General features: G+C 43.5%; 1 protein-coding gene across 2 annotated transcripts; it reads right to left on the reverse strand.

The window, feature by feature from the left end:
- Positions 1 to 6,486: 6,486 nt before the first annotated feature.
- Positions 6,487 to 36,888, reverse strand: NR4A3 (nuclear receptor subfamily 4 group A member 3). 2 transcript variants are annotated; one of them, XM_080609807.1, is made up of 7 exons: positions 33,161 to 36,888; positions 29,790 to 30,676; positions 27,461 to 27,590; positions 26,332 to 26,504; positions 20,818 to 21,017; positions 19,438 to 19,616; positions 6,487 to 9,864 (listed from the first exon to the last, which is right to left on the reverse strand). In XM_080609807.1, exons 2-7 carry the CDS (start codon positions 30,672 to 30,674, stop codon positions 9,602 to 9,604), a joined length of 1,830 nt encoding a protein of 609 aa, XP_080465933.1. In that variant the 5' UTR covers positions 30,675 to 30,676; positions 33,161 to 36,888; the 3' UTR covers positions 6,487 to 9,601. The 2 variants fall into 2 exon arrangements, with proteins under 2 accessions (XP_080465933.1, XP_080465932.1); XM_080609806.1 differs by having other exon boundaries at positions 32,918 to 36,888.
- Between the last annotated feature and the right edge of the window lie 35,201 nt (positions 36,889 to 72,089).

Here is a 72,089-nt window from a genome sequence, read left to right on the forward strand (position 1 = left end):
CAGTTCACAAAGCTTCCAAAGAGCCCTGCCATGAGTTTGATTATGCCTTTTGAAATTAAGGATAGGGGGAAAAAAGTTAAGTAATGAAAATAAAGTCCCGAAGGCTGCAGGGCTCTGGGTTCAGATTTCTCAAAAGCATTAGGACTAGGTTTCAAAACTGATCCTCGCAGTGAGCTGCAGCGGGAAGTATCATCAGAAACTGGGCAAGCTGGCACGGTTCAGCCTGTCCTCGAAAAAAAGGAAGGCAAAACGTACACTTCTGAGGCAACAGGGTTTTTTCAGTAAAGGCTTTCTTTAGATGTTTACTTTAGCTTTGTCTCGGCATCAGTTGGAATACAGCGCTTCTTCCAGTCGTTCACTTTTGCCTGGAATGTCTAGTCTAAATCATTTGTTTGCTTTTTTAGCACATTATACTGTTTATTTCAATAAGCTTTCTTTATCAAGTATAGTAATTCTGCCCTGGTTTTAATTATAATCTCCTAAAAAGATTCAGTAATTTACTGCCAAGTAAACTCTCAATTCCCTAATAATTCATGAGATATTTTCCCATCATTTAAGAGGATCTTTATGTCCCGATCATGTAGGGAAGGAAAATGGTGATCAGGCTCAGAGTTTATTATTAAAATACTAGTTTTCTGTTAATAATTAACGAAATCCTTTCTAAATTAGAAACATATGATATGATTTCACCTGTAACCTACTGAAGATGGTCCAGGTGGTTCTATTATTTTTCTCTTCTTTTCTAGATATTTACAGTGGCCTAGAGTATAAATGTATTCTAACCAGTCTCATTTGTTGTCTTCTTTTCCAAATAAGGGCATATTTTCTCTGCTTGTTTTTATTTGAATATCGTTACTGGGTGGGTGGTTTGACAGCCAGCTGGGACTTGTTCTCAAGTGAGCCCCAGAATGGGAATCTTTTACTTTGCTCAGTAGACACATCTCTTTCTTACCCTGAGCATGACCGATGAAGTAAAATCTCCCCTCTTGCTGATGATGCCATCATAAATGTGATTTCTTTCTTTGTTAACAAATTAATACATTTTGCTTTTAGAGAGGGTCAAAAAGTCACTGCCAACATGGGGTTTGATAAGGCTTCTGGGTAAATTAGGGCACATACTCAATTAGATAACTGTAATACATGTTTAGCATAGAATTGTGGCATCATAGAATGGATTGGGTTGGAGGGGACTTTGAAGATCATCTTGTTCAACCCCCTGCCATAGGCAGGGACACCTTCCACTAGCCCAGGTTGCTCAAAGCCCTGTCCAATCTGGCCTTGAACACTGTCAGCGATGGGGCATCCACAGCTTCTCTGGGCAACCTGTGCCAGTGCCTCACCACCCTCATAGTAAAGAACTTCATTTAATGTTTAATCAATCTCTTTCAGGGTAAAACCATTACCCCATGTCCTATTACTACACTCCCTGATGAAGACTCCCTCTCGTGTTTTCTTTAGGCCCCTTAAAATACTGGAAGGCCACAAAAAGGTTTGCCCCAGAGCCTTCTCTTCTCTAAGTTCAACAACCCCAACTCTCTCAGCCTCTCTTCATAGGGGAGGTGCTCCAGCCCTCTGATCATCTTTGTGGCCCTCCCCTGGACTTGCTCCGAAAGGCCCAAGTCCTTCTTATGACGGGGGCCCCAAATCTGAATGCAGTACTCCGGGTGGGTTCTGATAGCGGAATAGAGGGGCAGAATAGACTCACCACTCAGCATTGACTCAGGTGCAAGTCCTTGCACTTGTCTTTGTTGAACTTCATGAGGTTCACATGGGCCCCGCTCTCCATATTATTACATAGTGAATTAAATGTCTATAAATGCTTTTGACATGCTTCAATTAAGATATTTTACACGATCTTTAGACGTTAATCTTCCACGAACAGAAGGCTTGTACTCTGCCTTAAGCAAGATTTAGCATCTACCTTTAAAAAGTAGCTTGCCTGGGAAGATGCCGCGAAGCCTCTGTACATTTCCTTACTACTTTTGCACATGCTGGCGTAGAAACCAGCTGGTTGTACTGAAACTTGGATTAATTTGAAGTGTGAGAAATGGAGCTTAACACAAATGCAGGTAGGGACTGCAGTTACTTCTTAACCGGGTGTGTGCGGAGGTGTAGAAAGGTGGTTGTAAACCAGCGAAGGCATTAAGTGAATCCTGAGGACATGGGGAAGAACCTGTATCCATACTGAAGTCAATCATTAAAGTAAGGTATAATGAGAAATGGATAAAAGAGGGAAAATTATATGGGGCCGTACTGAAAATATTCCAAGTTGCCAACCCTAATTAGTGTTTGTGAAATCCCTGACTGTTGCCATGGCAATAAATGTGATACTACAGATGCAGCATTCTGACTTCTTCAGAGGATCAAGTGAAGTTGGAAAGCAGCAAATGCCTGTGTAAACATCAATATCGTCAATTAATTAGGAAACACAGCAAGATAAATAATAAGACCCCATGAAAGGTAAATTAATTTCTGTTTTCTATCTACTACATTTGAAATTTCGCCCAATATCAAGCCATCTCTGTAATTCGCTTTCATTCTACAGTAGTGCTTAATCACAGATCACAGTGGAAGTTATTGTGGAGAGAGTTTTTAGTGCGTTAGTTATCAGGTTAAAGACTTGGGGTTATTTGAGATATTTCAGCTGCTTAAAATGTCACTTTTCTTGATTGTTTATTTATTTGAGACAAAATTTCACCTAAACAAGCCCAGACTTCTCTGCTTTTTCAAGAAAAATTGATAAACAATCTAAAATTGAGCAGATCATCTTGAGTGCCAACACACAGCATGTACAGGACAACGAGATGGTCAGGCCCAGTGAGCATGGGTTTATGAAACGCAGATCCTGTTTGACCTGTACTTATATGACAAGGTGACCCACTTAGTAGCTAATGGAAAAGCTGTAGATGTTGTTTACCTGGACCTTAGTAAAGCCTTTGACACAGTTTCTCACAATGTTTCCCTGGAGAAACTGGCTGCTCATGGCTTGGACAGGGGCACTGTTCACTGGGTAAAACACTGGCTGGGTGGTCGGGCCCAAAGAGTGGTGGTGAATGGAGCTAAATCCAGTTGGTGGCCAATCACAAGTGGTGTTCCACAGGGCTTGGTACTGGAACCAGTTTTGTTCGTTATATTATATATTCTGTTCATCATATCTTCATTGGTGATCTGGACGGGGGAACTGAGAGCACCCTCAGCAGATTTGCAGATGACACCAAGTTGGCTGGGAGTGTTGATGTGCTTGAGGGGAGGAAGGCTTCACAGACGGATCTGGCCAGGCTGGATCCATGGACTGTGGCCAGTTGTATGAGGTTCAACATGGCTCAGTCCTGGGTTCTGCACTTGGACCACAACAGCCCCATGCAATGCTACAGGCTTGGGGGAGAGTGGCTGGAAAGCTGCTTTGTGGAAAAAGACCTGGGAGTGCTGATTGATGGCTGCTGAACATAAGCCAGCTTGTGCCCAGGCAGCCAAGAAGGCCAACAGCATCCTGGCCCGTATCAGCAGTAGTGTGGCAGCAGGGTCAGGGCAGTGATCATCCTCCTGTACTGAGCACTGGTGAGGCTGCACCTCAAATCCTGTGTTCAGTTCTGGGCCTCTCAGTACAAGAGAAACACTGAGATGCTGGAGCAAGTTGAACAAAGAGCAACAAAGTTGGTGAAGGGCCAGGAGCACAAGTCTGATGAGGAACGGCTGAGAGAACCGGGGGTGCTTAGTCTTTAGAAAAAGAGGCTCGGGGGGACGTTATTGCTCTCTACAACTGCCTGAAAGGACGTTATGGTGAGGTGTGGGTTGGTCTCTTTTCCCAAGTAACAAGTGATAGGATGAGAGGAAATGGCCTCAAGCTGCATCAGGGGAGGTTTAGATTGGATATTAGGAAAAATTTCTTCACTGAAAGGGTAGTCAAAGCATACGAACAGGCTCCCCAGGGAAGTGGTGGAGTCACCATCCCTAAAGATATTTAAAAGACATATAGATGTGGCATTTAGGGACATAGTTTAGTGGTGGAGCTGGCAGTGCTAGGTTAGCAGGTAGACTTGATGATCTTACAGGTCTCTTCCAGACTAAATGATTCGTGATTCTATGAGAATATTAAACAATAGGGGAAAATTGCATTTATTTTCCTGTGGTCTTCTCTCTTGTATGACTTCAGAATACTGTACTTGACAGGAAGTAGTTCCATTATACACACATAAGTATCTTGTCACATACATAATACCTTTATACGTAATACCTATTTACAGTTGTAATCCCCTTCTCTTTAAAGAAAGTCCTTGCTTTCATGAGTTTAGGTCAGAATCATAGAATCATAGAATAGTTAGGGTTGGAAAGGACCTTAAGATCATCTAGTTCCAACCCCCCTGCCATGGGCAGGGACACCTCACACTAAACCATGTCACCCAAGGCTCTGTCCAACCCAGCCTTGAACACCGCCAGAGATGGAGCATTTACCATCTTGATGTCACGCAACTTTCACAGCCATGTCACAACTTCATGTATTCAAACTTCTTCTGTAACCAAATGCAGCCAGAACTTTCCATATTATGGATATACAAGTAAAGGCATTTAATGTTAACAAAGAAAGCAGAGGAAAAGAAAAAGAAAGTGTTTCCATATGGTAAACAAGCTTCTTTTTCTTTTATTTGACAAATCATTGTATTGGTAATTCTCACAAACATAGGTCTGGAATACAGTTCTCAAATATGTCACCTGCTGCTAAGAATTTGACTAATTGACTCCACATTTGCTCAATTACTGCATCAATAGTTTGTCACTGTTAAAAGTTAATCTTTTTTACTTATTAGTAATTATTGTTTGATCTGTATGTCACAATATTCCTAATGGTCGCTTTCATTCATTTCATAAAGAACAGCTAAATATCTCTTTTGTAAATCCTGCATCACAGCTTAGTTCCAAACATATGACTGACCAGGATTTTGAATAGTCTCATGGATGATTTATATATAAAGAACAAACAAGATCAGTTTGAATACATGGGTTAGTTTGAAATTTTCAATGCTTTTATTGTTATTCCATTACATTTGATACAGTGGCAGCATAAACTACCCAGGGAAAGCAAAGGAAAACAAAATAAGAGCATTCACTGGACACTAGCTCAGTAAACAAAAACTTGTACCCCTAACTCTGAGACTGAAATGCTGCATGCCCTTGGGCATGGCACTCTACTCCCTTCATTCCTGTATTGCTCCTCTTTATTTTTCTTTTGTCTATTTGGACTGGAGCTTCTCCCGGGTGGGTGGGTCCTGGGGGTGCTAGTTAGGGTAGCTAGCAAAATGGGGTCCTGATCTCTGTTGTGGCCTCTAGGTGTTGCTATAATACAAATAATTAATCAAAAGACATGTTTCATAGTGTCCATAGAGGGAGTTGCCAATTTTTGTCAGAGCCATGCTTAATTTTACACAATTAAACCTCTCTCTCCATTCTCTCTGCAACTGAACTGAAATGTTAGCTTTGCGTATTGGACAAATGAACCTGAATGTGAGAGCAGGGAAGATGTAGGAAAAGATTTGACTCACCTCTAGTTAAATTTGCTCAGTTTAGGGTGTCTTGGTGCCAGCCTCTCATCCAAGGATGGTGCTACTAGAAGAACACACTATTGTACTCCTAACTCAGCCCAACCTCCCACTGTCAGAATCCATCATCAGACATCACATCCCTTTGCAAGGATTCTGCCACTGATGTGGTTTAAGAGTATAAGTACAAAAGGCACACGTAAGGACACAAGAGCAGATGATCTAGAACAGGACGAAGTCCTCTTCTCATGCCTAAGAACACAATTTTTGGCCCCTGAAGTAACTGCAAGTTAAGATACTTGTGACTTTAGTGAGGATAAGCTTTGTCTTGTAGGGTGAATAGTCAGAACCTGGTGCAGGTTAGTTACAAGATCTGCATATTTTGCCGAACAGGGGACTATTATGCAAAACTCATCGCCATGATCTTTAACAATATTAAGATTCATAGTTTAATTTTAAAAATAAGGCATAGAAAAAAAAGACCAAAAAATAATTTGGAAGGGTTTGAGCAACCTTTTGTTTTGTCGCATTTCCAAAGAAGGAGCTTGCCGATCCTGCAGCCCACCCACAGCACATCATTTGATGTAATCTCCAGCTGAGCAGCTCCTGCAGAACAGCTCTTGCGGAGGTATGTCATAGCTGTCAGTGCTTGTGGCCATACTCAGAACAGTGGCAGATGCCTCTCAAAACTGCATTTGTTGAAAAAGCATTTGTAGCCAAACAGTTTTGTGTGGCAGGGGATAGGCGATCCCTACTGCAAAGCAAAGACACAGTAAGGAAAGCAATTGGATGCACATTTAAAGAGAACGATGCAGGTGCCTGCTGAAGTGTTGCCTTACCAGGATTTATTGACACAAAGGGGGAAAAGATGGGATTAGAGCTTTGTCCTCTTTCTAGCCAGACATGCTATGGCACCACAGGCCCTATAGCCATCCCCTCCCTCCCTTGTGGCCATCATCATCTGTGAGTTAATTACAATCCCTTCCTGGCAGGCAGGAGAAGCACAGTGAGGGGCAGGTAGCCTCTCTGCTCTGGTCCGTGTGTAGCTCAACCTCTGGGACAACCATGGCCCAGCTCTCAGTATCTAATAGAGACTGCATAACCAGATACTGCAGAGTCTTATTGTATTTGTATAAAAGCTGCTTTAATCAAAAGACTAGCCATTAAATTGCCAGTGTTCTTAAGCATGCTTCACCAATTTTTCCACTTTCAAGACTCAAGTAGACAATTTTTTTTAATGTTTTATAAATGATAAAAAATTCACATCAGATGTTAACAGAATTAAGCATACTTATTCAACACACATGGGGCCTCTGAAAAAACGTTATTCAATTTAATAATTTTAATTTACATTGTATATGTACAAGAGCATTTCTTTCAACCCACAGGTTAACACCACAAAAAAAAAAAAAAAAAAAAAAAAAAAAAACACAAAAAAGAAGAAGAAAAAAAAGAAAAAAGGGAAAGAAAAAAGTACTGCGGTCAGCGGAGTGAAGAAACTCTTGAAACACTGTTGTTTGAAATAAAAGCAAGGCACTCTCCCTTAACACCTGATATATTCCTGAATTCTGCCTAGACAAAGGCATGTTCACACTGAGAGAGCTCTAAGAAAAGAAGTAGATTTAGTCTGCATTAACTCTTTCTTTTAGCACTGTGACCTGTCGCTGGTTGTACTCTAGGATGAGTCTGTGTATTGAAGTGGACATGAAGGACAATTCCACGGATGACATGACTTGGGAGAGTATCACAGTTAAGACTATCTATGGAAGACTGGAGGACACCGGCTACGTGAAGTCTCACACGGGGCTCTGGACCTGCTACTTCCCACTCACATCCCACTTAATAAATAAACCTTGCTCAACAAAAAAGCAGTTTTACTGTACTATGCTGATTTGCCTGAAAATTCTTCGTAAAAGGGCCCACTCGCAAGTAGCGCCTGCGAGCCCTCCTATGGCTGGTGCTCAGCACCCGGCAGGGTTTGTCCCTAGATAAAAGTCGTTTCTCAAGGGACCTTGTGTCTTACACAAGGAGACAAAAGTAAACATACTTTTGGATTTTGCGTGGGTATGTTTTTGTATGCGCACATGTGTGTGAGTGTGTTCATATATATTTGTATATATATATTTAGTATATACAAAAGCAAATTCAGTCAAAATATATTTGTCTTGCTGGTCAGGCTTGTTACAGCAACCTACAAGAAACATTAGCTTCTCTGATATTTAATTATGCTATTATGTTTGCACATAAGCTTAAAAGTCAATACAAAAAGCAATACTTTTCCAAATATTATCTGCAGGTAAACCGGAAATATTAACTATAGTGATTAGAAGTCTGTTTCCCTATTGACACTACTATAAATCTTGATATAAGAATAATTTTTTCATAAAAGCACATCCAAACATAGTAAGTGATAAAATACCAGATTACTATTTGAAAACCATACAGTGACTCGATATCTGGGTTATCCTTTGCAGCAATTAGGCAATTCATTTGGCATCTGTTTGATTGTATAATTTAATTTTCCATATAAACAGCATAGTTTAAAAAAAGACAAAAGCTAGAATGTTTAAAGCTAACAAAAGATACAGTGACATCAGGTTGACATTCAAAAATTTCCTTAGCAAAATGACCAACAAAATTTCGACTTAATACAGTGCATATAAAGTTTTTTAGAACTAAACTTTTTAAATAGTATTTGAATTTAGCAAAACATGAGCAAGATTTTAATATCAAAGTGCTAAACAGTACTGCCTTAGAAGTCACTGCAAATAAACTGTAAAATAACTCTGCTTGTGATTGGACAGATATTTTATATACAAATGGTTAATAAAAAGACGCGCACACACACACGCACACAAATATAGGTATATACATATATATATATACACATTATATATATGTATATAGTTTTCCAACTGGTGTATCTGAGTCAGTGTGAACACCCCATTTAGTTATCATGTGTAACAGGGCTCCCATGAGCTGGCAGTCATTGCAATAAATACAGGCAAAGCCATTACAATATACCATGCATACAAACATTTATACAAATAAAGACACTATGCAACAAATTATTTCATATTAATATGGCATCAACAGTATAAACATACAAAAAGGAGTACGAACACGGAATGTTTAAACGCAGCCCACTATATCCTTCCTAGCACTTACATTCATACTATTTTACAAGACTTGCTTGTTCTTGAAAACCATCTTCTGTCTGTTTACTAACTAGTCACTTGTGTTAGAAGTCTAAAACTGAACTATCCCTGATGCTGACCCTGTATGCTCCAATCACTACTTACTCGGATTTCCTTAGCTGAGGAACAACTGAGCCACAATTGCTCCCGTGTCTTCCACATACATTTGTCAATAAGTCACGCTACATGGAATCAAGTTTGGAAAACTCTGTCAGGTAAGTTAGTGCATGTAAATTTTCTCACTTGATTTCTTCCGTTTGTTTTGATAGTAAAATAAATTAGTTAATAAACGAGACTTAGTAAGACAGCACTTTAAAAAATTGCACTTGAACATGGGAGCTAACAGCCATTGTCATTTTGCTATATTTGATTTGTATGAAATGTTCAATTGAATGTACTTTGCTAAAAAAAGTGAATTTTTGTTTCGATTGTGCTGATGTATGTGCCCTTGATGCAGGAAGTATGCTAAAGGTATTCTCACAAAACACATACTACCCTGGCAAACAACTAGTCGCTGTTCTTGTTTTCAAATACAGCTTCTACAATTACTCCTCATACACCATGAGGTGTTAAACAACAGATTTAAAACAGTCATGTTAACCTTTTACTGCTGCTGGGATAGCATTGTCCAAAAGTGCCATATTAGCCATTTAAAAAACCCAAATCACACAAAAGAAAACAAAGAACACAACCCCAAAACAGTAAGCCAGTAAGTTTCAGGCCTCAGGTTGTAAGGACAAAGCGCCAGAAAAGACCTCATTTTAGACTCGGAGCTGCTTTTCTGTTAAGTGAGGGCAGAAATGTTAGCTGTAAGTCACGATCTGTTTGCCTGCTCTGGTGGGCATTTGCCTTTCCAGAGGGTGGTTAGACTCAGAAGGGTAAGGTGTCCAGAAACAGCCTGTCGATAATGGAAGGAGCTGGCACCAAATCTTCCAGTTTCAGGTAAAAGATGCGCTGCAGTCCCAGTGTGCAGAGAGAACGCAAGTCAGCCAGAACACCCAGTACCTTCGGCTCTGCGGACTCAAGCGGTTGTCCTTTGTTTTGGCAACTGAAAGTTAAGTGATCTTTCAAACTGCTTGTGATCTTGTTGCATAGCTCTTCCACTTTCTTTGGTTCTTTTAATCCATGCCGTTCTACAAAGACAGAGGAGAAAACACATCAGCATCCCTACCAAAAATCGAGAGAACTCATTTTCTTTGGTGTAACCCAAATCTATACTATAGTACTCAAAGCAAAAAGTGCTTTGAAAGTATAATATTTCTCAGAACAGTTGGGGTTATGTGATGTTCGTTAATCTTTCTGTCACATGAAATAAGACATTGCAAGTGCCATTTTCTCTTTAGCTGCTAAAATAGATGGCAGAGATGCTCAAATACAATTTAAATTCTAGTACAAGCAGTCCAAGCATCCTGTGTATCTTGCATTATTTTCATGATATGAGACAGAATTAATCGGGTGATTTTCCAGCAAAACTATCACAGGAGGTGTTTTGGAGATTTCCGTGCTTCCCCACCAGTTGTGAATGCTCAATAACTATGGCAACCATTATTTATTCAGTGAATTCAAGTGGCGATCGATATCCTCAGCCAGCTCCATCAGTGCCCAGCCTAGAATTCCACCAGGAATTTGCAGACACTCTTATAAGAAACTAAAGGCACCTTACCACCCTTTGTTATTTTGATCAGGCATTGCTTTTTAGTTTATTCATCTTTAAAAGGTCTAAGATAAAAGAAGCCTGGAAGTTAACTATTTTGTTTTGAGTGAGCAATTCCTAAAGAGAAAAGGCTGCTGTATTATCTGTCACAAAACACAAAAATCAGCATTCCTGAAAGGAAAGGTAGCTGGGTACCTTTTTAAAGCACCAATTTAAAATACTACAACGGTTCTTTAAGCATATGTAGAATGAATCAGATTTGTGCTTCATTGAAAGCGGGCCCTTTACTGGTACAGAGGGACAGAATTCTGTGGTGTTTGCTATCCAGATTTAGTAGATAAATCAATATAACATTTCAGGCCAATAATCTCAATTAATTTGTGATGCTTTGATTTGACTTAGACTTTGAAATTCACAGTTAAGTAGGAACTGGCTTCATAACAAAGTCATAATAATTTACATATGAAATAAAATTATACCAGATAGGGCTGTCAAAGAAAATGCAGGTTAAATCAATTTTAATCAACTTAATGTATAAAAACAGTGACAGCAGCAGATGAGGAGTAATTGTGGCAGTTCTCGTGTTTGATGTATTTGAAGTTATCTGCTGGCCCTGGCTGTCTCCCCAGTCCCTGGCAGCCACGGGCCCTCTAGTGCCGAGTGCCCCCAAATCTTGTTCCTCTACTCCAGGAGAAGCAAGCAATAGATATTTCCTCTATCCATTCTCTAATGAACAGTGAAAAGAGTCCAGTTTCCTTTACTTCCAGAAGCTGTTTCCTTTAATTCCAGAAGCAGGCACACAGTGGTGCCTTGCCCAGATGTGTATATAAACTCCTCACTGGCTCCCCTTACTACCTGCTTTAGCGAGATGTCTGTGACAAACCAATAAAACAGATGGGGTTCAATGAAGGCAGTCAGAAATGTGAAGGTCTGCTTTTCCACTGATATTCACCCATTTTACACTTATTTCAACTTTATTTACTTAGGCAAAGCTCGCTCCTGAAGAATACTGGTTTGGGATCAGAATCAGAGACGTGCAGACATGTACATCTCCGGCCAGAAGCTCTATCATTTAAGTACCATCAATCTGCCCTGTTCCTTCAGAGCAGTACTCATCCAAGCAGTAACATCTGCTTCAGACATCTTTTTCACCTTGCAGGAGCTAAAACCACTAGGTATTCTAAGTGCCTTGTTTACATTAAAACATGAGGAGTCAATGAATATTTAAAGCCTTTCCAGTAAATGGTGTGTAGTGTAATCATGTAAGCCTTAACTATACAGGTCACTGAGAGTAAATACTTAGGCAGATTCCGCCATTAAAAATCTTGGCAAATAAATGTTTTATACAGGTTTGAAAAGCTGTAGGGTTTGGGTTTTTTCTCTCAACCACTAGCCTACTGAGAGAATCTGCAGGACATTAAATTAATCTTGCAGTCTTTGAACAGTTCCCATCTTTTAATCTGTTTTGAGGTTGTTTCCTGGCTGTGTAAATGAAGATATCTTTATAGGTCTAGGGAGCTGAAATACTAGAATGGATCCAAAAATCTGACTATGAATTAGCAGAGCACATTTTCAAACCAATGCCTCAGTAGTTATATACTTTGCTGCAGAGTATGGAAAATTATCCCTGCCTCCAGAGCGTACAGAAACACTGTTAACATTTCCAGCCGGAGCTACACAGTCTTTGTCTCACACTGACAAGTTCAGAAGGTTTCATGAACAAGCCGTGTCTTTGGTGGCTAGCCATGAAACATGCCAATGCAAAACACAGCATGTGCAAAGATCATATTATTATGATCTTTATGATCTTGATTAAAGTAGCCGTACTTTACATAACAAAATTCAGAATTAGGAGATACTCCATCCTTAAGCCTCTCTCTGGTTCTACAATATTAAAGAAGTCTCTGAAAACCCAAACTGTTCCCTCCTGCATGAGTCGCCGTGCAATGGCCTTTGCTACTTGCAAATCTCTACAAAGGATATTCCTTATGACTGGAATGGTCTCGGGGGTTTCCAGTCTCCCACCCCTAGGGCATCCCTCACGGACCTGTAGAAAGTCAAAGCCATCTATGCGGAAGCCCTTCAACTACTAAAGGGCACTGCATGCTTTGGCACTGTTAACGCAGTCTCTGGTGTTAGTATCCAACAAGTTTCTGGGGAATGTACTTGTGTAAGAAAGTTCCTCTCTTCGGTAGACCTGGGGAGTCCTGGGTCTAATTTACTCAAAGATTTAAATTTAATGGGGCTCAAATAGCAGGAAGCACATTTTCTCACCTCTTCCACACAGCCAGTTCCGTTTGCACAAAGAAAACCCCACAGTCTACTTAACCTTACTCAACTCAAGGGAGCAGTATGAGGCACCTGTGGTAAGTGTGCAATGATGCTGAAGCTGATGGCCTCTAATCATTCTCCTTCTTCCACAGGATGTTCATATCCACACAGGAGTGATAAGGCCAAGATTTATCCCAAGGACAGCTAGTCAAAATGGATAGATTTTTCTCTAACTGATGGAGGTAGTGGGTAAATATTATTGTATTTAGACTTTCTTACAATGATAATTAAAAAGGCACGGGTAAAGTGAATATAGGATTTCTCAGCCTTGTGTTTTAGGATAACATTGATTTTTTCAAGAAAAATGGTGATTTATGGCAAAGATGCTCTCCATAAGCCTGTCAAAATGATTCATCAGGAGCCTTGCCTCTAAAGCTCTGCAAGCTTAGCAGCTCATCCTGGCAAACTGAATACAGCAAGTTTTTTACACCTTTTTCTCTTTCCCAGGAACCGAAATGCAGTTCTGTGCTATAATTACGCTGATCAGCAAAAACTTGATAGGAAGAAAGCAAAAGAGCAGGAAAACCCCTCTCCAGCTGTGCTACTCCTTTTTTTCCCTAATCTCTGACACAGGGCAGATTATGCAAGGCTGGGCAGACAGAGTGCTACCTTTATAAGAAACACCTCTCAAAGAGCAGAAGTATTTCAAAGACCTTGAGTACCTCAAAGAGCCTCTGTGCTCTTTGTCAGAGTGGGTCAGTTTTAACCTTAAGTCATTCTGGGATGTCAGCCAGATCAGAAACGCAACAGATTTACGCTGCAGACTTAAAATAGGCATCTTGATTGTCTCAGTTTCAATACAGGTATCTGATTTTCTCTTCCCTCTTCACAATCCTCTTCCTCTTCTATAACTCACACACAAGGCTCAGTTGCCTTTCTGGTTGTCTCATGCACACTCTGTTACACAGCAAGATTGCAACTCATCAGATCCAGCAGTCTCCTTTCCTGCTGCAATCTGGCCCATGTTCATCCTGCATCACTCTCAGGCACTTCACAAGGGTGCCGTAGCTGGGAGCGCAGACTTCTTGAGCTCCTCCTAACATCAGTGGAAGGCTGGGCACTTTTAGAAGATGATTACAATTTTAAGTGGATGAATAATCTTCTGGAAGTGCCCTGTGTCAGCTGTGCAAGGTACTTAAAAGTCAGATGAGCTGAATGACCACACAGGACACCATTAGATTGCTCCCTCCTTGAAGAAAACCACAGCGTAACACAGAGGATGCTGGTTGCTGTAGAAGGAAAGAGTTCTTGCCTCGGCAAAAGGGTGGGAGTGGAGAAGGAGGAGTGAGTGCTTCACTTTGGTGCTGACAGTATTTCCCTCAGCAAAGTGGCAGGGGAAAGCAGACAATGCAATCTGGAGGGTGGTTTGGGGTTTTTTTTATATCTGGCTCTCCTACACTCCTCCAGTCTGCCACCTGCTTGTATGTAGACCCAGCACAAGAAGCACCCACTCTGGAGGATCCTGGAAACAGGACTGAAGGATAACTGCTGCTGAAGAGTACGTGAGCCTCCCTTCCGCAGGGAAGTTGAACGAATTCATGTTCAGAAGGGAGCTGCAGCAGCCAGACCCGTTTTAGCCAGACAGGACTCATTACTTTTTCTTGGTATGACTGATGGTGCTAAAAATTGTGTTCGTAAACTGGAACAGAAAGCCCAACAGCAGGAAGACAAACACAAACTCATAATTAATTGAAACCTCACAATATTCTTCAATGTTCTGGTGCCAGTCTAACAAAGCATTAAGAGTGTGAATAAGCCCAATATATACAGTGGTTCTGGGCTGGTCTGTGACACATTTAAAATGAAACATATGCTGAAAAACTTTGGCTGAACGAGGGTTTGGATGCTCTGCACTCAGCAGCATCCCACTGAGAGTGTCAAGTGGGCAAAACAATAATATTTTGATGTGGATAGAGAAAGGAAGAGGCCGAGAGGAAAAGCAAATCAACAAGCGAGAGAAAGAAAACACTAGCAGTTTTAGAGCAGGCAGAAATTTGAGGCTAAATTAGAGTGTGCCCTTGAGATGATCTGCATTGGACTCCCAGTCTTTGTACTTACACCCTGTTAGGAAAACTGTAAACCAGATCATTAGGAATGGTCATTTGGGAAGTTAAGGAAGCATTTTCAAGAATAGGCTGAGATAATATCTGGCCTACTCTGCAAAGCGTCATCACCAACACTACGGAGTGGTTGTGCGGGAACACTTGTGATCCATCCAGCACACTAAACTGACAGAAATCATCCATGTGGAACTAAGGATAGACCTTGTCCTAAGATGACCAGCATTTTCTTTCCATGTTTTGGCACTCTTCTGTAGCTTATTAGATTCTACATCCCAACAGAGTAAGTAACCCAAAAGACAAATGACAGGACAGAACCCATTTCTTGCTTTCATGGGGATGTGGGGAAAGAGTCACGTGTTTTTCCCTAACTACTTTCATCTGGCTGATGCTTAGAGTGCCTCTGATGTGCTCTGGAGGAAGTTGTGTCCAGCCTTTCTTAACCAGCCTAAGGAAGTAAAAAAAGAGAAGAGAGACAGAGAGAGGAAGATCCTAAAGGAGTAATTAAAAGAAAAAAAGATGTATTGGGGCATTGCAGAGTTTAACTGTTTGCAAGCCACCCACAATAAACCAGATTTCACTTCTTTCATTCTGGGTGCTCTTTCAAGCTGATGTCCTCTCTGAAAGGACTTGAAAATTCAGCAGCAATCCAACATGATTCTTTTCCTTCTAGGCAACATGTTGCAAATTCCCAGGAAACATAAAATAAACAGAAAATGCACAAATATATGGACTTGCTAGTGGATTATACAATGCAAAATATTAAAAGATCTTTTCCTGTTTATTTTATGTTGTGCGTACTTTAGTTTTAAGCAAAGCAAGCAGTGAATTAGCAAGTATTATGATACTAGGTCTCCTGTCATTCTCTTCAAAATTACTCAACAGAGAGAATGGTCATATATGTCTGCAACCACGCATGCTCTGCTGTGATCTGTAGCTGTGATTGAGACAGGACACGGAGCTTAGCTGCTCCAAACAAGTCAGCAGAGTTAGTTAAAGGGCTTTGGAACTACTGGGGCTGTTACTGGGGAGCTGGTTTTACATCCCTAAATGAGAGAACAGCCTTCATCACCTTGGGACACTGGGAACAGTGGAATGTCTTTTAGTTTCCAACACTAATTTTTACATTCATTCCCTCTTTCTTCACTGGGAGAGAGATGTTAGTTCTCACTGACACCTTTGCAGGACTGAGAGAGAACATGCAAAAGAGAGTAGCACCTTCTCTTAGTTTTCTCTTTCAGCAATGCTGTTAATGACCGGTATACAAGATGGGTTGTTTTCTAAGAGCACAACATTGTTTGGGCTGTGGACAGCACTCATGAAATCAGGAACAAAGAAGGTCATTCCTAGCAGCATTTTTCTTTCCCTGCAGGGACAATTCTTGAATTTGGTGCTACCTAAGATGCTGTGCAGTATTAAAACAAGCAATGACTATTGTAGAACATGGGATTGTTGTCTTTTTTCTTTTTTTGGTTGAGCCATTAAGTCATAAAAAGTTGACTAATACAAAATAGAACTGGAGCGATTTGTGCAATAATAAGGAAAATCTTGCTCAAGCCACCATTTTCGTTTTGCAGTGCTGCTAATAAAATCAAATAGCTAGATTCATAAAACAGAATTTTCCTGCTCCTTCTTATCTTGCAGCCCAATGACATAAGTATCCATCTGGGACATGGTAGGATTCCTTTCTTGTTGGAATCAGACCAGTGACTGGGCCTTGGGTGTCCCTCTGAGCACCAGCTTGTCTCCACATCATCATATACAAAGGCTATTCTGCAGCCCATAAAATATGTCAAATGGCCTCAACACAAAAGACTCAGTAGTCAGATGCTCTATGTTCCTGGAAAAGGTCATTCTCTTGTGCTCTGACTCACAAAAAGGGCTTGAACCAGGGTTTGCTAACTACTCATTGCCTTTCACAGTCCATTACAGGAGAGAAGAGTACCGTCATCAGAGATAAAGAATGGCAGCTAACCCACCTAAATCTAAGCCAAGCCTCAAAACAATGCTTAAAATGTTCAACAGATTTAGGTTTCCAAAATTCATCATTATTATTTTTTTCTCTTTTAGTGGGACTTGCTGAAAACCAGCAGATGGCTTGTTATACTCAAACCGTAGGGAGAAGACAAGAAGCCATTTCTCATGGGATGCCACAACAGAGGCAAATCTCAAGGCTTTTCTGAATATACTTCAATATACTATCTCTGAGAATATATCCAAAGAACTATGCCCACCAGCATTTTGTGCCGTAATTACCTGATTTCCTCCTTCAGGTTGTGGGGGGTCTTTTTTATACCGCTATAAAATAGCGTCCATTTTCAGATGAGCAACTTTCTGGCTAAGTCCCTAAGCTAGCTAGCTAGCTGCTCTTGGAGGTCTGAAACCTGTGAATATAAATCACTAGACACAGGAGCTTCAGTCTAATTTAGATGGCCTGTAAGTATACTCTGCCCTTAAAAGCGCAAATCAGCAGAGATATACTGGCCTCACGAAATGAAAGAATGAGCAGAAAATTACATTCATTTTAAGCACCATGTCATACAGGTGAAAAAAATACCAAACAAGAAAAGCATGACAAATTTAGAAAACCTTAAAGCTTTTATGGACAGAAATGGACTCCTTTTAAAGGCAACAGTTACTTCCATTTGATTAGGAACTTGGGAAGACCAGCACAATATAGCCAGCTCCTGAAAGGGTTATCATGAAGGAAAGGAAGAAACGTGGGGTGTTACCCGTTAAAAGCTGTTTCTGTTAAATATCTTAGGGTAACCTGAGCCAGCCACTGGACAACTTTGACACTTCATGTAAGGGCAAGCAACCAGTGTCTAACTGAACAAAGAGTTATCATGTTAAAACAGGGCAGGGGTTTGTAAGGAGAATAACTTTTCTTCCTGTACAATAGCTTGTTCTACATTCACTTAGACAGCTTGCTGTGGATTCTGTTCATTGACCCGCATCCTCTCAGTCTCCAGGAATATAATCAAGAATAAGCTATCTGTGTCTACCTAAAAAAGGCATATCTACAATATAATAAATAATCTAGCTCAATGATATGTGCTACATATATGTGAGTATATATGCCAGTTTATAAATATATATGGAGAGACACAGCACCTGTTCTTGATTTGTAGATATCTAAGTGCATACACATACCTATTATATATGTATATAGGTTCGTATAGACATACACATATATAACTGCATTTATAATACATATATGTAAGTATTCATGAACACATGTCAGTGGATGTTTCTATACAGGAGTAAAAACTAAGTTGGCAATGCTCTTTCTCACTTTAACGTATCACTCATTTTGAAAATTATTCATGCCCAACAAAGCAACTGCAAGGAGTTATTCTAGACTTAAGCATTTTATCAAAGAAACAAGAATCTGGACCTTAAGGTACCATTTTCAACTGCAGAAGAAATTAACAGAAATTACTGAAGAAAATACTTTTCTTAAAAACCACGTTACACGTTTACCCTAACCCTTCACCAAAATGTAGAAATGAAGCGTATCACCAAACTCTGAACCCAAAACCTTGGCCCCACCAGATATCAGCAGGAATTGGCCAATTTTAGTTTTTATATTTGCCATTAAGCATTTTATCCCATCACATCATCCTAGGTAAAATGAAGGCTGCAGCTGATACTGTTGAGGCCAATGCCTGTAAACTGGTGGATGCCTGAACTGCAAAAGGAAATCAATATCCACCCCAGTGGAGCTATAGCATCTGAGGTACACTGGAGCCCTGTCTCACACTGATGACACAGTTGCACCTTTATACTACCAGCTCTTCTGAAATGAGTGTGAGGCTCTGCAGAGATGACAGCTTCTCTGACTTCTACTGTATGGTTGTCAGACACCCCTACTCCTGACCTCCCCTGTTTCCATCATCCACGCTTCTTCAATTGCAAGAAGCCCAAGGTATGCAGTGTGCACTTCAAGGGGGTTTGTTGTTTCAGGAATGAGAAAATTAGACTTTGTAAGGTTATGCTCCCCCTTTTTTGTACTTTCTGGACAGATCTGGCAGATTTTGTCATTAGTTTCTTGCTGCTGTTCATCCCAGCAGGCGGAAGGGGTGATGCGATCACATGCACACCCAAAAGCTTTTGTATAACTGTGAAAGAGGATTTTTTTTCCTTACTAGTCTCCAATTTTCTCTCTTAAGAAAGCAGTACATGGACTGCCTACAGTAGCTGGGCTAATGAAAGCAGCCTGTCTGCCCTTGTGAAGCTGCCAACTTTCTGGTCTGGCTATCTTGCTGAGACATGAACTATACTATCTCTCAAGCTACCTTAATATTAGTATTCCTACACGGAAGACCTAGCTCTGGTCATTTTATTAGGCTTTTCTTGGTGCTCAGCATGTATTTTGAGCATTTTTATAGGAGCTACACACAATTTTCTCGGAAGCACTTTACTTTCTAGAAGCTATTCTAAGAAAACAACAAAACCATGAGTAAATAGAGTTAGATTACATTTTAATACAGGCATCTGATAGCCTAATGTTAGTCTACAATTTCAATACGGATATTCCAATGCTTAAAAAATCATGCTCACTTTACCCTGAATACAGCTAAATTAACCGAAATTGCTTGAATCTACATTAAAGCATAGTACTACAGTCTGAAGCTTTCTGTTGACAAAGGAGCACTTACCTGTAATCATAGTTAGAGCTGATAAACTTGCTAAGGCTGGGATATCAAGGTTAAGGCTCTTTAAGTTTAAGGAAAAGTCTTTAATAGAGTCGAGCCACTCCCCAAATCCACGAAGGCACTGAAGTCTATGAAGCACGAGTCCATTGCAGAATACAAACTTATCCTCAGCAGTATCAGACCTCAAATAAAAATAATTGAAAAAATTATAAATGCACCTTCTACTTTACAGCAAAATGCATAACCAGTATTGAAGTGTCTGTCATTTAAAATCCAAGGCATATTATCCTGAGACATATGTGGGCATTCACATTTACAATATGCTTCTCCCTTGGGGCCAAAGTACAACAAACAAGCTTCTGTGATTGCTTACTTGGTAGGGTTATAAGCCTGAGGTTAGCTGTAGCATGTGGTATAGACTGTCTAATTAGTTAAGATTTTGGTCCTGCCCAAAGGCATAAACAGAGAAGACATTTTACATTAAATACTGTAGGTTTGAACCAAAGGAATACTAAGCAAGTGCATTTTGAAATGTAAAACTAATAAAAAATAGAGAAAGAAGAGATTCTGCACCTCTCAGCATTTACTTTGTCTCATCTGCATTTTTCAGACGGCAAAATTGATAAGGAAAAAAACAATGGAAAATACATGAAATAATGGACCACAATACACATCACATCATGAACTCTTTTATATGAAAACGTGTGTGCAAGATAGATATTACAGCCAAGCTCTCCTCTCCTTCCCCTCCCCATTCCCAATACCCCTGTTAAAAAATGCATGCAAAGGTCATTTTCAACCTAAGGAAACAGGGCATAATTCAAATCACCAGCCTGGAATTTTCTCAGTCCCTGAAAGTGTTTTAGGTAAAGTGTCTTAACTAGTGCTACACTGACAAATAGCATCTCACTGTATTAAATGACTTGGTATTAAGTAGAAAAGCAATCTGAACAAGATTTTAAATCTTCTTTATCCCTTTCAAAAACGGATGACAAAGATGTGCATGCACAGAAGAAGGGGAAAAAGAAAAAGCTTTCATACTGAAGGTGCTTTTCTGTAGTTTATGCTGATGAGTATGAAGCAAGTAGTACCTGAGGATCAATTCTGATTACTATGGAAGTAGAGGATGGGGTATATCAAACAAAAAGAAGCACATTAGCAAGACCTATGTTCTCTTTTTAAATCACCTTTTTTGGGTTTTTTCCTGCAATGTAAACCAAATTAAACACCATATCCTTTGGATGCAGACATTGCTGATGTTCTGTGGGGGTTTTTTTCAGTACCACTGACAATGTTCAAAGATAGCACCATATTTATTCCTTAAAAATATTTGGATGGATGATTTTTCACATCATCTTAAAAGGAAATGAAATAAATAGTTACCTGATGGAGAGTCTTAGTACAAACAGCTCCAAAAAAGCTGATTCTATGAGTAATGTCTGATCTTCTTTTGGGAGGTCAGTAAATCCTGGGATTTTTTCTGCCCAGCCTCTAGTTATGTCAATGGAGGCAGTCAGAAGGTTATAGAACTGTTGTACATGTTCTGCATCTGTGCCTGCAGCAGCCTGATCAGTGGAACAGTACTAAAATGAAAGCCACAGAAAGCAACGTTATGTGCATTTAAGGGCATTCTGTGAAACATACTTCATTACTTGCCCAACAACATCTTCTTCTGTGGCAAAGCTGGTATTATTATCAAAGGCATAATAAGTAGGTCTGTATCTATCTACCTATTTGGCTACCTACAGGCATTTTGCTATTCAGATGTACATTGCAAAAACATTTCCACATGTACAGAAAATGTTTAACATTTATAAATAAAATATAATAATTATCGTCACATTTCACAAGTACCTGTATGCTATTAGTAAACAGAAACAGAAACCTGGTGGGTAGGATAATTTCCATCACACTAGAAGAGGAATATTATTTAACTGGCTACAATTAAACACTTTTCCCATTGATGAATTTCTCTCAGCATGTCCGAAACACAGATTTCTTCCAAAACCTCTGCAATTGCATTTTATCTGACAGCGATAGAGACACGTAAGATAAATCATGTTTTATCTGACACATGCAGCATTGCTTCATTTGAATACAGAATCGGTTCAAAGTAAAAAAGCTGCCCCATATCACCTCCTATCCTTCAAATAGAAGCATTTAAGGTTCAGGAGAACCTATTATCCTGCTTATGTGGCCATAACTCTTCTAGACAACCATTTGACAGACCCAGTTTGCTCAGCTTCCCTGTGACCCCCTGACAACTCCCTCCCTGCTATCTCCTACTTCCCCACCAGTGGATCCCTGTCACTCCCCTGCTGCTGCTCTCTCTCTTGGCAGAAAATAGCACATGAGCTTTCATGGCTTACTCCAACTCTGTGCTGCTGGTTTTCTGAACAGGAACTGGGTAATCTGGTGTTTATTGTAACAGCTTCCTCGCCATCATACATCTGGTGGGTTATTTCTGGAAGAGATTTCATACCCACTCTCTCGCTGGGATTCAGTCAAGGAAAGGCTGAGTGGTCTCTATGGCTGAAAGAACTGTGCACACCCTCTGGCAACAACTTGCCACATGCAGCTAGGGCTTGAGTCCATCAGCCTAAAGGTTTCCCTAGCAATTCCCCAAGCCAGAGTGGAAGCAGGAAGACACAGCTCTCTTTCCCATCACTGTCAGTGGGCTGGCAGCCTGGGTGGGACCTTATTACAGGCATGCCACTGGAGCTGAAGATATCACCCAAATTGCTATCTGCAACCCAAAAGTCACCTCTGTGCAGGAAAAAGAGAGGGGTACAGCAAGCAGAACTTCCTGCTTTCTGCCCATCCTATTTGGAGCTGGTTGCTATTGGTAGATAAGTGATGAAATACACAGCGTCAGAGTTGCTGATTGATTGGAGAACCAGAGCAATCCTAGAGACCTCTGGCTGTATCTGGAGTACTGGTGCTAGCCCTGAATGACTCTGCTCTGCTTGCCCAACGCTAACTGCATGAGTTTCTCATGGTAAGTTCCAGCTCACGTCTCTAGTCTGCTAGTGAAACGTGTAATCCCTCTTACAAAGTTCACACAGTTACAAACTCTTCCCCAGCTACTCTGAAGAATCATGTCACAATGAAGCAGGCAGAGCCCAAAATACAGAGTGGAGCAATGGCAGAATAATCTTTATGCTGCATCATTCACATTTTCACTGCCCCATCTGAATGGAGCAGTTGAGCAGCATGAACTAACTACTGCTGACACTGGACCTCAGCAACATGTGCTGGGGTGATTAGGGGGTAGAAAAAGAATATATGTTTTTTCAGACACCTTGCATGTTCTGGACCTTCTTAAAATGAAGCTGTGGAGCAAGCCAAGCCAGTGTGCATCCTGGCTCTGGGAGATGTGCTTTGCTATGCAGGAGCTGAATAATGTCCTTTCAGCACAGGGAAACCAAACAGGCTGATGGAAACTCCTGCTTTGCCATAGGTGTTGTTAAGGCAAGAAACATGCTTGATCCTTTGAGCAGTGAAAAGGAAGGAAAAGCAAAGGAAAACAAATACTAACCTAAGTTCATTCTAAATATAACTTATCACAAGTCAGTGTAATTATGCCAGTTATTAGTTTGTCCCAAATATTTATAAAACACACCTTTGGCAAAAGTAAGGCAAAGTTTTCATGTTTTCTAATGAAACTGGATGCAGCATTATGTCACATAACTGTGAACGCCACAGTATGGTATATTCCACATGGGGCACTTAATTAAATTGAATACATCTAAAAGAATTATAACCTGTGTTTGTTGTTACAGTTTATCCCATGAGAACAATTTTAGAAGAAAGGTAAAAAGTTATATGGAACTGTATAATTTTTAGCTGCTTTAATACATCACTGCTCACTACAAAGAGTTTGCACTTACAAAGAACAGCTAAAATGAAATATTATTTACTTGTTACAGACTTAGCAGTATAAAAGTAACCATAAACAATATGTGTGGTTCTGGTTTATGCACCAAAACCTGTGGGGGTTTCCATGATTATTTCATTGAGAAGAGGTGAAATTTGACCTAACTTTTGACCAAGACAGATGGTAAGCCTGCCCTTGGTCAGGAGGCCACGGTAGGGAAGGGATCAAATCTGCATTTCTTAACCTGCCCTATGCAAACTGGAGGCACGCTGTGAGAAAGCCAGAAGACAAAGCTCTGCCTTACTCCCTTGCTTAGAGCTCCTTTGGGAATTAAACAAAACCTGACTGTTGCTCAAGGAAAGGGTTGCATGTGTAGCAAGCAGCATTAAATTGTATGGTATATCTGAAAAAAAAAAAAAAAGAAAAGCAGAAAAAACAGAAAGCCTGATGTTGGAGAGCCTTATAGCACAACTTAGCTCTACCCTTTGCCGGCTTTCATCTGACCTTCACCAACTGCTACAGCTGCAAAACCCCAACAATAACAGAGGAGAAGCTATGCTTGTTTGTATGAAAGCCCCACTCTTTTCTTAATTTTGTGGCTGGGGAAGGAGGGGGGATTATTACCTAAATGTTGCACTCCCCCTCCAAAAAGGCAACACTTCTATTTAAGTCAGTGGCTAATCTGCAAGAATAAGGACAAGAAGATAGAGGGTCTGTCTCTCATCTCACTTACTCAGAAGTGTAAATTTGGGGAATTGCCCCAGTAAAACAGGTGTGAGGCCGGACTGCGGCCCTTGGCCTTTAAGGAGTTCATAAACCAAATTCTCTTCCTGGCAATTGCTTTTTTGAAACCAAGGACCTAAATATACCTTTGCTGTGGATTGGTAAGTTAAAACCAGTGCTGAAAAAAAAGCAGCCATGTTCTGAACAGAGCCGGTTCCAATCGGTCTTGGTTTAAAATTCATGGCTTATGTAAATTTATTTTGGGGTTTGGTTCTTAGGGTTTTTCTTTTTGAGTGTGTAGGGTTTTTTGGAGGGAAGGAGTTCCTCTCCAAAGCTCTTATCAGTGTTTTTAAGACGGTAAAGACTTTACGGCTTGTAAACATGAAGACCATGCTAAACATTAAGGTCACGTCTGGAGAAGTGTTAGGACTGACTCCAAAGCCAGATTTCCAGATCTACCCATTTGTGTTGCTCAGCAGGGGTACGGCGTAGCTGGACATGCCAGAAGTTTGACTTTACGGGTACAGGATTATGCTTCAAAGGGGTTTTTTTATCATTGCAGTGTGCTTACAGCATGTTTCATTCAGTTAATTTCAGTTTTTAAGCAGCACTTGTTTCTGATCTCCCTTAACTTTCCTCTGTAAGTATAAAGTTTATAAAAGCCATAAGAACCTATTAATTTCTTTAAGCACATTTTTGTCTTTCCAGTACTGCTGAGCACAACAATTATATGTTTTATTGTAAAGAAAAACCTAGATATTACAAACAATCGTGCTTAACCTTTTAGCTACCAAGACTAAATTAATTTACTGTCAATCGTATGCTTCCTGTAATGTCCAACACAATTGTTCAACAATCAGGTCTGTTTTCCTTAAAAGAGAAATAGTTACTGAAGGACAAAGAAAAAAAGTCACATAAAACCACACAGGTTTCATTCAGTTCTTTGTAAATGCAAAAGATCTTTATGCCTACAAATAAATAAATGCATAAGGTCAGATACTGCTTTCATGGCCTGGGCTATTATATGCTTGTAATTCTGTGGAACTCAGCAGATTTCTGTCAAAGAGCACAGCTCATCACATACCTCGGTATTTACAGAATGACCCCCTGAGACATCCTGGTTAAGTTAAAACATGTCTAAATATGGCTAATGCATTCTCCCCCTAAAAGGTTGTCAGAAACTGAATATCTATATTCTTAACAATAATTAGGGAAATTATGTGATTGTGTATTTACAGATTAGCAAGAAGAAAAGATGTTACAGCATGCTTAAAATTGCTAAATTATATATGTAAGTACAGTCTAAAAGAGAATAATGTAGTTTTTATATAATTATAACCAAATACATTTTAGTATTGAATATGACTTAGCAACAAGTGATAAACAGCCAATGCAGATGTTGCCTGAATACAGCTGTATTTTTTAAAGTCTTAGATCTAGTAATTTTTCATTAAGGGGAAGGAATTTTATCCTGGTTTTCCTTAGCTGGATTTTCTGTCTTTTCCTATATAAACCTGCCTAAAAATGTATTTAACAAGCCATTTCAATGCTGTATTTTAATAACTATAGAACAGGTTTTTTAAGCTTTCAAGATATTCCATGAATATTTAAATGGTGAATATGACACATAAAAGAACAAGGTTACAAAAATGTATAATCTCTGGTAAAGCTTTGCTGAGACAGTTTTTTAGAATTTTTCTCTTAAAAGCTTGTTTTACAAATGAATTTTACTGAAGAAATACTCATGCTGGGCTATTCAAGGCCCGATCCTGGCCCCATTTGAACAATGGCAAAATTTTATTGATTTCAATAGAAATGGCCCTATCCATCCAGTGCTACTTTGCACAATCCTCATATCTGAATATTAGGGAAGTGCTGTTAGATTTTAGCCTTCAGAACCTGGAAATTAAGATATTGGACATGTGAGCACTGCTCCTAGTTTGGTAAATTTGTCGATTGTATTGTCGTTGCTAGTGTTTTGGCACAGCCTTTTGCAAGAAGAACGCTCTGTTTATCCATGCATTTTTGCTTTCAGTCACCCATCGAATATACTGCAGGTAATTTTGTGTCTAAGATCCTCATGATGGATAGTTCTTAACAGGAATTTCTACTGTACCTCCTTTCCCCTCATCACCCACCTACCATGAAAAGACATGGCTGGCTGGACAAATTTCTACCCTAATCCAAATTAGATTTCACATTTAGTTTCATTTTAGCAAACCAGCTGGTAGGTAGAAATGCAGCCTGTGAATCATTTCTATGTGGAAAACAAAGGAGCAAAGAAAAGCGAAACATACTCTTGAATAGTCAAGCTCCCTGGGCGTGGAGTCGGTTAAAGCTCGTACAAGGGCGTTCATCATGCTGATGGGAGGAGAAGGCGGGGAGGGCTGAGAGGGTTCTTGCTGTAAGGGGCTCTTTGGTTTGGAAGGCAGCCGACCTCTTCTCCCTTTCAGGCTGTCGGTACGGACAACTACGTAACAACATAAAAAGCAGGAATCAGTTGTGAAGATGCCAGTAATGCTGGATCAGAATGAACACCTGCTTTTCTTATGGTCATCAGCCCAGCAAAAGTAAGAGCATTCTCCAGTTTCACCGCATGCTCTTGATGCCTTTGATTGCAAAAGAACACAAACGATAACAAAATTGCGTCAGACCTATGATCGTAAGCAGTAATGTAGCTGCTTACTTAAAGCCCAGCTGTGTTCCTACTGTTCATGCTTTGTTTGCAACACGTCTGTGTGCCCGTGTATGTGTGCCCATGCACACACGCAGACACTCTGCTGCTGAAAGAAAACTGAATGTGAAACACAAATTCTATTGTTCTTACTACTGGTGCACCTTTTAAAAGGCACGCTTGTTCATCCAAAATCATTTTAGCTTTCTTAAAGCATTTGAAGAAATATGGCCACGCTATATAGGTTATATTATCCATGTTAGTATTTGCATTGGGACTGCTTATACAGTATTACTCACATACTTAAATATTTGCAGAATTGGGACTAATGAGTTGATCCTGTTTCCATTTAAATTAATTGCAAATTTACCATCAGCTTATGGGAATGAGACAAAATCCTATGTTAAAATGCACACAAGCCAGTGCAGCCCCTGGTAAGGTAACAGGGGGAAGCCAACAGCATTATTGAGCAATGCTCGAAGTTAATGAAGGAGACATTTTGGCCAGTGTCAAATTATCCTCTTGTGACCTTGCTGTTCTTGAACTCTGGGGTCTAAAGTCTAAATATGATAATATGAGTGAAAAGAAGACAATCAATACATTATTACACAAATATACACATTTGGGGGTAAGCTATGAATCCCATCACTAAAAAATTCCCTGTAAACACACCTATATCCACACAGACACAAACACAGGTTCATTAAACTTAATATTTCAGTGTCTGGGATGATAATAGCAATAGTCCTTACCTTCTTTAACCATGCCGACGCTGAGACACTTCTGAAACCGGCAGTATTGGCATCTGTTCCGACGTCTCTTGTCCACTGGACAGTTTTTGTTTGCCAGACAAACATATTTTGCATTTTTCTGAACTGTTCTCTGCAGAAATGCAACACAAAACCAGCAAACCGATCATTTCTTGAGCAACTTAGAACCTGACAAAATGTGTTTTAATTACAACATGAAAAGCGACAGTGCAATTCATATAATTAGATAAAATTAATTTCCTAACACACTAGCCTGCAGGAAAAACAATTTTATTAGTGTTAGCTGCTGACAATGAAAATCATCTAGGATTGTTCTGAAGGAAGTCTCTGGAGACAGGCAACTTTGAATGATAAAATCATATCTGAAATTACCAGGTCATCACATCTACCTTTGGGGATTAGATTATCTCCGCTTTTAATATCCCTTTGGGAACAATTTTCTACTTGGTTCATTCCCTTGATTATTGCTGACCTTATTAAAATAAAATCCAAATGATCTGCAATGTATTTCTTTTGGTATCGCTATTGTTAGTCAAATACCACAATAACTGGTTTGGTTAGCCATTAAAATGATTGGGGAGAAAACACAAATAGCAGAAACCCCTGCAAAATATTGTTAGTTCAATATTCTGGGAAAGCTAACCTGACCTGGGGAAAAAAAAACCAAACCAGGCAGAATTATTCTGTAGTTATATACATTTAATTGACTCTGAAATGATCTTAAGACTATACAATAAATCTAAAATTTGTAAAAACCTGGTAAGCTTTGAGAGAACGTAACAAATATTGACGCAAAAATGTAGTATGTTTTCCCACCCTTAAAATCAAAGATACATCGATAAATAACGTGGTACCAAGAAAAAAGACTTTAAGAGGGCAGGCATCAGAACAGGAATAGATTTATCAACTCAGCATTCAGTATTAATTTTTTCACAGCAATTAAATTAATGGACAAATGTTATTTCATAATTTGTGTTTCTTTTCAACTAACAGCCTCAATGTACTAAATGTAAGAGCCACAGCAAATACTTATCATTGCGTTTTGGAGCTGAAAACTGATTAATTTTGCAGAATAAGCTGGAGATACTGCTCCCAATCAAGGACATACTATTGATTGCCACAGGGTCAGGATCGGGCCCATAGGAGCTGCTATTTCCAGGTTATTTGTGTCCTCTTTTCCAGTTACATTTAAATACAAATGAGTTTCATGGGAGATGTGTATTTTACCATGTTGTGAAGGGATTATTATTAAGTAAGATTGGCAGCTCCATCTACAATTAAAGAAAAATGCTATAAGCCCTCCCCACAACTATTTTTGGATTGGTTTTGTTCCCATCGTAGCTTTTACCAGAACAGGGGCATGACTGCTGTCTTTGTAGGAAGGAATATACCAAATCAACCCCAAATGTATCAGATCTTAAGCCTGTTGCCCAGAACCATCCTTAACAAAAGTCTGTGCCAAGTTCCTCACTTAAACAAGCTATTTCTGAAAATAATGCTGGAATCTGAACTCAGCCTGTTGAAAAGAAATTACGAGGCACCCGAATCTACGAGCGAAAAGAGAGTATCCAATTCTTAAAAATACAAACACGAAGTTTCCACTGGGAAACTGCCGTGTGTAAGTTATTTTTGTTGCTATTCAGCTGCAAAGCTTTCTTGGACACCGAACAGGCACCGGGACCCTGTGCAGTGCTTAGTCACTGCTCTGCAAGCAGCTTTCCACTAGTGAGGACTCACTGGGCTCCTAAGCTGAAAAGTAACGACAAGGCAGCAACCAAATAAAAATAGAAGTGCTCATGTGAAACTGGTTTCCTCCTGAGGCCATCCCCACAGCCTTCCTCACCCCAGCTGCCCCAGGCCAACAAATGGCACCAGTGCCATCAACTAAAATATCAAGTGGACTTTACGATTTCAGGGTGTCTTTTTTTGCTTAAAAACGAGGTTTAGTTGGAATGACTGATAAGCAAAACTCGGGTTGGATGTATTCCATGTGAGTTTCGCTATGGAGTAAATGCAGTTTGTAGCTCAGACAGGGCTGACCCGTGCTCCGCTGAGGGATGCTGGCAGACCAGAGATGTGGTTTGCCCAGCTCACTGCCCTAGCCCTTTCTCAGCCAAGACTGAGAAAGCCCCTACAGAGAGCTTGCCTTGGCCTTCCTCAATAGCTGAATGGGTGTACATCCTGCCCGGGGGGGCCCTGAGCTCTAACACAGGATGCTCCTGAGCCCTGGGGTGAGGACCGGAAGCATGCACGTGGGGAGGGAGGAGAGGCTGGGAAAAGTGGGGTAGGGAGCAAACCGCAGAGCTCTCACCTTGAAGAAGCCCTTGCAGCCCTCGCACGTCCGTACACCGTAGTGCTGGCAGGCGGCGTTATCCCCACAGACCGCGCAGGTGCCTTCCCCGGACGAGGAGCTCCTGCTGGGTGGAGATGGGAGGCCGCTGCTGCCGCTGCCACTGCTCTCACCCATCAGGCTGGAGGTGGCTGCGTTGAGGCCGAGCGGTGAGAAGGCTAAGGTGGCTGGTCTTTTGGCCAGGTGAAGCCCGTAGGAATGGCCCTCCATGGGTGCCTGGCTGGCGGCAGGTCTGTCAGAGCCCAGGGGCAGGCTCAGGGAGGCAGGATCATAGCACATGTGGGCAGCCGCAGCTGGCGTGTGCGGAGGGGAGTGCTTGAAGTGGAAGAGCGGGAAGCGCGGAGGCACGGTCTTCATGGGAGCAGTGTCCATCAGGTGGCCGGGTGGCAGGCAGGTCTGTGTGGGCTGCAGCGGCGGCTCATCCCACAGGCTCTGGTGAGAGGGGAAGCCAGGCGTGGTGGGAGTGGAGGGCGGAGATTGCTTGAAGTACATGGAAGTGCTGGGCATCCCCTCATCCGTGGAGGGTGGCAGTGAGGGCTGATAGGGGGAGAGACGGGTGTCTTCCATCTTTATGAGGGGCCTCTGGCCAGAGGAGGCAGATTGCATTTGGTAGAGGCAGGAAGGCTTGAGCTCGTAGCTGCCAGAGTAACCCTCCATAAAGGTGCTGAAGCTGGGCAAGGAGGTGGTGGCAGTGGCAGTGATTTCAGTACTGCTCAGGTCCATGGTCAGCTTGGCATAGTCAGGGTTCATGATCTCTGAGCTGTACTCCGAGCCATACGCGTAGGTCTGAGCTGCATAATTTGAACCGGGCGGTGAAGGACTATACTGCGCTTGCACACAGGGCATATCTGCAAGGGCAAAGGGGGACATTAGCAACAAGCCCCGGCCCTCAGGAACTTCTTTGCTAGAAGCTTTCCCACATTTCACAGAGCTCAGTTAGACATCCAACTCCCAGCCTCTCTTGGACATGGGACATATGTTAGCCTCGTGTCTTTGCCTTTCAGGAAGAAATATGCATCAGGGATCGACTAAGCATTAGGTATTATGGAGCCTGCTCTCGTCTAGTCATGGGAGCAATTCAAATTTATACCAGTGTCAGGGAAAGAGGAACCCATCTCAAGCTGCCCTACATCTGCTACTTAATATACATAGGTGTCAATGAGAATTGGACAAGCAGAATGAAAACAGTTTACGGCTCTAAACCTGTCTCTGCATGCAACCGTGCCATACAATTTTCATGAAGGGTAAACGAGAATACCAAATGCATAATATTAAAAATTACATTTTATTTAAAAGAAACAGCATCTGCAGTACATGGCAGAGAATGGCTTGAATCACAGTGTTTGCTACTCAGGACTTGCAAGCATCAATTTTTCTTACTCAAATCTGGGCCTTTGAAGCACATTTCTGGTCAGCTAATAATTCAAGGCTGCTGTCTGATCAGCAGTTTTAAGGCTTATCTATGGTGGAACATTCTCCTAAAGAAAGTGGGGGGTACAATATACCCTTGAATTAGCAAAAATGCAAAAGAAGTAGTGTGCGATATTTCTGTTTTTATGGGAAAGCAAGGTTGAGGCTGCTAACATGGTTTTATCCATTAGTCTTAAAAGCTAATGTGGCACACTGATAGCTGGGATGGTTGAAGCAACACGTTGCCTGGTGATAAAGATTTGGTTTCTATTCTTTTCTTTTTCATTTCCTACTAGTCTGCTATTTCCTTTGCTGCTATCAGGAAATAATGGACCCAATTCTGCAATCCATTTGAGGTTTGCCTAACTAAACACCGTGAGATTCTGGCCCAATATTTGCAACTCAAACTAAATGTGCACGGTGTATTTTGGTTCTGCAGCAGAGGAATAAAATGTTTCAATTTATACATACTTTCTTATAAAGGGGGGGGGGGGGGGAAGTAAATATGGGGAGAACATATATCAGAATTAAGTGCAGTTCATCTCTCCTTAATGGTAATTCATATTCCAAAAGCAATTGAGAAAAAATTCATACTAAAAAAAAAGCTGCCTTGAGCTGCTTAATGAGGTTTTCCTCAGTATTTTAAGAACTCCCTTCACTTATAATTTTAAAATATTCAGTTGAGCCTGGCATGCAGGAATCCAAATAATTTGTGTTAAAGCAACTGCTAATTATTTCCTGCCCCCTTTGCAGATAAACATATTTAAACTAAGCACCAGATTTCAATTATCGTACTGTCAAAAGCCATTTGGATCTTCCTTCTTCTTGAGAAAACATTAAAAACTGAGGGGGGGGAGAAAGGGCTGTTTTCTGAAATTAAGAACCTCCTGCTTGTAAATCTAAATGCTTAAAGGAAAAAGCAGGAGAGCCCTTTCATAAGCCTTGCCTCCCAATGTTACTTCTGTTTTTTCTCTACCTTTCTGCTCTTTCCCGTCAATTTCTGCCCATGCCATTCCACACACACACATTTCATGGCAAGTCCTAATACTATTGTTTGTTATTTGAGGGCCATCTGTTGAAATGTAGTGATCAAATGAAAAAGGGGAGAAATTCCTTCCACAAACCTCCAGTGCAAACTGACTGAGGACCACAACTGAATGAGTTGACACATAATGTCACCCTCGGACGTGTTGATGCACAACCCTGTGAAGGAAATAAAGGCTTTTTTTGCTAGCTCAGAAAATGAGCAGGAGTTCAGGCAAACAGACCATCATGGGTTTTTTTGGCATTATTTTTCTGAGCATAACAGGGTTATGTCACTGAATCCTGTGCAAAGTGGAGTAAGAAGACAGAAGTCTGAAATAAGTCCGGCCTGAGGACAGAAAAAATATCCCCAACCTAAAGGTCTGGTCTCTCCTGGCTCTGCGGGACTCCTCCTCCCTCGCCCTTTTGCCAGCGTACTGATTCTAACCCCTACTTTTCCACTTGGGGCACTGATATTAATTACCCTGCAAAGTAAATAAGCTGGGATATTTTTTTTTCTTCTTTATCCAACAATATTAAAAACAGAGCACCCCGCAGGAGGCGCATCGCAGAGCAACCTGTCATCAAAGCCCAAATGAATGGGTAAAAGAGAAAAAAAGAGAAACACTCAGGGTAAGGACATTCACAGCCCTTACCTTATTATTCTGCTGTCTTTGCGAGAGCTTGAAGTAAGGGATGCCCAATATAAGGCCAAGCAATCCCAAAATCCTTTTTGGGATTTAAACACCCCGCGGCCCCTGGACGGGACGTCGGGACTGATGATGCCAAAGGGATGTGGGAAGAGTAGGAGCGACGGCAGGAGCTCTCGTTCACACACACACCCCCCTCCTCTTTCTCCTCCTCTCCCGGCAGGCGCTGGTCCGCGGAGCGCAGCTTACCTGGCGGGTATCTTGCGCGCTGAATGGTGGGGCTGGACGTGCGGACGGAGGCGGCGGCGGCGGGCGGCGGCGGTGGGGTGGGCGCCGGCTGGGACCTCTCTGCGGTGGCGGGTGCGGAGCCTGGCCTCGGCGGGGGGCGCTCTTCCGACCCAGGCTCTGTGCGCGGCGGGAGGAGCAGAAAGCAGAGTCAGAGACGGCCGTGCCCGATGGGCTTAGGGGGGACGCGGGGGGCATCGAGGGGACCCCATACACACACACACACACACACCACTCGCCTCGCCTTCCCCCTTCACGGGTGGGAAAGGGGGTGCCAGACAAGGAGCAGGTTTCTACGAGCTTCCGCGCCCTCATCACACAAAAGCACGAGGATGGGACAGTGGAGCCGCCGGTTTGTTGACCGGGCAAGGAGCTTGGGGAAGGAAAGAGGAGAGCACAGGCGGGCTGACCGCAGCAAGCGGGGCGGCATCCCCGTGCGTCCGCTTCCCCGCGAGAACTTTCTATTTCTATATCTGTTTCTGGCTGGAAGTTTCTACACAAGGTAGCGGCCGGACCTGAGGGGTACCTCACCAGCGCGGCCGGCCTGCGGAGTCCCCGAGCCCCGCTCTGCCCAGCGGGGTGCCCCGCTGTGCTGTTGGCAGAGGCGGGTCTGTCCCGGCGCTGCCAGCGCGGCCGGGAGCTCCGCGGGAGAGCAAGGGATGCGCTGCGGCACCGGTCCCTGCCCAAAGGAGCCGCTCCCGGCGGCTCCTTCTCCCGCTCCTTGCCTTTTTTGGGGGGCTTTCCTGCCTTTCCCGCGCCCTTCGTCTTTATTCCCCTCCGGCTCCCGGGATGCTAATTGACTATCAGCTCATCCCTTTTTCTCTTCCGAGGGTTTTGCTCCCTCCCGAGCTCCTGCGAAGCGGCTTCCCGCTCTGCGCGGAGCGCCCTAAGGCTTCTCTCCCCCCGGTTACCTAGAGACACTCGCTGCGCTTTTAACCACGCAGCACCCCCCCGGACCGCGGCCGCTCGAGCCAGGAGCGCAGAGCCGTAAGGGCTGTAAATTAGGAGGAAATAACTACCCTTGTCAAAGCTCTTTTCTTCCTCCGTGCACTTTACATTCAGCCCCGAGTGACACCCCTCCCCGCCCTGTAATACGAGGAGGAAAGCGTGAAATACTCCATTGTGACTGTGACTTCTTCAGGCGAGTTTCGAAACCTTCATTTACCCGGCAGGGACCGCGGAGGGGGAAGCTCCATTGAATTAAAAAGTTTCGAGCTCCATTTCCACCGCCGGTTAGCTCGCGATTTTCATGATTTTAGGAGGCTGGGGGGATCGCCCCGAGCCGCACGGTCACTCCAGCAAATATCCACGACCTCGCGTGAGATTCAACTCCGAAGAAACCGTCTGGTCTGGTTTAGTCCATTGTTTTTATACCGGGGCTTGACTCCAGCATACAACGATCTCCACGGAGGAGAGAAAAATAGGGCGAAGAAAGTAATCGAGTGAAGCGGCTTGGATAAAAGTTAGCGATTCATTCCCAAACTTTTTTTTCCCTGGAGAAAAAAAATCCGATCCCGGCACACCACCCCCCCAACCCCCCCTACAGAAAGCAGCGTTTTCCATTCTTTCCCTGGCAAATACCCTAGCACGGAATCCATCCTCTCCCCAAATCGCGAGTTAAACAGCAGCGTTATTAACTAGCCCCGCAAAGGTGAGCCGCATCCCAGCCTGGGACAGAGTACCGCGATAATGCCGTCCCGACAACCGTCCCCCGACATAATATCGCAACGCAGCGGCCGCGCTTTCTCTCCTCTTTCCAAGACTGAAACTTCTTTCGCAGCTATTAAGGCGAGAAGGGAAAAACGAGCGGCGCAGCGGGGGCAGGGAGCCGGGTAGGAGCGAGCGAGGAGCGGGGCAGAGAGCGGGGTAGGAGCGGACAAGGGAGCAGGTCAGCCCAGCCTCCCCGCCCTGTACCACTCGTGCCGGGGTACCGCAGCCCCTCGTTACCGTTTGTGACCTCCGAAGGGAAAAGTGCACATTTCCGAGGAGCAGATGCCGAGCAGACGTGTCGAGCAAAGCTCCTGTCTCATTTCAATACAATATGTCACATTCCAGCAATTACCTCTCGGGCGAGCCCCTTCGGGCTGCCGAGGGGAGCTGCTGTCTCCCGAAGTGAGGTCAGACCAACCTGCCCCACAGTCCCTATTAGACAGTTCGAACTTGGGCAAACAAAGCAACCTAGCTCCCAAGCGCGGCTAAAGGAAGGAGAGAAATTACTGCCATTCATCACCGGCGCTATAAACTCCCCGCCGCCGCCGCCGCCGGCAGCATCATTTCCATGACAACAAGTAGCAGAAATACCTCAGTACCACCGGCTCCAGCTCCCGCGCCTCTCGGCAGCGGTCCTCCCCGTGTGCCGGGACCGGCAGTGCCCCGGGCACGGCGCGGGCTGCTGAGCCCGCGGGGAGGCTTGGAAGCCGGGCGGCAAAGCGAGCATCCACGGGGAAGGAGTGAGGAAGGGAGGGGGAAGGAGGAGGAGGAGAGGGGAAAAGTTTCAGGCAGAGCCCGGCACGGCGGAGCCGCACCGTTCGCCGCCGGCATCTCCCGAGCATCTCCCCCGAAGGCACAACTTTGTCCCTCTCCCGCAGCCGCTCCCGCTCATTTGTATACGTACTCGGTTGCTGTGGAGGTTCCGTCTTTACATCTAGTTTGTAAGTGCCCTCTTCCTTAAAGGCGCATGTAGGCACTGTCCAGCGGCAGGATCCGAGACACAAAACCCCCGCGACTCCCGGTGGCTGCAGGTCCGGACGGTGCGTTATCCCGAGGCATGGAAAAGGATTGCAAAAGCCTGAGGAGCCAGGAGCCCGTCCGCGGGCAGACAGAGTGAGGGAGGGAACGGGCGGGCAGGCGAGGGATACCGAGCCGCCGCCGCCGCGATGTGTCTTTGTGTGTGCACGGCGGGAGCCGGGCCGGGACCTGCGCCCGCGTCCCCGGTGCGAGCGCCCCGGGGTGCGCGTGTGCCTGGCGGAGAGAGGGGACGGAGGCGCCTCTCTGCGCTGCTCTCCCGCTCCCTCTCTCTGAACGTCATTTATGTGAGAGGAGCCCTAGCGGCCTCTCCATAGAGCGGCTGGAATGCGAAACGTCAATAGTGACGCCATGGGAGCCTGACGCTACTGACCCCCCCCCTTCCCGCCCCAGTGTGTGCGCCGCGCTCCCGCCGCACCGCGCCGCGCCGTGCACAGCCGAGCCGTGCAGAGCCGAACCGAGCCGTGCACGGGGTGAGGCGGCTGCTCCGCTCTGCTCCGCTCCGCTCCGCCGGCAGCGGGACAGGGAGGCCGACCGGCCGCGGCAGCACAAGACAGATTTACATTATAAGATTATTATTTATTATATTATTATTATTATTATTACAAAGATCGAGTTGTGTTGTTTTGCAAACGCAGCAACTCTTTACTGGAGTGGTTCAAAGGAAAAAGAGCTTTGCTTGCTTAATTAGGGGCACTTTCAGGATAAATTATTAAAGGTTTATTTTTCTTTTTCTCTTTTCCATTTTTATTTTTTTTCATTTTTTGTAATTTTTTTCTTTTTTTTTTTTTTTTTTTTCATTTTTTCCTCCTCCTACTCTCTTTCCCCCTCTTTTCCCCTTTTTCCTTTTTACTCCCTTCTTTCCTTTCGGAACTCCCCAGTGCGCAGGAGCAGAGAGCAGGTTGGGGACGGCGTCGCTCCGAGAGGCCCTGAAAAAGCCTAGGCTCCCGCCTGCGCGCGTCTGTGTCTGTATCTGTGTCTGTTTGCGTGTATCGGCTGGGTCCTCTCGCCGCCGCCGCCTCCGCGGGCAGCAGGCGCCCGCCGCCGTGTCCGGTGCCGTGTTTACTTCTGCAGCCGACAGCCGGGCAGTTTGCGATTGTCACCGCGGCCGTTACTGACATTTGTGTGCTTGTGCTACTTACAGAAGGGCTCCGCCAACAGAGGTCTATCGGCGGGGGCCGGGAGCCTGCGGGGCTGCAGCCGGGGCTGCGCACTCCGTGCGCCCTTAGGCGACGGGACCGGAGGAGGCAGCGGCGCCCTGGCTGTGCTCGCTCGAGTCCCGCCGCAGCCTGTCACCACCACCGCCGCAGACCGCGCTCCTGCCCGGGGCGGCGGGGACACGAGGCCGGGCTGCACCCTGGCGGCGCGGCGCGGAGTCCACGTCCGGACTCGGGATCCCCTTTCCGCGCCGGTGCGCGCTGTCCCGTGTCCCCCCCCCCGCGTGCGGCGGGGCCTCCCTCCCGGGCCGCCGCCGCTGCCAGGCCCCCTCTCCCCCCGCGGGGGAACCCGCCGGCCGCCGGGCTCCCCGCGCAGCGACACTTCCCCCTCCGGACGTAGCCAGCCCCCGGCGGGGCCAATCAGCGCCTCCACGTCACCGCGGAACGCCATCCTCGTGCCGCCGCGGCCAATCCACGCACAGGACGCGGCGGGCCCCGTTCCGAGGGGCGGGGCGTAGCGGGCTGACGCACGGCAGCCGCGTCATTGACGCAAGCGGCGTTGCTAAATATAGCCGCCGGGCCCCGTGCGGGGCGGTCGGGATCGCGCGGGGGAGGGGGCGGAGCCGGAGCCCATTGAGCGGCGGCGACGGGGCGCGCGCGCGCGCGGGGCTATTTTTGGGTTCGCTCCCCCCTCCCGGGTTGTGATCCGGCCAAACCAAATATAGATGCGGGCGGGTATTTATAGCGCTGGCGAAGTGCCATTGTCGTGGGGCTACGGCCCCGCCCGCGCCAGGCTTCCTCTGCGCAGGGGGTGCCGTACGGGGACGCGGGGACCCCGGCTGCCCCCCGCGACTGTCCCTCCGGAGGGGCCCGGCAGCTGGAGGGGGGGCGACGTCCCCGGCTTCCCCCCCACATAAAGGAATGAACCCCAAAAGTCACGCCGGGCAGAGCCTGGCCGCTGGGCTCCCCCTGCACTGGGTCGGGACAATAAGTGTAGCGTGCGCTGCTTTCGCTCCCAATCCTATCGCAGCCTTCCCCGCGGCGAAACACTTGACACTGCCGAGCGGCGATCAAACACCCGCTGTGGGGGCCGGCGGTGACGGTGGGTCTGCAGCCATGCTCCCCCCGCCCCGCCGGGTGCGGGACTCTCGTGGAATCACAGGGTGTTTCCGCGGCGGGGATGCCCCGCTCGGCCGCGGCGGGGATACCCCCTGCCTGACGCAACGGAGCGGAGCAGGGGCGGCGGCGGGCGCGCATAGCGCGGCGGTGACCTCATGGCAGAAGCGGCTCTGGTTGGGAGTCCTCCCCGTGCCCCCCCCCACCTCCAAATTAACCCCCCCTTGCACACCCTATCCTCCCCCCCCCCCCCCCCCCCGCCCTTTGAGTAAGCGCCGGGAGAAGTGAAAATGCCATGACGGGCCGGTGTGCTCATCCCCGGTGCTGACACGCCGCGAAGAGGGAGATTCCCTTTGATGCCGCTGCCGCTGTGGGCGGCCGAGGGCAGGGGAGGAGAGAGGGTGGCACTTTCCGCCCGCCGCTCACCCCGGCCACCGGCCCCGGTGAAAATACTCCTCTTTCCACGCTGTAATTTCTCCTTTGCATCTCAGCCCCTCTACTAGGAAAGGGACCCCGCCACCCGGGTCGCCCCTTCCGAGGGGGACCTCCCACCCGGGTATAAAGTCCCACCGCCACCACAAAACTCGCAGCCCCGCGCTGAGAGCGCATGTGTGTGCACAAAGTTTGCGTACCGCGTGGAGGGTCCTAGAAACCGTATCGTGTGTGTCCCTTCTGCCCTTCTTCCCTCCCTCCCCGCGGGTACTCCGTGCAACTTCGCAGCTTCCTTGAGCTGTTCCTGTCTCCCACGACGTGAAAATATCGTCATGCAAGAAGGCTAAAAAAAACCCAACCCACCCCAAAGCCAAAACCGGCGGCAAGAGTGTTTTGAAAGCCTTTAAAATACTCTTGGAGGTGCTATTTAAAGAGCCTTTACACAGGAAACGGGATATTTGGAGAAAATGGTTAGAAAGTGGCGTTGAGAGCGCTACGCGCTCCGGGGAGATGTGGGTGCTGTGCGGAGAGCTGGGCGCTCGCTGCCGCCCGACCGACCGAAGGCAAGTTTCCTCTAGGGAGAAGAGCACGGTCGGCTATTCTGCAGTTATTTATGAAATGAGAGGTCACTCACTAAACGCTGCGTGCTTCCCAAGCGGCCAAAAGGAAGTCCTTCGTGCAAGGAGCTCCCAGTCTAAGGATAAACACCGGGGCGGAGGGCGAGATAAAGAGACAGGAACAACATGAGGCTAATTGTCTGAGTCGTGTGTACATGTTGGCTGAATTCGCTGCTGGTGGTGGGGCAGGAGTGATGCCTGGGGCTTATTGGATAACTCGCGATGATTAAACCAGGTGCTGGAGGCTGTGCAATGAGGGGAGGGAGACTGTAGCAATTTGAAGGAAGCCTTGGGAGATGAAGCTCCAAGAGACTGGAAAGGCAGGGACATTTTCCTGAGTGATGCCAGAGTTGGGAAGGCTGAAGGTTACGCAGGGGCACTGGGAGCTAACAGTGTGGAGAGGCTGGCTAAGGGGTTGACTTCCAGTGCTCACCCATATGTTTGCATTTATGGCTAAATAACTCAATGATAACTCCTTATCAGAATTTGCAGTTGACTTCTCCAAGACAATAGTTTGTGCAGTTCAGGCCAGTCTTTAGGTTGCAAATTTCTGTGACCAAGGCAATGAAAATGTCATTGGTTTTGGGCTTTTACTGTAGAATTCAAACGCTTAAGGCAAAAAATGCAATCCAGAAACCCTGACCAGCTGCCATCTATCTGGAGGCACCAAAATTCAACAGTGCAATAGAAGTGCTCTTTGGATGGTCACCTAGTCCAGCCTCCTACTCAAAGAATATCACGCTGTATTACTTACAAATAGGTTTAAACTATGACACCTGTCTTCCTCTAAGATGTAGAAACCAACTGTTCCTCTGCCTAAGTGCCGCCTTCTAGGAAACCCCCAAAAGAGGAGTCAGTTGATGCATCCAAATTACATGATAGCATGGTAATTTCAGCACCTGCACACAGAAAATAGGACACCCATATTCACATAGTTTTGTCTGGGGCAGGGGGGCAAGGGTGGGGATGGGGAAAGTCAACCTACATTCCCCATCTCCCAGGAGATTGCTGTAATCACTGCATCATTCTGGGTGGCATCTCACCCGCCTGTTTGAAGTGGTGAAACCGCTTTCAGGCTTGTGTCAAGCACTGAAGTCTAGTGCTTCAGGCTGTCTGCTGGGATGGAGGAGATCTGCTTATCCGTTCCTGCTCCAAGGATGGCTTGTGTTATTTTATGTTAAACACCTACAGTATAAAAATACTGCCATGGCCTTACCTGAACTTACTTTCTTGCCTGATTAGTCCCTTCCCATTGAGCATGATTCGTATAGTAAAAGCTCCCTTTCCCTTCCATACCTTCCTAGACAACCAGTAAGCTGGTGATGAGACCATTGTCTTGGATAGCAGTTGGTGTGGATTTGAGTCTGCTTAAGCAGAAAAAAGGAGCTGAATCCCAGATCTTCTGTTTTCTAGGGAGTGCTGTCATTGACAAAGCTACAGAGTCAACAGAAGGTAGCACCCACCTTCCAGCTGTGTCTTTGGAAAAGCTCATAGGTGAGCAGTTTCAAGATAGGGTCCTGATACCCTAAGACTTCCTGCAGCCCTAAGCTACATATCCTTGCTCCAGAGGGGTGGGATTTGGAATGTGGCCCGTCAGCTTGTTGCAGGTAGTCTGTTTTGTGTGCTTTTCTCACAAGCAGGCAAAGACTTGGATGAGTGACTGGGATTTCTGGATTTCTTTCTGGGGCGCTAAAGAAAACACTGCAGTTTTTAATTTGGTCACCCAGAACCTTGTTGGATTTAGTGGTTGGGCCAGCAAGTCTCTTTATGTGAGGCAATGTGCTAAAATAGGTACTCAAGACACCCAATTCATCACCACCGTGTTTCCAAACTGAAAGAGGAACTCATCCCATCTCCTCTGCTTGAAAGATGACACAGTCATACCAAGGTCATGATGGGAAAGAAGGGAAGGCCTAGCTTAACCTTTGGTGGTGTGTTTGGCAGAGTACACCCTGCTGAAACTGAGTCCTAGTCTTGACTAAATTAAGTCCCAGTTCAATCTAGCCTGCCATCATATTTTTACAGTCAAAAGTTTATATTTTCTTTTCCTAACCAGTTAAAGAAATGGTTGGGTGATTTATGCTCAGATTTTCCAAATGACTATAATTGGATTGAGGCCATGCATTGGAAATTTTTGCCCCAAAGGAAGAAATTTTGAGAAAGATTCAAATGATTCAAACCCGGTCTTTTATGAATGTTAGAAATATGTGCAGTATGCTTTGTTCACAATAGCTCTGTTTTCCCAGACAGAAGCTCCACCAACTGGTGGAATTGCCCTGGAATTCTGCAATACCACAGATGGGGAGGCTTGAATATTCCTGGACTGACTCAGCCTGTTCACTTTGCCTGGCTTGTAAGACAATAGGCGATTCTTTCTTGCTTGTGAAGATCCAAAATCAAAAGTAAAGCATGTTAACCAAAGGAGCGACTGCCTTTCAGAGAAACCCACAGACCAAACTGTGATCATATTAAGTGGAGGGGCTGTTGAGAGTATAATTCCTACTGCCCACGTAAGAGCTGATTAGGAATGGGAGAAGCCAGGACCAGACAAGGTTCAGACATGCAAGCATAGCAGATTATTAAATAAGGAGATGAAGGAGCATTCGGAGGTATCTTAATTTAAGTACATTAATTATGCAATAATGAAGCAGCTTTAAACTGGATTTATTATGGATACAAAAGAACTACATTTCGCATTTGCCTTGAATCTTTCAGAAGGACAATCTTATTTCATTGTGTTCACTTAAGGAAAAATCAGATAAAGGGAAAAAAAAAAGCTCAAGCTCATCTTATCCTGGGCAAAGATCTTGAAGATTATAATATTTATTATAGAGAGATGGATTTTAATGAAGAATTGAGGCCGTGGGGCTGGTTTATAAACCCCAAAAGTTAATATTTTTTCCCCTCTACTGCATAATTAATAAAATAATAGCAATTATCATTATTATTTTCTAAGTTCTTTTCCCATGGCTTCCTTCTAAGCCCTTCATTTCTCAGTTTAATTCCTGACTGGATTGTCAATCTCTGTTCCTAAGAAGGAGTCTCTTTACTTACCACATGGAGTACTTCAGAAATGCAACTGTATCATTGTAAAGAAAATAATAATTTATCTCAGATAGTCATCAAGGCTTGTTCAGCAGGCACTGCCATTCTGGCAGACTACTACTTTCTGTTCGTGTTGACAGACGATAGCTCCTCAAAAGCATCAACTTGTTATTTATTTACTTTTCCTAACATCTTTCTATGAGCAGAACCTTTTACATTCCATCTGTTCTTATTACCTCATCTTTCCGGTTACCCTGTTTATTTTACTCTTAATGATCTCCAGACCATCAACCGATGTTACCAGGCATTGCATTTCATTTATTGTCTCTCTCACCTCTTCTGGGTGTTTTCTTTCCTTCCGACTATTTCCCTGTGTGTTTCTCTCCCTTCTCATTACTGTGCTATCCGAACCACCCATTTCCAAAAGTTCCTCAGCTGGGGTAGGCCGAGGGGTTTGAGGAGAGGACAGTGGCAGAGTCCACCTGCCAAGGCAACCAACCATCAGGTTTTGCTTTTTGCTTCCTCTCTGTCCTGGCTTGTGCCTTTGCACAGCTCCATTTACCTCTGCCTGTGTTTTTTCCCCCATCTGTAAAGTTACAACAGGGGATTTAGGAAGTAAAAGCACAGAAATGAAAACTAATGATTGTTATTGTTTATGTCTTACTAATGCGCAAGGCCTTGGACCCCTCAATGGCAATGATTCTTTTTTTTTTTCTTGTATAAAGAAAGGAATAATTTACCTGAGAAGATCTGGTCTGTTTCTTTCAAGCTTGTCACATCTTGAAGATCAGAAGTGGGCTCTAATATCACGTCACAGGTTAAGAGAGTTTAAGCATCAGCTTTCTTCAATTATGTCTAAGCCTTCTGGCACCTCTGAATCAGCTGAGATACACTGTTACAGTGAGCTGATGAAGTCAGTTAGTTCCACGTCTGTCCCCCTGACTTTATATGAGAGACAAGGTATGCTCTGGTCTATGTGGTGTATGCTGTCTAGGCCTGAACTGATGGCCCTACCTCCAATGAGTTCAGAGTCTAGCCTTTGGGGTTGTGAAAATCATCTTGAAAGCCAAACTTGAGTGAAACCAGCAAGTCATGGCTGCCAGAGCCTGTAGTGGGTTGGAAATGTCATACCTGGAGCTGCGTTATGCACGCTCCTCTGTGCAGCCCTCTGGAGATGGCAGGAGTGAGCAGTGCCAAAACAGACTTACAGCCAGAAGGAGCAAAGTGCGCTGAGCGCAGGTGTGCTGCTGTTGGACCAGCTTAGGTGTTATGGTTTAACTCGGCAGGTAGCTAAACACCATGCAGCCGCTCGCTGACTCTCCCTGCCGCTCCAGTGGGATGGAGGAAAGAACTGGGGGAAAAAAGTAGGTGGGTTGAGACAAAGACAGTTTAATCGGACAGAAACAGAAGGGATGATGATAATCTTAATAATAGTAATAATAGTAATTATAATATACAAAACTAGTGATGCACAATGCAATTGCTCACCACTCACTGACCAGTGCCCGGTCAGATCCTGAGCAGTGGTGCCCAGCCAGCTTTCCCCCCAGTTTATATATTGAGCATGACACCATATGGTGTGGAATATCTCTTTGGTCAGATGGGGTCAGCTGTCGTGGCTGTGTCCCGTCCCAGGTCCTTGTGCACCCCCAGACACTGGTAGGGTGGTGAGGAGCAGAAAAGTCCTTGACTTGGTGTAAACACTGCTCAGCAGCAACTGAAAAATTGCTGTGTTAGCAACATTGTTCTCATCCTAAATCCAAACCACAGCACTGTACCAGCTACTAGGAACAAAATTAACTCTATCCCAGCTGAAACCAGGACATAAGGGAAGCTAGGCTGTTCCTTTCTTACCAAAGAGGAGGAGCCCGCTCCCATTTCTGCAGGAAAAGCTGTGAGAAAGGCAAAGGAGAATGCTATTCCCTCATGCTCTTCAGGAAATCATTTGAGCTTTGAAATGTGTCTTGGAAAGTTGATATTGAAAGTTAAACAGAAAGAGAAGCTGAATTCCTGACTTTGCTCCCTTCTGTTTCGCGGAGCCAAGGAACTTGACAGGCTCATCTGATTGCAATTACACGCTACACAAAAACTTACAGGTGGAGTGCTACTAGAGGCGGTGATGTGGTTCAAATAGCAAAATTTGGAACATCAAGAAGTGAATGTCAAAACCATCTAAATGCAGCTTTAGAAAACAATCACCGCTGCTTCTGGGGCACCTAGAGTAGAGAGAGATCCAGAATCACAGACAGAATACGTGTTTCAGTGATGGAGACGAGGGGGAGAATCGACAGGGAAGAGAGATTCCACGCCTCATCTCCTGCTTGCTGAAGTTATCCTCCCCTGGGTGCTCGGGCTTTGCAGAAGCAAACAGGAAGCACCGCGGTGGAACTGAAAACCAGCGGAGCTGCTCGCCGCAGGAGGTGCATGTGCTTTTCTAGTAAAGGGACCTCCCCATTTTCAGAGAAGCGGAGTCTTAATCCATTCCCTCTAATTCCCGTGACACTGACAGAAAACACCAGCAAGTGCCTTTGCAAAGACTAAAGTCAGCATCCTTCTGCACAGTGTTGGCTGACCTCAATACGCTGCTTTGCAGGACGGCAACTGGAACATTGTGCAGCAAGGGAATTCGTGTTTGAACAGTCTCCTCTGGGTTTTTTACTAGGATATGTTTGTTGGGTTTTTTCTTAAGAGATTTGTTGGGGATGATGAGGCAAGAGTTTTGTCATGTTGCAGTTAAATTTGGCAATGGAAACCAATGCATAATTAGAAGTTCCGGGACATTTTAGACACAAATTTCATTCCCATCTTCTCTTTCCTTCACCAAAGCTTTCAAGTGCTGAGTCCCAGAGCTCTGGTGCTTTCACTCTACCAAAATTCCTCACCGATTATCTCACATGCAATGGGGGAAAATAACTTTCCTGCCATCTGTCCTGAATGAGAAATCTTTTATGATGATATTTCCCTGTTGTATAATTTTTTTTGTCGTTATGAAATAGTAACTTACATTTGCAGTATTTGTACCCTCAAGAGTTTAGGCAATTCCCTTCATGTTCCATGCTGCTCCTCTTAAATTAAGACAAATACTATCCTGTTTTCAATAGATGGATAACACCGCGGAACTCTGTATTTTTTATCCTTCAGGATACCTTTCCCAAGCATGGCATTTTCTAATTACAAGGACCCGAATCGGTACCGCGAATAGGCCTTTATTGAAAATTCTGTCACTGCACGATCACTTCCTTTCCACCTCTTCAACCGGCCTTTTAATGGCTTTGCCGTATGACCAACATTTCTGGAGGGTTCCACGTTTCCTGCAGGCTCTTTGGCACATCCATTAAACCCTGTTAATTTTTCATCCGCCCTGATAAGCGTGTGAGAGGAGCTTTTAGGGGTCGAAACTTCACTGCCCCAGCTACCTAACAGAGATCCACTCGCTCCCACAGCCGGCACCGAAGCCGCGTCCGGTGAACGGGTGAGTGCCCTCCCGAGCATGATACCGGTTGGCTTTAACCCCCTTTTAACCCCAGTTTAGCAGAGACCTTCCCTTTATCGCGGCGTTTCCCGGGGCTCATCAGCGCTACAGCGCTTCACCCTGGGGATGGGGACACACACACACACACACACACGCACAATGACACGACCTCACGCGGGAGAGGCCTCCTCCCCCCCCTGCATTCCGTACCCCTCCACTCCCGGTGTCGGCGGCCCCGCGGGCAGGTGACCGCGGGCTGCTGCACGCGCGCCCGGTCCCGTGACGCCGCCGCGCGCCAGCCCAGCTGAGCGCCGCGTGACGGCGGACGCGGCGCCAGCAGGTGTCCCCGCGCGCTGCCGGGACCGCCGGGGCACCCCGTGCACCTCCCCGCCGACCCCACCGCCGTGACCCGGGCTCTAGCTCAGAGGGGTCTCCCGGGGACACGCAGGCTCCCGTCCCCAGAGCGGGAGGGGAAACTCAGCGGAGCCTCTTCGCAACTTTCGGGACTAAAGGGGACGGGACTTATCGCGGCGCTAAGCGGCAGACACCGCTATCCACACAGCCCCGGCTCGGCGGCCTGACACCTGCCGCGGCACAGGCCCGCTCTGCCCTCACGGCTGGGCCCGCCGGGGCGAGGTAGCAAGGGAGAGAAGGGGAGAGGTGTTTAGAAGCTGCCGCCGGGGCCCACGCACTGTACGGGAGGAGCGGGCCGGGCCGGGCCTCTGTGTCACAGCCGCACCGCCAGCCCCGGGCGGACACTCGGCTTCCCGGAAGCCGGCTCCTACGCGTTTATTTTCCGTGGGGTTTTTCCCGGTGTGGGGGTGGATGAGGAGCGGGAATCCCCCGCCCGGCGCCCCGGCCACAGCCCCGCGCCGCCCCCATCGCGCTCTGCTCGGCTTCCCCCACTCTCCGCTATCGGGGGGGGGTGGGAAGGTTGAAGGGGAAAGAGGGCGTAGCCTGGCCTGGAGTGGCCCCGCCCCCCCGCAGCGCGTGCGGATGTCAAACAAGCGGCGCGCGCACCTCCTCCCCCCCACCTCCGCCTTCTACCGGCTATAAATAGCCCGCGCCGTGCGTGTGTCACGTTCCCATTACGTACGCCTTACGCTGACGCACGGGGGCGGTGCTCTCCGTGACGTCAGCACGTATCCGGCCAATCTATAAATAAACTTCCGGTGGCGGGTGCCAGGGGTGGGCGCGGGCCGTGGTGGCGGTGCTGCTGCCGCCGTTGCTTCTGGGAGCTTCCCCGGGGAGCTGTCGGCCCCCATTGCCCTGGTGACCGCTGCCTCGTTTTCTCGAGCGGCTGCTGGGCGTCGCCGCCGGGGGCTGGTGCTGCGGAGGGGAGCCCTCTCCGGTTGTGAGGGGGTAGGGAGGGCGGGCCTGCTCAGTCGGTGCTTGCTTACACGCAGAGCCTGCTTCCCTCCTCTTGGTGAGGCAGTAGTGCGGCACGGCTCGTTATGTACGTCTTAATTGCGCACTTGTAGCAGGGTTCTAGGTCAGGCCGGGGCGATCGGCGCGGAGCCGTGTAAGGGTGTGCCCGCGGGGTGCGTGGGGCTCTTCTCGGTTAGGGAGGGAAAGGGTCAGCCCCCTCCCGGTGCCCGCGCCTCGGCCCCGCTGAGTAGGGGAGCTGAACGCCAAAGGGCACCTCTCCTCCTGGGAGTGTGAAGTGCATTCCAGCGGCAGGTGATGTGGTCTTCTCTCACTGTCGCCTGGCTGTGTAGCAAGGCCTGACTGAGGCAGTTTGCAGCCATGTGTTTTAGGTTATTGTTTGTTTTCGTGTTGATTGTGAGTTAGTGATGCAGTAGTTGCTCTACAGTTGGCATGAGTCTGTGGAGCAGAGTGGAGATGGAGTGTGCAGCAGAAATGGTAACATCAGTGATCTTGCTCTTCTCCTTCTAGTCTGAGATGGAGATCCCAGATGGAATTTCAGGGAATACATATATACTTTATTTTTTTGTTAGAAATACAGGTAATATATTCCTTGCTGCACAGTGGGTGTCTCATGGGCTTGGCTGAGCTGCAGCCATCTCCTGGGAAGTAGGCAATGCTCTTTTGGATCTCTTTAGGTGGAAGAGGGGAGTGAACGTCACTCTCTCACAGCTTGGGCAGGTGCTGTACCAACCAGTCTGCTGTAAAAGTGGCTGTGATGGCTGGTCTCAGTGTCATCAGTGTGTGTTAGGCCCCTTGGGGCAAGGGGTGTAGCAAGATAATTCATTTTGCAAGCAGCTGTGCTGGCTGAAGATGCAAGTCTTCCCCTAGTGGCTTGCTGCCTTTTCCTCTGCCAGAGTTACCGCCTCCACAGCTCTTGAGCTAATGTTGGATAAGTGAGCAGCTGGATCAACATCACTAATTTTGCCTGAAGTATACTAAGGAGGGTTCTTGTTACTGCTCCTCTGATACTGGTAGACGTTTGGGCTTGGTTAGCAATGGGACACATTGCTAAGATAACTGCCTGTTGCTTTAGGCACTGGGACAACTTGTGATTACATGGTATCCCTGGGGTTTAAGTGGGTAGACAAATGCTTGGGCCAGTCTAGATGTCAGTAGCTAGGGGTCTATTAACAGCAGGGTTAGATGGCTGACTAACCTCTTTCGATGAAACAGGGGCAGCGTGTTTGATTCTGCTGTTTGGGCATCTTGCTTGCATCCTAAATGTGAAGGACTAAGTTCAAAGGTAGGCCTGCTTGACTGGGTGAACAACCTGTTGAAAAACAATTCTAGAGAAATAAATCTAATTCTAGTACTTAAACTTTTGCTAAATAATATTATAACTAAATTATTACCTAGCTTTAATTTTAAGCTTTCTAGTTAGGGGATCACACAGTTATTGGTCATCTCATGCCTCTTATTTGCTTGCACCAATGTGTGTGTTTTTCTTCCAAAAAGTCTTTGCAAAGGAGTAACAAAGTAAATGTAAATAGCGGTAACTAATATAACAGTAATTAATGTAAATCTTCTAGTGCTTGGGCTTTTGGGAAACCCAGCCACTTTAATAAGTTTTCTAGTGTGGTATATTTGTGCTTAATTTTGTAGGTCAACATCTAAAAATTGATTGGTTTGCTTAAATTATAGATTATAAATTATTTGGTGCTACACTCATCTTGTGCTTTTATATCAAAGGAATTAAACCAAACAAATCTTCTCCCATTAAGAGAATTAACCAGTTCAGTGATTCAAGATTTCCACTGAGTTCTGTGCATTTGGGGAGTTGTAAGTATTTGGCCCTGGTACAGTAGACAAGTTCATTTCTGTCGTCAGATGAAGTGAAAATTTTACAACTAGCGGTGGGATGAGTCATGATACTTGTCAATCCTAATGTTTTGTCATCTTTCTAGGGCGTATTGGACATAGTAATTTCTCGGAGGTGTTGGAGCATTTCAGAATCTTGCAGGGTTTTGGAGGTATACCTTTCTCTGATGTACGTGGTCTCCTGGAACATCGTACAGACTGTCAGCTTTTTGGGGAGTTCAGATTTCATGGTAATGCCAGCTTCAGTTCTCAAGGAAGATGGCTTGCTTCTTCAGTAACTTCATTCTTTGAGAGTAACTTCATTCTTTGAGAGAAACTTGGTGGTTCTGCAGTTGCTTTATCTGTAAGGTTTGTAGTTTGCTGAAGAGTCTTTCCTAGAAAGCACAATGGCTGCACAGGTGAGCTTTAACTAGGAGCAGCTTGGTTACCTGTGACAGATTTCCTCTGATGTTTTTCACTGTTGCAGTAGCATAGATTACCTGCAACATTATCAGTGGGATGGCTGGTATCTTTGCCTTTACCTAGTCATTCATGAAATACGAATTCCAAGCCATTTGCAGCTGTTCGGAGGCAGGTGAAAAGGATGAAAGGATTTACTTATGAACAAGCTCTCAGTCTAACTTGGTTTCTCAAAGTGGTGGAGTTGAGTCACAGCACTGCCTTTTCAGGGGAAGCTGACTTAGTATTTCCACCCTGTGATATTTCGAAGACAACTTTGGGAGAGCTATTGTAGAGTGTCACTGGTGGACAAATTGAGATCTTTAGATGTATTTGACAAAAAAAAATCATTAGCAAGCTTCTGTTAAACGGATCTTGAGCCTTTTGTCAAGGAGCCTTTTGTCATTTGATGCCCAAAGGCCTGCTGTAGGGATCAAGTGTTTTACTTGTTGGCCATTTAAAGGTTTTTGATAGCAAAAGCATTTAGCTATGCAGTGAATTCTCTTCCTGTGGAAAAAAGAAACACTCAACAGTGGGCTGAGGAAAGCTGACTTTAACACTGTGTCACTTCTCAATGCTGGATCCCAAGGCTTTGAATTAAGGAGGATGGAAAAGGTGGGAAGTAGAAGTCTTCTTGGTGGGTCCCAACCTAAAACAAAAAATGACTTCTCTAGTTCATGTGAACGGGTAGTAATTCTATCAGTGTAGTGATGACCTGTTTGAATAGAAGACAAGTTAAAACAAAGCAGAGAAAATGAATATGGCACGAAGCCATAATGGCTTTGAGAGTACGGTAATGAAGAAAAAAAACTAGTCTCCTTTATAGTTGTCTCCCCAGGCTTAATTCTCTCAATTCTCAGTGCTGGGAATAAACGTCCTCTGCAGTGGTGCTGTCTGTGGTAAAAACGTCCTCTGCAGTGGTGCTGTCTGTGGTCAAAACGTCCTCTGCAGTGGTGCTGTCTGTGATCAAGCTAATTGATGGTGTTTCTGTCATTGCAAATGGTAAAAATAGCACTTGGATCACAAGAAAATCTGATATTAATGTGACAATATTGTACATTCAGTGCTTCACAAAAAAATCATGCCTTCTTTGGAATATCTTTTTTAAAGGTTTGCTCTCTAACTTCAGGTAGAGTGGGAGACTTTCGTCAGTGAAATCATTCCAGTCTGTTTTACAGAATTCAGCATGTCTTTTCTGAATAAGAGCAAAAACTGCATTCTATTAGTTCTGTGATGTTGTCTAAGAGCAGCTTTGCTAACGTTTATCTTGAGCAAATTCATGTTGCTGCTTTTCCAGAAATGTTTCATTTGTTGAAGTGAAGAAAATTAAGTTAGAAAAACATGTTTGGATGGAATATAACAACTCATATGATTATATTAAAATCTGGTTTTAAAAAAGTAAAAAGTGTGGCCTGATACAGTTCTTGAATATGATTGTAATGATGCTGTATGCAAGGATTCCATGTTCTAAAAAAAGCTTTAAGTTGTTTTCCTTGTTGCCTTTTTCTTTTCATAAGAAGCAAAAGCGGGCTAACTTCATGGTTTGAGTGGGACATTGTAAGCAGAAGAGCACAAGATAATGTGGTTTGTTAATGTCAACCTTCAGCTTACGTCTGTGATCACACTTAAAAATGCCCTTGGTTTCTCTGCCTTCTGTTCTTTTCACTCTAATATCTCTTCTGCCTTATACTGTAGAGTTTCCAGTCTCTGATTTGGGTCTCCTTCCTTCCACAATAGGCCAGTTCTGGAGTTCCTGTTTCACACTTCCCTAGTTGACTAGTTTTGTTTGGTTATTTTTGTATTAAAAATAAAGACTGATTTGCTAGCTTTCTAGGGTTTTAATAAAACTTGTATTTACTTGTTTTCCCCCAAGCTGGTTGTCTTGTGGAAGAAGTGCTAATGAAACCTGTTAATGTCTAAAGTATGTGGCTTTTTCTTGTGCTGCTTTCAGCCTTTTTCTAAACATCTTTTGACATTTGGTTTTCATTATGCGCTCTTCTGCTATGGACTTTGTCATTCAGAACTAACTTCAGTCATGAATAGAAACTAGAAAGAAGTTTTGCTGTGGGATCTGGCATGTAACCGAGACAGAGCTACTTATGTATGATGAGATTTGTGCATGCCTTTCCTTATGATGGTGTCTTCTACTAGTAAGTAGAACTTCTCTTCCCTGCTTAATTGGTCTGCAGCTTTCTCAGTGTTCCATGGCAAAGCCAAGACTTTTGCACTGGGAAGGAGATGCAAGTCTGAGACATGATCTCTCTTATTTCTTTGAGGAAAAGAGTCTGTCTTTAATATTCTTAAGGCCTCTAGAGCCATAGAGTGGCAAGTAGTCATGGAGGACTGGTGACTGCCTTCCATTTCCCATTCCCCAAGGTGATTGGAGGTATTTGGAAGTATGTGAGGAGCGGCAATGTGGTCTTTGTGGGAGGGATGCTGGTTATTATCATGCTAGCCCTTCTAATTCCGTGGGTCAAAGTGATAAGATATTGCATGCTTTCTCAGAAATTTCTTTACAGAAATGTACTTGGATGAGTTTATTGCTTGCTTTCAATTACTTCGATACTAAAAAAGTGCATGATGTGCTTAATTAGCACTGCCTGTGCTTTAGTTGTGGAAGAAGTGCTACAAAAGTAATGAAAGATAGAAATAACCAGGACAGCCATCTGCAGAATGCTTTAATTTCATTTGACTCTCCTTGGTCAGTGATGGGGAAAAGCTAAAAAAATGGGTGATAGAGGCTTAAGTGATTGTTCTTGGCTGTGATCATCTGGACATTGGGCCAGTTATTGGTGGAGATGGATAGGAGAAGGGTGGTTGAACAAGGTAAATGATTTGGCAATTGTTGCTAGAACTTGGACTGCTAACATGGGAGGAATGGAAGGTAAGATGTCTTGGTAATATTGGAGAAGATCTCTTACAGGTCATAGAGGCTGGAGTAAGTGCATTGAGAGAGTTTTAAGAATCAGAAGATAGTACGAAAATGTCATACTGAAGTGCTGCAATTTTAAGAAAGACTGATTTAGAGATTGTTTTTGCAAAATTCTTCAATGTAGACAAAACATTGTTAACCTCTGCTTCCGAGTGAGGCTTGAATTGCCCTTGTAGAAAAATCAGTTTGTGCATCCTGGTATAATAATAGCAAATGTGAAAGCATACACGCAAGCTCACATCTTTACATGAGCAGTGAATGTTTTCTTCTTGAAAACTGTCCTAATTGTTTCTTAAAACTGAAGAAGGAGTTAAGCATTAAGCTAAAATAAATTCTTGGCTGAACAGCGTGTGGGATTCAGTAGAGTCATGGATGCATAATTGTACAGATTTATTTATATTTAAACAGTTTCCTGAATTCAGATTGTGCCTCTCGCCTGTATAAATACTGAACCACTCCCTCCCCACTTAATTTCACAATAACTTTAGAAGCTGCGAATCCTTGTGCTCTAGTTGGCTACTGACTTTTAGTAGCCAGTCATATGGTATAGATTTGCAAAGCTGACGCAAAATGGAGCAATTCATCTCCTCCGTAATACAGGCTGCTGAAAGCGTATCACCCTGAAGCTCTGTTCATTGCACTGTAACCCCGCTGAGTACCAAGACAAGTTCAAGGTTTTGGTTTTGGTCTTAGACTTTACAATGCTTGATGGCAAAGACCCAAGCCGCCTGAGGGAACACCTTCTGCAGTCACGGCTGCTCATGACAGCTGCATTCCACTGGAACAATGGCATTGTTGGCAAAATGGGGAATGAATGGGAGAGACAAACTGCTTCTGCAGCTAGCCCACAACGGAGGGATTCATTCCTGGAACACATCAGAATGACTATAAACCTCCCTGTCCTCAGAATTAAGTGTAAAATTCACTTGCTTCGATCTCGATTTTCCACAATGACTGGGGGGGGTGGTGGTGGTGTAGAAATCCCTAAAGTATAGAGAGGGATGATCTCATTTCTTTTTAAGAAGCCCAAATATGATAATATATGTAAAAGTACAGAAAAACTGGTGTAAATTTTGTTCACTATTCCTGTGCAATTTTTGCACAGGGCTGCCTCATGACTTCTGTCCTCAGAACTTTCACTCTGCTGGCCAGCAGTAGAAATGCTAGTTAGGCTTGTTTTCTGGGTGAGGAAAAATCCCAATCAAAGAGGAGACAATAGAAAGCCAAGCAGAAAAGCAACACAGAAGAATGTTTCTAAAGCTTCTAAAACTTTAGCTTCTTTTTTTTTTTTTTCCCTACCTTCCTTCCTCTGCACATCTATTCTTAATGTATTTTCAATTTACAAGCATGTTATTGATTGTTGAAATGCAACAGTAAAATTTATGAATTGTTGCAGGAGTGTTGCATCTGTTCTTGGGACAAGAGCCTCACTGATCTGTTGTAGCTTGCATTTGAATGGGAGTAAGGTGCTTACTTGCTCAGTAAGTGATTAAATAGCAGGGAGAAAATACCCACTGTAATTTTTTTCCAGGAAAAGTATTGGACAACGTTGATGGCCCATCTGGCTGTTGTAGTCCTTTTGCTCGATAGTTATATTTTGGGCCTGAGCCTAAAGAAACTGTAAATCTGTTCTGAAATAGCTAACAAATGGCTCAGTCTTCAACAACAAAAGTCCGTGGAATCATGGGTGTCATTAGAGGGTGACTAGAGACCGAGTGTCTGCGGTGCCAAAGGAAGCTGGTGGGTGTCAGGTTCAGAACAAGAGGAGGTGGTTCTTTGCACAGTGTGTCGCTAAGCTCCAAAATTCCTCGCCCAGGGACATGACAAATACTAGAAACTTGCCTGGGTCCAAGGAGGCAGCCGCATGGAAAAGCAAGACATTGGGAGTAGCTGTAAAGACACAGCATGGAAACTCGGGAATGGCTGAGAGTGAAGACTCTTCCAGGGATGTGTTCCTATGCTGCTGCCTAAGTATAATTTTTTTTTGTCACTGTTGCACAGAATGCTTGGTTAGGGGGATCACTGATCTGACACCGTGCAGCTGTCTCTGTATTTTCATGTTTAAAAGCAGTCTGAGGAGAATGGAGGGTATGACAAAGCTTTCGGAGAAATCAAAACTCAAGCTGGCTGTAAAGCAGTGCAGAAAATGTTGCAATTCTGCCTGACTGAGTGAGAAAATGGCAGATGAAATTCAGAATTGATAAGTGCAAAATAATGCACATGGGGAAAAACAACTCCTTATACATACATAGTGATGTGCTCTAAATTACCTGTTATCACTCGGGAAGGATCCTGGACTCATTGTGAATCGTTCTCTGGGAATGTCAGCTTGATACCCAATGGAGGTCAAAAAAAGCAAGCAGAACAATGTCAGAAATGGGTAGAAAGAGCAAAAAGAAAAACCAAACAAAAAAAACCACCCCAAGACTTATCAGGCTATTACATGAATCCATGCAGTTTTTGAAAACTGAATGGATTTTGGGTCACCTCATCAAAAGGAAGACAGAGTAGAATTTGGAAGAAACTCAAATAAAGGAACAAGGATCATTGGAATGGTTTTCATACAAGGGCTGAGAAATTTTTCACCTTAAATAATAGATTTTAGGGGAGAGGGGTTGAATATGATGGCTCTATGCAGAGAGATAAGTGGTGGACAGGAAGACATGGAGCAAATAATGCCTTTCTTGGTATTAAACAGTAAAGGAAAATGAGGTCTTCAGGGTGCAAGTTTAAAAACAAGCAAGAAGAGGTACTTTTAAAGGAAAAAAAAATGCAAGCAAATAATTACATTGTGGCATTTGTTTCTGCAGGTAGTTTGAATGAACAGGCTAAAGCAGTGATTGACAAATTAGGGGGACAGAGGGCCACCGAGGCCTACTAAACACTAAGGTGGTGATGCTGCTTCTGGTTCACAAAGACCCTAAAATGCTTGTAGCTAAAGGGTGATGGTGCTGAGCTTCTCCCGAAGTAGTCACTGTGGGCCATGGTCAGGGACCACAGAGTCAGTGATAGGATGGCCTGACATGGGGAGTGTGCCTTACATTCTCAGCTCTGAACAGTAGCCACTGTGGTGATTCGCAGTGTGGCTTTTAGCAGATGAGACATCTTGTTGACAGGATGTGGTGTGTGTATATAACAGTTGAGGAAAGGAAGGAAGGCTTTGTTCCTGAATATAAAAAGATGGAAATAATTGAAATTCGGTGTAAAATCATATAGAAGACCATGGCCTGCTCTGTTGCCTGCCACATGCTGATTTGATGGGTGGTTATAATATAAAAATGTTTATAAGCTTTCAGTAGGCTGTGGAAGATGATCTGTGGGGTGATCTTGAGAGCACGTAGTCAAAGAATGTTTTAGTAATGTCAAAGATTGTTTTTCAGTTTCTCATTCCTCACTGCAAAGCTTTTCCCCCCTCACTGAGTTTCTTAGTGAGAGGTTTTTCAGCCAAGCACCAATTTCTTCAAGACATTTAGAGACACAGGAGATGGTGCTGTCTAAATTCGAGGTAGTGAAGATCAAGAGTTGGGTATTGTCTGTGTTTTGGCAGTACTGTGGCCAAAGCTCCCTTACCAGTTCTCCTGTACAGTTTACAGGAGCCGCTTCTGTCTGTGCAATTGCAGCTAATAACAGCCGTGAAATGAGTCCTGGGTTGATGAGTACTTATTTTCATCCCTGAAGCCTTTAAAAAGCAAGACAGGAATGAAAAAGCTTTTTCTGAATTTGTTAACTTTATGGACTTGGAGAAAAACATAACTACCAAGACAGTGAATACCTATATGTACAGTATGCCAGATGCATTTGCTGCGCCACAGTCTAGTAAGAAGAAATGTATACAGTTGCTGGTTATTACCTCTTCAAGACTGAATCACACTGGAAGTGAAAGAAAAATGCTCTTTCCAATGTTTGTTTGGGATTTTTTGTTTGTCTTTTTTTATACTTTTTTAAATAACACCCTGTACAAAGCAAGTGAGGTGATGCTGAAACGTGTTTTCTAGTGCCTGTCTTCTCAGCATCTCTTAGGAAATACCAAGAAGTTGTCCTGTGGAAAATGTTTCCTGAATCAGACCGAAGGCAATAATAGAACTTCTGTGGTTAAAACTTCTGCCTATGATGAAGTTCTGAGTATGGCTCCAATCCCCATCCTCAAAAAAAGCACAGTGATTAGATAACTAGGGGAATAGTCCATACAAGGAACAAAGGTGCTACATGCAAGTGTACTGCTTTTTACAATTCATGAACAATGAAAAGTGATACTTAACTCTTAGAAGTAATAATAATAATAAAAAAATAATCTTGTGTATGTGTGCTGGTTTGAGTAATTTCTTTCTTCAGGTTACTGGACTGAATTTATTTTTGCTGTACTCCTAGTGCTACTTTTGTCTCCTGTAGCTAGGTCTTTGCTGAGGGCTGCAAGTGCTCATTTTACAGTTAAATGAGTGAATTTTAACTTTTTAGTTTGAAGGCCCAGAAGAAATGTGCAGCAGTGGAAGAAAGAGCGAATTTAAGTCTGTGAGAGTTGTCTTCATGGTTTTGTGGTCCTTGTGTCCGCTAATGCTGAGGGGAAGGGGGGATCAGGAGGGTAGGCTTCAGAATTTGAAACAACTTTTTTAGACTCTTCACGTGTATAAAATAACCCCCCTTAAACCTGTTCTCTTCATGGAAGCTAACAATTTATAGACTCTGACAATAGCTTGCTCTGCACATTTATTCGTGCATTGACTGGAGTTCTTTCAAGAAACTGTTTAGCATATATTTGACCAAATTTAATTATGCTGGACCAATAGGATCCATATAAGCCTGCCTTCTTGCAGTGCTAAGGAAGTTATGAACTGGTGAGAAAGCTGGTGTTCTGCTCAACTATCACTCCATGAGTCGCCAATTCTTCATTATTAAAACAAAGGAACCTGTTCCTCTCCTCTCCTAAGAAATTAGCCAATTCTCTTTGGTTAGTAGCTTTTACAGGTCTGGTTGTTAGAGAGGTCAGACATGCTGGTCCTTAGGTCCTAGGATCCCTCTTCAAGCAGTTAAAAATTTTTCATGTTCAGCATCTGACATTTCCAGAAGCCAAAATGGCCTGAAATGATAGGTTACGTGGTAGACACAATAGTTCTGTGACTTGGGGAAAAGTTCCTTTACGTTTTGGTTTTGTCCTGACCTGCTGTAATACAGGATTCAGCTGACTTCAGGTTTCTGTCCTAGCGTTCAAATTCCACTGGCCTCATGAACAGTTTCATCCCTGAAAGCAATGACTTCTGTCAATAACTGTATTATGCTGTAATTAAAATAGTGCAAAAACTCCTTACAATCCAACAAACAAATCCAGAAGAGAGCTTGTGAAAGACCCAGGTCCCTTTTCATAGAGCTTATTCTGATAGTCAGCCTGTCGAGGAAGGAGAATGCATATTAACCTTATGGCATTCTGAGCTTACCTGTAAAATGGATTTACTTAGTGGAAGTTGTCTTTGCTGATCCTTCACATGCAACTCTGCCACTCTTTTTTTGGAAATCTAAAGCACAAAGGACTATGAAGTTGCTGAGTTCTTTCTACAGAGGCAAAGGATTGAAGATGCAACGTGCATTTGGATATGTGCACCTAGCATCCGTGTCTAACACTTTTTCTTTGGTCTTCTTGCTCCTGTATGTGTTTGGTGGGCTTTTTTGTGATTTTTATTTTTTTTTCCAAGTATTTTTTTCCTTCTTCCCAATTCTGAGTGTAATCAAGAGGGAAGAAAGGTGTAGGAGTGTGTCAGCAGAATTGGTTTTCGCTGATACTCTCCTAAGCAGAACCTCTGGAAGGGGAACCTTCTGTTTCAGGACTCCAATGCATCCATCACTAGTGTGATGTCCTGGCAGTGCATTTGGAGGGATACCCATTTGGGTCTGTGGTTTCTGTAGGGAGCTTTTGTATGGAAAGAACTTGCCCCGTGAAGTAGCTTCTCTCACTGTATGTGAAATTAAACTGGGCCAAATAGAGAAATTTTGCCAGCTAGGTGGAGCTCCCCACTAAATTTGTTCTTGTCTTGATTTTGTACAGCCTTAGTCACTGTCCTGAATCTGTAATTTAATCTGGAATTTAATAGATGGGCAGTTTAGAAAGAAAACTAAAATCAAAGTGTAGCAGAAGCTTTCTCCTTCCATGGACTTTGCCAGAGGCAGAGGTGAGCGCACAGTAAGCTAGGATTGTATGGATCTGTGCTGTGCTTGAGGCTGTATTGCTCTATGGTGTTTTCATTCAGTGCAATCGTGGAAGTGCTGGCAGCACTTCTAAGTATCACAGTATCACAGTATGTTAGAGATTGGAAGGGACCTCAAAAGATCATCTAGTCCAATCCCCCTGCCGGAGCAGGAACACCTAGATAAGGTCACACAGGAATGTGTCCAGGCGGGTTTTGAATGTCTCCAGAGAAGGAGACTCCACAACCCCCCTGGGCAGCCTGTTCCAGTATTCCGTTACCCTCACTGAGAAGAAGTTTCTTCTCAAGTTTAAGTGGAACCTCTTGTGTTCCAGTTTGTACCCATTACCCCTTGTCCTATCATTGTTTGCCACTGAGAAGAGCCTGGCTCCATCCTCCTGACACTCCCCCTTTATATATTTATATACACTAATAAGGTCACCCCTCAGTCTCCTCTTCTCCAAACTATAGAGACCCAGCTCCCTCAGCCTTTCCTCAGAAGGGAGATGCTCCACTCCCTTAATCATCTTAGTTGCCCTGCGCTGGACTCTCTCCAGCAGGTCCCTGTCCTTCTTGAACTGAGGGGCCCAGAACTGGACACAATATTCCAGATGCGGTCTCACCAGGGCAGAGTAGAGGGGAAGGAGAACCTCTCTCGACCTACTGACCACCCCCCTTCTAATACACCCCAGGGTGCCATTGGCCTTCCTGGCCACAAGGGCACAGTGTTGGCTCATGGTCATCCTGCCATCCACTAGGACCCCCAGGTCCCTCTCCCCTACACTACTCTCTAACAGGTCGTTCCCCAACCTATACTGGAACCTGGGGTTGTTCCTGCCCAGATGCAGGACTCTACACTTTCCCTTGTTATATTTCATCAAGTTTTTCCCTGCCCAACTCTCCAGCCTGTCCAGGTCCCGCTGGATGGCAGCACAGCCTTCTGGCGTGTCAGCCACTCCTCCCAGCTTAGTGTCATCAGCAAACTTGCTGATAGTACACTCAATTCCCTCATCTAAATCATTGATGAATATATTAAATAATACTGGTCCCAGTACTGACCCTTGAGGCACTCCACTAGATACAGGCCTCCAACTGGACTCCGCCCCATAGACTACAACTCTCTGGCTTCTCTCCTTCAGCCAGTTTGCAAGTCCACCTCACCACCTGATCATTCAGACCACACTTCCTCAATTTAGCTATGAGGATGCTGTGGGAGACTGTGTCAAATGCTTTGCTGAAGTCAAGGTAGACCACATCCACCGCTCTGCCATCATCCATCCACAATGTTATTTCCTCATAAAAGGCTGAGTTTTCTCAGGAAGTAGTTTTCTTCCTGGATAATAAAATTTAAAAAATGCCTTAAAATAGCCCATACTGTAAGATAAGCTTACCACTTAGCTGTAGTAAACACCTGTTCATAGCAAAACTTACTCTTCCCTCTTCCTTCAAAGAATGATGCTCTAAGCCTGGCATCCTTTGTTTCCATACTTGCTGGATCTCCAGAGAGCCTCATATCAAATGATTTCTGTCTATGTGTGATGAGGATGAGCCATTCCACTGCAGCCTGAGGTGGGAGGATCAGATGAGATTCATCATGCATTTTCATGCTGTCTCCACAGTAAAGAATTTGCAGGACATGTTAGGCGTTGATGCAACCACGTAATTTTTCTGTTAGGCCTTGAGTGGTGCTGAAGACAGTCTTCAGTGGTTTTCAGTTAATACATGAAGTGAAGCTTAGTACATGGTTTTGTTGATAATTCAGGTAGAAATACAGAACCTAGGTTGCCCTCTTACAGGGAATTTGTATTTTGGAAAAACGTAATTGCTTTGTGATGGTTCTGAGGAGAACCTGAGGTACATACTCATCAGTGTTGAAAATAATGGGTCTGATTTTGGTGAAAGCACGCATGGGGTCAGTTACTGTTGCTCAGATGCTGAACAGTAATTCATTATGCTGCAGTAACGTGTTTATTGTTTGCTGTGATACCCATATGCTGAAATAAAAAGTTATGGTTCTGGATTTGAAATGTAATAAAATAGAGCTAATAAGAAGCTAATTTATTTTTCCATGGAGCTACTTTTCGAAGTAAAAGTGAACTTTTTAAGGACCTTACTGAAGTATAATTAAGTAAAGCTTTGGAAAAAAGGAAGAGGAAATAGTGAACAAATAACTCTCTGTGCCAATAATCAAAGACATTTGTTTGAAACTGAATTTCTCCAACAGAAATCTACGTCTCTGCTGTGTTATATGACACTAGTCTTTATGTCTATGATCATGTATGAAATATATTCAACCACTAGAAATCATTGTTTCAATTCACCAAATAAACAATTAAAAGGAGAAATCAGTACCGTGTTGTAGCATTAATAATGGCAGTAAGAGTTTTAAATTGAGGCAAGTCCTTCTTTTCCTGAGGATATGCATACATTGGCCTAATGGCAAAATGTCTTTATTTCCACCCTTAACAGTGTGCTAAAAGTTTAAAGAGTTTGAAGAATCCTTTTAGTTTGGATAAAGGCAATCTCTGAGATACCTGCTAGCTGATCTCAGGAAAACAGTGCTCTGGGAAGTAGCAGCCTCCCATCAGTTAATGTCTCATGTTTTAATAACTAACAGTGGCACATACACACGTTATCACAACTTAATGTAGAACATGGAAGATAAAACACTGGAAGGACAAGGGAGGAATTTGGAGGAATCATCAGAAAGTCCTTTTCACGTGCCTGACTGGAATGGTAACTACATTTATGATGCTGTGGAAAGAAGGATGTTTCAATGCAGTGCTAACTTTATAAATACAGAATTGTTTTATCATGAAGCCAAATCTATTTTTATATATTTGCTATTCCAATAGCATTGGAAAATTGCTGACCTTCAACCCCGTGTAGTTGTTAAAGCTTAGCAGCCTGCGTATTTATTTACTATTGTAATTCCATTCAGTTATTAACTGGAGATTTTTAAGTATAGTGTGTAGAGTGACTATATTAGCTATTTTGTGCATTCCCATGACACTGTAGACCTAAGCTGTACAACGATGACTGTTTCTTGTTTCTTATGAGCACATCTAAATTTTGGAGGAATATGAGAGTTTGGGACCTCAGTCTTAAGGAACAGATTCAATCCTCCGTCCTCTCTGCAATCGTAAGTGCACCTTTCCAGCTGATGATTTTGGGCTAAGGAGTGACCTGAGGTACATTGGGTGCCATTGACCATTAGTTCAAGGGAAATATTCAGAGCATGACCTATACGTGTGACTCAGTGTGTATGCCAGTACTATCAAATAAGTTTTGGTTACAATGATGCATTCATTATTGTGATTGCCACTTAGAGTAAAAAAAAGAAGATAAAATATCTGGCTTCTTCCTCACCAGAGCTGTGCAAGAAGACCTTCATGTTCTGGACAAAGTCACCGGAATATGTCAATGAAAGTGTTCCGGTTTTCACAGAATCACGGAATCACAGAACCATAGAGCAGTTTGAGTTGGAAGTGACTTAAAGACCATCTAGTCCAACCTTCCTGCCATCGGCTAGACCAGGTTGCTCAAAGCCCCATCCAACTTGGCCTTGAACACTTCCAGGGATGGCGCATCCACAATTTGAGCAACCTCTCAACACTGTCATCGTAAAACATTTCTTTCTTATGTTCACTCTAAATCTACCTAGTTTCAGTTTGAAGGTGTTGCCCCTTGTCCTGTTGCTACAGGCCTTGTCCTGTCACTACAGGCTTTGATAAAAAGTAACTCTTTTAACTCAAAGTATTGCAATGGAGCACCTCAGTATACTCTAGAATACTTTAAAAACTGTACCTAAGATTGGCCATCAACAGTAAGGAGTGCCATATTATTATGGAGCTAGGGGAAGAAGCATTATGTTAAAGCCGCAGTGACAAAGGTGTATAACTGGTATATCAGAGCAACTTACTTTTTTATAAATGTCACTTATTGAACTTTTCTACTTCTGAAGCTAACATTTTAGTGTTCGTGATTTTGTATCTGCGTGGACACACAGCAAAGAATTTAAATGATGTCATATGAATTACTGATGTTTCAAACTGAACTAAGGGGCTGTACATTTGACTGGAGAAGAAATTTTACTAAATAGTTTACAAGAACCTTGTAAAGCAAAGATGATGGTAGTTTTGCCTTTAGGTTCGTCTGTGATGTAACTCAATGATTTCTTACCTGTTTGCATATGACATTGCATATGGTACCATAATGCAAGTGCAGAATAATGGACCAAAATACTCAAGCTTTCACTGATGTCCTCTTATTTTTCAGATCATTAGCACAGAATGTGAGTGTGTATTTTACTTTTTCTAAGAAGACACAATAGCAACATACCCCTGTTGAAGTCAGGAGCCAGGCTTCCATCAGTGAAGCAAATACTGATTTATTTGTATTTGTGTGTTAATGGCAAGGGAGTCTCCATCCTTGGGGCAGTATGTAGGTATAAGGTTATCAAACAGTGTCTTCAGACCTCAGTAGTTCACCCTGGAGCGGATGCCTTGGAGGCTCAGCAGGGCTAAATACTGGATCCCAACAGGCATTGTTTTCTTTTGAGTCATAGCTGCTTTGGGCTCTGGTGGCAGTTGCTGACTTTGCAAACACCTGATCTGGTTGGGATGCTAAAAATATCATCTCTTCCTTACTGATCTTGCTGCTGGAGAGTATCACCCTGGTAAATCTGGTAATGGAAGTGCGTGCTTACTTTATCCACTACAGGCCCAACTAGAAGGCTTGATTAAAACATCTGATAACCTTGCAGACTGGGCTAGTGTGAATGCAGGAGAGCTCATACAGCCTCTTTTGTTAGCAGGGCTGTGCAAGCAGTAACCTGCAACTAATGGGTTATGAGGAGCAACTTCAACCCACACAACTAGATCTGAAAGAGGATACATGTACGCAGAAAAGCTTGTTCTTACTCAGAGTGCTACTTCTTCAATTTATATTGGTATGGGAAAAAAATTACAACTTTTCCTTCTCCACACATAATTATTAATAGTATAATTTTGTATTTTAGCTATAGGCTGTAGCAGTATAATGAATTTTAATATCCAGATTAGTATCTCTGTGCTAGGAGTTCTGTATTCACCTGAGAGTTTTGCTGAAAGCATCACACCCTTTACTGAAATTGTTCCATGGCTAGGAAAAAACAAGCCTTTAAAAAGTTGTATAGGGAAATGTTTATGTGGTTTCTCAGTAATGTTGCTTTAGATAGGTAAAGATAATTTAAAATGTTAAGTCAAAATATATGTATTTTAATGGTGTAGATTACTCATAATAAATGTACTAGAATAAATAGGACAGATATTTGTGTTTACCTTGGCTGCAGAGTACAAAGGGTGTCTTAATCCTTTGTTGACTGTGCATTGTTTTTATTTCTGGCCTCAAGTTTGCAAAGAGATACTCAGAAAAGGAAGTGAAAAGTGTTTTACAACTTGAACTAATTTTAATATCCAACAGACTTATTGCAACATCTGTACAGGAGCCTGCAGGCAACATGAGTATTCTGAAAAGAAAAACTTCATGCCTGCTTATTAAATGTGATTGTAGGTTTACCTGTTTAGCATCAGCAAATGGAGTGGCTTGGCACATCAAGACTCATGACGAGGAGGATGGTACTTTATACTTCATGATGTACTTTAGCATGACTGTAGTTTACAGCTGATTTTTCTTATTTCTGTATAGTATTGGATTAATTAATGCATGTAATCTTTTGCTTCTCAGAGTACGGTGCAAAACCATCATGATCATACATATATATATGTATATATACTGCATAACACTTGCAGAAAAGGTTAGACCGCATCAGGGATAGAAGGGGATTTCAGAAGCATTTCAGTATAGAGACTATTTTGAATCACAACATCTTGCTTCAAAGGAAATTCCTGCATGAAATGTATTAGCACAATGAAGACTTTTGTCTTTGTATCACATATTTAAATTAACTCCTCAGCCGTAAATGAAAGATTATACAGGAAACGAACAATAAAATAAAGAAGAAACTGTATGTATTTGACAGGTGAGGAAAAAATACGAATAGTATGATGATGAAATTAATATGGCTAGGTATGGAGAGAGTTTATAGTGTCATGCTCTGTGCAAGTTGAAGGGGATTTTGAGGGAATGAGGAGCTACCAGCAGGCATAGTTTTGATTCATGATGATGGGTCTGGTAAGGGAAGAAACATACATACATGGCAAAATTCCCAAAGCAGTATTTATGGAGCTTTTATGCTGTGTTAAGGAAGGAGGTTGTTCTAAGCGTGTTTGGGATCTCTGATGGAGTAGTTTTCAACAATTAGACATTCTTTGAAAACATTGACAATTCACAGAATATGGGCCCAGTACTTCACATTGTTTTTGCTTCTTGCTGACAGTTTTCCTTCCTGTGTCTTCGAAGAAATGTCATTCATCCTGGGGAGTACAGGAAAAGGCAGGAAGGTGGAAACAGAAGTGCCAAGGACAGGAAAAGGATAGGAAACTAAAACTCTGTTAAGAAAAAATAAGACTTTCTGACATTTTGAAACATGCACAATGATTTAGCTTCTCAATATGTGATTTGTCCCCAGCTTTCTCGTATAGGTAATTTTCTAATGTGTTCCTTATCACATTTTAGGACTACTTGGGCAAAATTTCTAATGTGCAAGGAAATGTAGTAGAGAGGAAGTCTGGGGTATGACAATAATTCTTAGAGGAGCAGCAAAATGAATTCTAATACTAACTCCAGGAGGAGCTTTGCTTTGTTTTGTTTCTGAACAGGAGATACCTGAAGGTATGTCCACGGTCAGATTTAAGTGTTTGTAGTGATCAAGGAGACATTTGATACCTTCTCCTGTCTCCGTCCAGGACAGTTTTACAAAGTTAGGTTTTTGAAAGATGTTAATGACATGTATTGTAGAATTGGTAGAACCACAAGAGAGGCATCAAAAGTGCATCCAAATTTGACGCTAACTGCTGCACAAAAACTACAGCCTAGAGCATCTCCGTCTCAAAAAATGCCCAAAGGAACATGAAAGACCCTACATGTCCTGTCAGTCATCTCACTCAGCATTGGTAATTCCGTAATCACATTATTTCATTTAATGGATGAATCAAATATGTAAAGAGTCCCCATATTGATTGCAATACAAGAAATGGGTACAATATACAGCAGGATGTAGTAAAAAGAAATACAGCCTTTATGGGAGTAGCTTTTGGGCTTTACCATCAGTGAAGGCTAGGCTGAGAGCAGAGGTTAGAATAATACCACCTCTGAGATGTACCCTCAAGTTTGAGCTGCTGAATGACACGTTTCTGTGATACCTGTGCCACAACTACAGGCTGATCTAAATTTGTAGAAAGACTTCTTCCATCTTAAACCCACAATGAATGGATCTTAGGCATTGTTCTCGTTTGGTACATGGAAGGAATAGCCATGATTAAGAGCAGTTTCTTAGGTCCGTAATGCTCCAGGCACTGCAGAAACCACTGCATGGTTGTGAGCATGCAACATCCTGGTTACTCCCTCCATGAGGGAGCAAAGTGGTAAGAGAGCAGGACAGGCATCTGTAGCAACATTGGCTGGTGTGAGCTCCTCTTGCTTCAAGGACAATCTTCTAGTCAGACATGCTGCATAGTCAGCAGCTGGGAACACCACCAGTTTCATTTCAAGTGGCCTCATGTAAATGAAAGGAGACTTGTAGGTGTCAAAAATCCATCATTCTCTTCGTTACCCATGGAAGTGTTGCACAAGATGAAATCATGCAATCTAGATGCAATAAAACTAAATAGGGATAATGTTGGGCAATACCTGCTGACATCACTATTGCTAGACATAGACCATATGTCACTGCCATCGACTGAAGTGTGTAAACTTCACTGAGTGTGGTGTGCTGTGGAGGCTAAGGTTAGTCATGCTGGAACCCTAGAAAAAGGCCTCTTGAAGGAGTTCCACCTCTGTGGTGTTTGATACTCAAAAGAACTGAAAAGGCAGAAATTTCTTCTAGGCAGCGATGTCCATGTTGGCAGGCTGGTCATCAGGCTGAGCAATGGTGTAGCTCTGGAACTTGCTGCTCTTCAGAAGATCCAGAGCCTCGTGGAGAAGGAGAACCCTGGTGAGGGTTTACGGTGCTGTAGCTTTCCGTCTGTAAAGGCTCGCCTGGCAGAAGGGAGATGAAAAACTGCCATGAGTAGGAGGTTAGGGGGAAAAGTGGTTTAAGGTTCCCAAGGTTTATGACTGATGGATCCATGTTAACTTCATTCTTTCTCTGGTACTGCCACTGAGCTGTTTCATCAAACCTTGAAAAGAGACACTGTTGAAAACAGCATTTTAATAGACTTTAGCAGGCCAGCCTTAGAGCATTTAGCCTGGCTTGGTGGACCATACTTTGGGAGTGTCTTCTTAAGGGGAATTCTGGTCTTCTTATTGTAATAAAGTTCTGAATTCATTGTCAGAAGACTGAAACTCTTTTGGGGATTCTGCACTATTGTCATTTGACATGGTGGCTGTCGGGGATTGTGGATGGTTTAGAGGCATATGGGGGGTATTGGCCTATCACAGATTCCCTGGGAGCTGCTGTGTGCCATGGGGGGCCTTGGAGTCTATTCTCTCTTGCAGAAGGGGCATGCTCTGCCACCCCCAAGGAACAATAACGTTCAGACAAAGAACATTTTTTCCAGATCTCTTTTGCAAACATGGAGCTGAGGGTAGAACCCTTTCTGAGCCGGGAAGGAGCTGCAGAATTTTGTGTGTCTGCTCTACCGTGAAGCCAGGACGAATATTGGGCAGAGGCTTCTTCGGAGGGGTGATGTTTTGAGACCATCTGAGTGCAGGTGGTTTTTACTACTCTAAAACCAGAAAAAGAGCTTCTGAACCCTAGGCAGAAGGTTTCCCATCCTTGTCATTAAAACCAGCTCAGCTGAATTATGGAGACATGGGTAGTAAAAGCCAAAGCACTTAGAAAAGCATAATGGAGTGCTTTGAAGCTGTAGAAGGAAATAAGCTACTTCTGGTGGAATTCCAGGATAGCTGCCACATCACCAAGATCAGTTGTGGGTGAGAAATGGGTGAGACAGAGACACAGACATATTCTCTTGAATGGTATCATTTTAGGGAATGGTCAAATGAGACAGAATGAGCAGACATGCCAGCTCACCACTACTGGAATTATGAGGTCCTCTACCTTTCTTTTCCCATCGTGTACTTTGTGATTTCTTTGGGAATTGTTTCTCTCCAGAAACTGATTTAATTAGCTTAAATGGCAGACCATTAATGCCATTTGTGTTGTGGGTAGTTTTCCAAAATTTCAGTCTGTTAAGTCAAGTCATAGAAGAGACTGATGCTACAGGCATAAAACATAGCAATGGATTATGCAGCTTTGAGCAGGGGAGAAGGAAGATAGGAGCTGGGGCAGAGAAAGAGAGGAGCAGGAGAAGGAGTAAGGGGAAGACAGACCTCATACTTTCAGCTGCAGGGAACTATTTATTGCTTTTATCTACCCATGCTGTGGCTTTATGCCACTTAAAATAATTTTTCCAATTAAAATTAAGGAGTTTTTGTTACTAATTTTTGTAAATGTCCTTTTTTCTCTCTCTCAAACGAGAAACTGATAGGTAAGCTGTGTTTTTAGCTGTTCACATGCCTGAATTTTTCTGAACTTTGCTGAATTTTGTGACCTAGATGCTGGTCTTGTCTTATTTCATTAAGCATATTCCATGTCTTCTGTAATTAATTTTTTTCACATGAATCATTTAATCTCTAGTGAGATCTTCAACTAACGAAAAAATAGCAAAGTAGAAGTCAAACAGCAACAAGATACTGAGCATCAGCCATATGGGGCTCAGATTTAGAATGTGGAGTAAACTTCACTGCTTTATTTGGTGCAGTTGTTCCTCTGGACATTTAAATTAGAGCAGAAAGAGATGGGCCATAATTGCAACGGTCTTTAGAAAGAGTGACTAATAGGGAAAGGCAGGTCAAATATCAACCAACAATTTTAGCCTCAGTCCCATGAGAGTTATACACAAACAGCTAAATATAGGAACATTCTCCTAAATTCAGACAAATTAATTAAGGCCAGAGAGAATTTTATGTGGTTCAGAGCCCACTAGGAAAAGTAGTCACATAATTTCTGAAGTCTGATTTCTTGTTCTCGGTGAACAAATTGACTTGAATGACTGATAATTTCAACACTCTGTTGACCAGAGCAAAATCCTCTCCCTTTTACCAGTGACTGTAGACTTTTCTTCACCACTGAAGATCCTTCTCTCTGCAATAGAACCTTGGGAAAACACAGGGTTTAAATTTTGGAGCTTTAGACTTAATATGTACTCTGTTCTTTTAAAAAATGTATTCCTCAAGTGATAACAAAATGCAACAACTAAGACCCCCTTTTAGTGGTACAAGCATTAACAATTCAGTGATCCTACATTTAGACTTCAGAACATCTGTTGGGGAGTAGTTCTTTCTATTTTGGAACTAAGAAAGCAGAGATTGAAAAACCACATTTCAGAATCACCTGTCTTCACAGCCAGCTCAGACCTTTGGCCATGGACCTTTACCGCTGGCCCTTGGTAGCCTTTTGCACATTACTTTCACACAGCTATTTCAGGGTCCTTTTCCTCCTATGTGCCAACTCATAACTACGCTTGGTCTTTGGATGGGACCAGTATCTGGGATTTTTTTTGTCTTTAAATTGTTGTCACTTATAATTACCAGTAAATGAAAACTTTCAGTGGACACTGAAACGGCTGGCAGTGAGAAGGGACATGGGGCAGACAGACCCACTGGCAGGGAAGGAGCTAGAGCACTGTGACTTGGGGGTGGTGAAAGAGTGACCTGGAGAGTCAAAGGCCCTGCCTTGTATCAGGAAATGGGGACAGAAATGGGGTGACACAGAACAGTAATCAGAGGGGAAGAATGGGAAATGCTATTATGAGGTGCACGTGGAAAATGAGGAGCATGAGAAAAAAAAGGGGACTGGGAATGTGGTGTGTTACAGCAGTTACACTGCTTTAATCTGTCAGTGTGGCGTGATAGAGAATGAATGGTATCCACATTTCTGCTGTTTCTTACACACTCTTGTCATATTGGCTGGTTTGCAGGCATATATCAGAGCATTCATTTAAATCTTTTTATTTATATCTGAAATCTGCTCTAGAGGAATTTGTAGGTCTTTCAGTGTAGACATTTTCTTTCTTTGTCTTTGTAAAAGCAAAGATCAACCCACAACCTTTCATATTTCTAAACTAATTTTGTATTGAGATGTTTATTACATCTTTCTTGCCTGGGGAAAATCCCATTTGTCTCAAGCACACAGTAGTTTCTTCTGTTTCCTGTGAAATGCTGTTCTTCTCAGTAGGCTGTGCTTCAAAGATATTTGCTTTAAAATGCAGGCTCAACAAAAGCCATGCAGTTTGTTCTATCCTATCTGCTTTAAGCAATCACATGGTAAGACCTTCTCCTAAACCAAACAGACAATGCCTTGTAAAAGCTGAATATCTTTATAAAGGTGTTAATGGAGAAGTGTAAATGAAAAGGAACCAAGTCGATGGTCTTTTTTAACCTACTTTTAAAACTTATTAAAACTTAAACGTCAAGTAAGTAGAAGGGTTGAAAAGGGAGGGTGAGGAAAAGGATCTCTTGCTCTTTCTTTCTCTCTTTCTAGCTTGTTTACTCTGTCCATGTGCCAGCACAGTGTGGGTATTCGGTTTCCCTCTTTTCATAAGAGTTTTATACTGACACGCACCAATTTTTTTCATTTCTCTGATTACTGGATATGTCAGTAGGGGATGTGAAACCTGTTAAAAAAATAAAGGATCCATATACTGTAAAGCCACAAGAAATATCCCAGGGGATTTAGGGACAGATGTGGAATTTGCCGCATTTCAAATCAATATTAGATTGGTTAGATTTCAGCATAATGTAGACCCTTTGAAGAGATGGCTGCAACAGCCTGTACATCTATGAACTGCTCTACGAAGGGTGACTCCAGGACACAGTAAACTACTTGTGGCCAATACTAGGAGCAGATTCACAACTTTTAACTCCAGCATCATACCACCCCTTCTTGTCATGTGTGCTGCCTAACATATGATGGGGGAACAGAGTAATGATTCTCTAGATATCTGATCAATCACAGGAAATCGCTGGCACACAGTCTTGTTAATCTTTAATTTGAGATCAGTTGCATGGTCGAATTTTCTTACTTCGTCTCTCCATGGTTATAATCTGCCTTTGATTTTTGTTTCAGTCTAGATAATATCTGATAATAAGAATGTGATAAGAAGCTGTTTTATATGAAATTTAAGAGGCCATTAACATTCCATTGAATTGTAAAATTGTCAAGCTAAAAACAGCTCTCCTGGTGTTCTGCACAGATGCAATAGCAAATCACTGAGTCACAGGAAATGATTCAGTCAACATTTCTAAACTTTCAATGTGTGTTTTATGGAAGAAACTTGATGTAAATGTTTAGACAGTTACGGTTTTGGAGATAAATATTGCAATTTTATGGAGTTTGGGGTTTGACGTACCAGAATTGTGGTGCATAGTTGTCAATTTACTGAACATCTAAAGCTGTTCAATTATTGTATTTAATTCCAGTGTGTGATGTATTTTCTTTGGCTAATGAAACATGGTGTTGTATTTGGGCATAGCAGATTACACATCAGAAAATAGAAAGAAAGTTAATTTTTAATGACCTGGCATTCCCTGCTGCAGGCACTGCTGCAGGAGGACTTGCATAGGCGTCCACACAGTTCTCCTTAGTTTCTTGACTCCTCATCCTGAAAATACAACACTGAAGTGATATGACCTCTCATGGCAAGTTATCCTCTGCCCTAAGTGATCTCACTGACATAAACTGCTTTAGAAGGTTAAGTGAAAATGTTTCCTTGCTCCTCATTTTAATTTAAGTGATTGCAACAGGCAGTGCTGACAATGCAAAACTTGTTTTTTCTAACGTCAGTTGCTTGCAGATGAAGTGTTTCTTGTATTTTTCAAATATTTTAGTGGGATTTTCTTAAATGCTTTGCTCAATAGGAATGTGAATTTACCTTCAGTGCGCTACTGCCTAAAGGATATGAAATCAGTATTATGGTTCCTCTATGAGCTATTATACCTAGGTATACTTCTGTGAATATGAACTAGCACTAATAAGGCGAGTGTAGATTCTCTGGATTTGCACTGATTTAACTGAGACCAATCCAGGCCTAAATGTTAGTATTCACAATTATAACATGAACAGTGAGGTGGGAACTTAGAATTCGTATTACTTCTTGACATTAAATTTCCCATGGCAGGACGCCTAAAAAAGACTTGCTAGCCCCAGCATGATAGACATATTCTAGCTTTAACCATATGATATCCATGTGCCTAGCTTGTCCTTACAGGAGAATAATCATAGAATCATAGAATAGTTAGGGCTGGAAAGAACCTTAAGATCATCTAGTTCCAACCCCCCTGCCATGGGCAGGGATGCCTCACACTAATGTCACCCAAGGCTCTGTCCAACCTGGCCTTGAACACCGCCAGGGATG

This window comes from Psittacula echo (genome assembly GCF_963264785.1).
Source record: "Psittacula echo genome assembly, chromosome: 2".
In the NCBI taxonomy this organism is placed as follows: domain Eukaryota; kingdom Metazoa; phylum Chordata; class Aves; order Psittaciformes; family Psittacidae; genus Psittacula; species Psittacula echo.

What these genes read in the sequence shown, in the direction of transcription:
- NR4A3 (XM_080609807.1), bottom strand. Translation starts at nt 30,674, where the DNA reads ATGCCCTGTGTGCAAGCGCAGTATAGTCCTTCACCGCCCGGTTCAAAT. An exon ending in CGTCGGCATGGTTAAAGAAG is followed by an intron (nt 26,505 to 27,460) that starts GTAAGGACTATT and finishes GTTGTTACGTAG; the next exon opens with TTGTCCGTACCGACAGCCTG. An exon ending in GGGAGCTTGACTATTCAAGA is followed by an intron (nt 21,018 to 26,331) that starts GTATGTTTCGCT and finishes CTTTCATTTTAG; the next exon opens with TACTGTTCCACTGATCAGGC.